Source organism: Mytilus edulis, chromosome 3 (genome assembly GCF_963676685.1).
Source record: "Mytilus edulis chromosome 3, xbMytEdul2.2, whole genome shotgun sequence".
Classification (NCBI taxonomy): Eukaryota; Metazoa; Mollusca; class Bivalvia; order Mytilida; family Mytilidae; genus Mytilus; species Mytilus edulis.
The window spans coordinates 71393205-71462944 of record NC_092346.1 but is presented as its reverse complement, the minus strand read 5'-3'; the positions used below and the strand labels follow the sequence as shown (position 1 = coordinate 71462944).

The following is a 69740-nucleotide window of genomic DNA, read 5'->3' as shown; positions in this document are numbered from 1 at the left end:
CGAAACCGGCTTTGAGGTCACATGTGAGTGAACTAAAAGTCATGAATTTATAAAGATATGCAAATGATTTGACGACCTATTAATAAGCCAATCAAAAAAGTTTATGAATTATTTTGACTGACGCTTTCGTCGTAAATAAAATGAGTTACATCCCTTTGCCTTACGTTAAACTTCCAAGATCGTGGAAGACTCAATTTCATTGGTCGAAAAAGACACACCTACGAGGTCAATCACATGTGACCTCAAAGCGGGTTTCGTTAGATCTCCCACGCGACATATCAGAAACAGGAGCGATGAGAGATCGGTTTTCAATTAGATTGATACGAAAGACAACGGAAAGAAAAATAAAACATTTTTGTATCTTCGCTATTTATTATATTTATCTATTGCATAGTCAACATCATATTGTTCTATTCTAATTTTTTTTATGTCCCTTATAGTCATATAGCTCCTAACCTTTCTACGTATTTATACATTCCAGGATTTCAACCTTTCGGAATTTTGGGTTTCTTAATGTTTTCAACGTCGTGCTTTATTTTGATTTGAAAGTCAATGGTGAGTCAATGGTTAGTCTTTCAAAGACGAAATGCGCATCTGGCGTACAATATCATTAATAATCCTTTCCTTGTACGTTTGTTTATATTTTCTATCGAATCATCGTGGTACTAAAAGGAAAATTTATTTTGAATTAGTTCTATAAGAGATAATACTAATGCATATAATTGTCATTCAGATATTTAACTCAGAATTTAAGCACCTCTCAGGGAGGTGTATGTAATAGTTATCCCACGAGGGCGCGGTTTGTCAGTGTCAGATCACCCCGATGGCCGGAGGCCAGAGGGTGATATGTCACTGACACACCAGGTCCGATTGGGATAACTATTTTACATCCCAGCTGTTTCAAATTAGACAAAAAACATTTACAAATTATAAAATATAGTTTAGAACGCCACACAACCATTATAATATACTTTATATATAACTATATAATGTATACCCTTTATGACCCCCGAACACGGTGATTAGATTATATGAAACCATGTCAACTCGCCCCACTGGCCAATCAGCCCACACTAGATCGCCACTTTATACAAAAATCGCCCGACTCTTGTTTACCGACTCGCCCCGCTTTTGAAAAAGTGTTAAATCAAATTGACCAATCAGTCTGACAACTCACTTATTGACGAAAAGGGTTTAAACCCTCGGAATAAAGGTCTGCCAACTCGCCCCACTCAAACAAAATCTTGCTTAAATTACTGATAGTTGGTATCCAGTCGTCCTGGTGTAGTGGTATGTGTCGTGGGTTGGTATGCCTAAGGTCTTGAGTTCGAATCCCAGCATAGACACTGGATTTTTCTATGTAAATTTTGATAGTCTTTTCCGTATAATAAATTATAAGATTAATAGTGGATTTGACATTCCCGCCAAATTGTCACAGAACAAGGGAAAGCGTGCAAAACAAAGAAACTCAAGCTGGGGTGATCTGGTTGAACAAAGGAGCTCGGATGTAAACATGGAACCCTGTTGTCCTCTTCCTAGCGGTCGCGGTTGCGTATTTATACATCCATTATAGACAAATAACTACTCTCGTTGATATGGATACTCCTGTAGGATTGAATAGATCCATGCAACTATACCTTTACATGTCAGACGACCCTGTATCAGTTCGTCATCTTAGTAATGTTGTTTTTTGTGTTTTTTGTTTTTATTCATTGAAGTTAAACTTTACGGTAAGTTGAATTCAATGATGAATTTATAACTGCATGCTATTTCCATAGTGTTTCTATAATTTGAAACAAGCAGGAACTTAACATAACATTGATTGATTAATGTTGACTCGGTATTTTGATTTCATGGACAATTATTTTTAAAATCAATTGCAATTCGTTATCACTTCTTACAAATATGATCAAAGGAACTGAAATGCCTTATCAAGGCATAATATTCCAAATGGAGCTTGATTGACTAGCATGATACTAGCATGTAAGAAATGGTAGCATTAAACTTTTCCTTAATCATAAAGATTTGTCCTGACTACTTTCGGGAAATATTTTTTTTGTGAGATACCGATTGGAAATCAATGTGCCTAATATAAACAGAATAATTCTGCAAAGTCGATAGAACCCTGGGACTAACGGCGAGAATGTCGACTGCCGCTTTAAACAAAAAGGTGCGTATAATAAAATTCAACATACTAACTACAAACCTGCTCTCTACACAAGGTGTCCGGTTTTACATCTCAATCAAAACTGATGTCCGGGTAGACATACTCTGACAAACACTAACAAAATTGAGACTGCATAAATCACTTTTTCAAAGTTACCAACTTATAAAACTCGTATCATTTTTAACGCTTTTCAATGTCTAGGGTAATGTTGTAAAGACTTTCAAATGAATTAAATGCTGAAGTAAGCGATGTTTACAAACTCAATCTTAGTTCTATACTCTTGTACGTGTCGACAATTGAACAAATTTATTGCAGTTATTAAAATATGATAACATAAACGTAAAATAGTCCGTTTCTGTGTTTGTTGGCGTTAGATTGTGTTGCATTTCAGTGTTTCTGTTGTTTCGTTGTGTTCCCCTTATAGTTGACGTAATTCCCTCGGTTTATATTTGTAACCCAAATTTGATTTCGCTCAATTATGCCTATTGAATAGCGGTATACTACTGTTGCCTTTATTTACGATGACCGAATCAGTAAGGGAAATCAAGAATAAAGTATCATGAGGGCTGCAATAAAATGCACGCGAACGGTGCAAGCAAAATGGTACAAATTACCCTTCGTAAGCCGAGTTATTCAGTTTTGCTACATGATTCAAGGTGGAAACGATGCTAGACAAAAGACAACCTTTAATGGAAAAGAAAAGTTTCGCTTTAAAGATTAATTCTGAAAAAAAGATTATAAATACAGATCTAAAATGAATCTTGTTAACTATGTACAAAACCAAAATAAAAAAAAATGTGTGATGATACGAAATGTAACTATTTATTCCATGAAATAGAACTTGTGAATGTAAAGAATTCTTTATTAGGAAGATGTGATATGATTTACAATGAGACGATGGGACGTATGTATGTTAGCAACTAACGGTCACCGTATGGCTATTTTCAAAACGTTTCATCTTCCTGGGCTGTGTCAATGTCTGTCTCTGACCGAGATCATGTTACCCTGTTTTGGGTTTTGCTGATCTAGAGTTGTATCATTGATTTGTGTATGATAGTAAGGTGTGACTGTCACAGATTTTGTTTCAAATCCGACATTACACTTTTGGCTATAGGTCCCTTTGTAAATTGCAATATTATCAATAACAACTCTTATTTGTTCTACAACAATATTTTTGTTTTGGTTTCTCAAGATGATAGCTTCCTTTGATCAGTAGTTTTGATACGGTTTCGTTAACATATATATTTCAGTATGATAAACATCCAGTCCATAATAAAACATATTGGAATATAAAATAGCTATAATTACACACATAATAAAATATCATAGTGAAGCCAGAACGAGTTCATATTCAAAATAACACCAATAAATCTTGGAACAGAATGTTTATATAATAATTATTAGATTGACAGCGCTGATTGGTGGTGTTATTTATTGAGAGACTGTAGGGTTCAAGACATTCAATATTTCATTGCTTTTACCAATAGGGAATCCAATTAATTAATTAAAGTGTAATACAAATAGGTTTGTTTTCACATAGAAAAAAAAATATATTTAATTACTACCCGATGGTAATGCGCATTACAAATATAGAAAAAAAAATGAACTTTTCAAGAGGGGGTTTTCACTCGATTTAAACGCTGATTCAATCCAATAATTTTATTGTATAGTCCTTGTATAATTATAAGGAATATGAAAATCAACCTACACCAAAAGAGATGTCATGGACTATTAATCAATGAGACGATGATCCTACGACACAAAGATCCAAAAGACATTAGGGGTCAGCATAATGTTTGCATTTAATAAATACCGGCAATCAAAACAGAATTACTGCATAATTAGTGTAAAATTATGTTTCGTGTATTTTATTTGCGCTGCTATCAACATTCAATTAAGCAACATTTTGTATATTGAAGACATAATATTCAAAGAATAACATTTTCATAACCTTTCTTTTCCTATTATATCATGAAACTACATTAAAACTGTATCACACAAAGCTCAACAAAATATCGTTTAAAATGCAGATAAATATATCGGGCTTTTCATTTGTTTTATACTAATATATTCTATATTTTCCTACAATGTACGAGTATTGTCTTTATTCTTAAAATAAAAAATTAAGGTTCATTAACGCATGCCTTATTTTTACCTTTCAACTGTAACAGCCCGTAACAGAGTAGTGATCGAATTCGCGTTTCTTTACCGACAGAATAAGTTACATCGACAAACTTATTTCAGATATGACATAATTTAATTTTCTTCATCGACAAAATATTTCATGTCCAACGTGTAAGTTTTCATTGTTTTTTAAGTCAAATTTTTTTAACACAGTAAAACATTTTTTATAATCAACCTCTGGCATTGGCATTTTCATTTTAACGGTAAAGGATCAAATACGGGATCTCCGAAATTTCTATCATTTGTTACGAGGAAATCATTATTAAATCGAACATATGTCTTTGTTCATGACAGATATTATGAAATACAAAGGAGTTGAAATGATCAAATACTTTCGAACTGACGGGAAAAAAACTACATAATCTAGAATGTGTGTTCTGTCATAAACAATGGCTTCGTCGTGCGAATCGACGAGATCATGTTACATGTAACTGAATTTAGCTGTAGAAACAGTTGGTGCGACCTCGATAAAATCTTTATCAATTTAATATAAGCGATAGATATTCATGACTACAATGATAATGAATTTATTGGAGTCACATCCACTGTTTCTACTGTAAACATGAACTCGTCGGTTAGTGCAATGAAGACACTTTTAAAGATTAAGATTGTTGGTTTATTCCTCTACACCTTTGAGGTATCAAAATTATTTCAGTGTTTATTTAAAGTTAAATTTATTTTCAAATCTCTTCTGTTTAAAATTGTCGAAACTTCCGTTTAAGATTTCTGTGGTAAACTATCTATTCTATAGTTAGGACCATTTTATAATAAATACCCTTTTGTACAAGAATACTTTCTTTATAGAAGTATAGATCTGCTGGTTATAGTCTTTTTTTATAACTTTCATTATTGTGACGACGCGCTATGAAATTCAGATTAATTTATAAATGAAGTTGTATATAAATTTTTGGTCATAAACACAAATCTTTTAAACAGTTCGACGAGTGCGTCAATGTTACAGTAGTCTGTTTACTGTAAGTTACTAAGCTTGGCCCGGTTCATCTGTCATTTACGGAAACTAATTCACCACTTTCTGAGACATTCATTTTTATTTCACCATCAGACATGGAGCTACATTTGTAACTAAAGAAAAACTCTCAAATTAAATAATTTGACATGATATACTGAAACTTTCTTATAATCAATTAAACGACTGCTTTTCTTAGATATGTGATTTTTCATGGTCCAACTTTTTTCAGTGTTAACGGACATTTTGAGATTTTTTATTGTAAAAGAATGTTTTTTTTGTAAAGAAATCAACATTCAAAATTTAGAACTTCATGAACATGTACAGAAAGCTGAATTATTGCACATCTATGTACTACTTAAAATTGTACTTCGATCTGTTGCGTCCTTAAAATGTTCTGACCGTCCTCAGATTTAATGTACGGAAATGTTTCGGTAAATTAAATTCAAATCCGAATTGAATGTTTATGACACACAAAAAGAGAAACCAGAATCTCTTGATGAACAAACGTATATACACGTTGGGGCAATTTAGAGCTTTTCAGAAGGAGTGAGATTCCATCCTTGTTGAAAGCCTTGTGGAGACCTCTAGATTTTTAAATTCCCTCCGTTTTTCTCAATGATGGAGTGTGGTCTATCTGTAAATTACCCCATATCTTTTCATTTTTCTATTGACTGAAGGTTCCATGTGAAAATTTTCATTGGATCATATCTGTTAAACTAAATGTACAAAACAGTCTCAAGAAATTTAAAGGCGAAATTTCTTTTTCAAACCCGAACTAGAAATCCATTTTTTTTCTAATAGAGCACCTTACATTATCGTCAATGAGTTCAGGCATGTGAAAAATTACATAATCATACACAAGAAAGAAACCCTGAACAGGCTTTCAGCAATAATTTTTACCTATTTAATATTAAGTAAATATTAACATGTACATGTATTTGATAAAGTACAGATAAAACAAAGAAACTGCCCGGTATCCGACGTAAGAGTACACTTTTTACAGCACGCGTAGTCGGGTGCGTTCACTACGAGGACACTTGTACCCAACTACGCGTATTAAAAAAAATTCTCAACAAAGTTTTCCCGTTTAAACTGTACTAAAGTTTGGCATGTAAAACAGAAGTAGAAATACCAGTCCTCCGTTTTGTGTATACATATGAGAAAACATTTCAAAGTTATTGATTAAATTCAAATCCATCACACATACGGTACACATTGTAGTCCGAAAAAATAAAGGACTTCATTCCTATCAAACACCTTTTTAATTGTTTACCAGTATATTTCTTTTAATTTTGGGTAAAATTGTAAAGGAAATAATACTATCAAGACGTCCTTCCATAAATCTTTTTTTCTGTTCTGACTTTGAAGAAATGACTACTTTTTGCCCAATCGAAATGGTGCACTGACATATTTTGTTTCATATTATTAGAATTATTTTCAATATTATCGGTATTAAACTTGATTATCGATACATGAAAGTTTGTCAGCATTTTCAATCTTTTTAACGTTTAAGTACTAATAGTTCGGTCACTACTCAATTAAGTTTGTCGATAACGTAGCTAATTTTGACGGTAAAGAAACATCAATTCGATCACTTCTCTGTTACGGGCTGTATTTGTATTTTCCGAAAGACAGTAAATGTGCCAGGACTTGTCTAGTTAAATAGCCTAGTTCATTCCGATCACCTGTGAATACAATGGTATACAGAAAATAATAGAAACAAAGTTACCCTCTGTCACAACAATGGTGAAACATGAGATTTACTTCGAAATATTAAAATATGTACCTGATTGTCTTTAAATTAAAAAGTTTGATAGCAAAGTAATATTTTGACAAAATAATGTTCCCTTCTCACATTTGAATAGAACAACTTGCTTTCATGTACAACACGTGTTAGTTTAGTGGTGTGAAAATCCAGATTCATGACTTGGTGTTGATTGTTTATTATAGTATCGTTGTGGTATATTTTGCCGATGTATGTTACTATCGGCACATGCGTATGGTAGTGTGTCGATTCCAGATATTTCAGTATTCGGCTTCAACAGATTACCATCGATATACAGCTTGTCTCTAACCAACAGTACTTTCCTTTTTTCCCTTCTTGCCTGTTTTGCCATCGGGTATAATATTTTCGTTTTTCTTCTAGTTCTTTTGGAAATTGTTCTTGTACTCCGAAATGTGTCCCCTTTAATTTGAATCCATTTTTCAATACAATTTCTTTGTCCTTTATTGAAATAAATTTTGCCAAAATCGGACGATTACCTCTGTGACCTCTTTTCCCGAATCTGTGAACTGTATAACGAAGTTGATTTTTTGTCAATGTCTAACTTTTGTTTGATAAACGAATTGAGTGTCTCTTCTGTCTTTTCCTCCGAGTGAAATTGAATTCCAGAAAATATTAGGTTGGTTTTCATAGAGCACCACTTTAGCTCGATCACATCATCTTTATGTTGCAATTCTGCAGTTTTTAAACTTGTAATGTCTGAAATGTTTTCTTTGCACCTATCTACCACTTTGTGCATTTCAGTATTCGGCTTCAACAGATTACCATCGATATACAGCTTGTCTCTAACCAACAGTACTTTCCTTTTTCCCTTCTTGCCTGTTTTGCCATCGGGTATAATATTTTTCGTTTTTCTTCTAGTTCTTTTGGAAATTGTTCTTGTACTCCGAAATGTGTCCCCTTTAATTTGAATCAATTTTTCAATACAATTTCTTTGTCCTTTATTGAAATAAATTGTGCCAAAATCGGACGATTGACCACTAACCTAACCCATGTTGGTAACGCTCCCTTCCATTTCAGTGCTCCTATTCATCACATACTCTAAATTCTTTTCTATATCATCAACTATATGAGCAAGTGTGTTAACCGTGCATTGGATAACAGCTATCTTCTCAATTTGCTTTCCAAACTTTTCGAATCGATGCTGAAGATCGCGAACAACTTCTAACAAACTGTTCAGAACCGTAGCAGTTTTGGTGTCAAAACTATATTCAGACATTATTATTTCGCAAAAAGTCTTTCAAGTACAGTTTATCAATAAATATATTGGTATCAAGGTATGACGGTGTTGTTTCTATGGCGCCATTTTTAAAACCTCGATTGCAGGATGAAGATAAAATATTGTCCAAAATACCACATAAACAACGACATTAACCGATGTTTCAGTTACTTTTTCATGAATGTTATCAGTAATCAATTGCAGAGAAGTCCGACAAAAAAACATTGCGAAAAAGGTTATTGAACTAGTGACATGAACCAGATGTGGATTCTTAAAACAGTTTTCTAAAGAACATAGAAAATAGATCATGTTCACAAAGAACATCATCAAAAACTGTTGCCCTGTATATGCCTTTTGATAATATTACATGAAAAATTGAAAACCAGTTTAAAGAAGATATTATGTAATGTCCTCTATTACAAAAAGGCAATCAGATAAACAAATATAACCCATAATAGTGCATGGATACAAATGATCTTAGTTTGTAATGAAAAATCTCATGCCAATCATACTACACCGAACAGTATGTTTGTGTTGCTAATTATTAAGACTATTGTTGGTTTCGGTGATCGAATTGTCAATAATAAATTGGCATTCCTATGGGACTTACTTTATAATTTAATATGTACTTATTGCAATAGTTAAGCATTGGCATTGGACCTACGTTATTATGTTCAGTCAAACCCTAACATATACAATTCACACATAATTATGATGACAGAAAACATATCAATAATGAAACATTAATATTATGAAGCAAATAAAGAAGTCGCTTACTTGTACAAATAGAAAAAAACGTTGCAATATCAACGAGTAAGATCATTGACCAGAGATATTGTTTTGTTTTGATACAATCGGCATACTATGAGGTAACGAATTGCATCTTTAACAGGAGAACCGCCGAGTATTACTGATTGTGTTCTACATGTATTTTATACAGGTAAGCATTTAAGAACTGGCTTAGGGCCTGAACCAGGTATGAATACATTGTATATGTACATTATCTAGGCCCTTCGTTATAATGTTCGTATGTCTTGATGGTTCGTTAATGTTTTTCGTTGAATTACATAATCGTTTTTATGCATTTGATCGAAAATATTATTTTCCGTGGTGTCCGCCTTTGTACAACAATTTCTAAGACATTTTCGATACATAGGGCTTCTAAACTAATACATTAATAACTGTGCACCACTTATTGCGGACCTGTTTTTGTATTGTAATGAGTTACAATTTATGACTAAAATTAGCAAAGACCCATCCACACAACATTTGATACAAAAATTTAAGAATTGAATTTTAATGTGCGTATTGTTATGCGTTTACTTTTCTACATTGGTTAGAGGTATAGGGGGAGGGTTGAGATCTCACAAACATGTTTAACCCCGCCGCATTTTTGCGCCTGTCCCAAGTCAGGAGCCTCTGACCTTTGTTTGTCTTGTATTATTTTAATTTTAGTTTCTTGTGTACAATTTGGAAATTAGTATGGCGTTCATTATCACTGAACTAGTAAATATTTGTTTAGGGGCCAGCTGAAGGACGCCTCCGGGTGCGGGAATTTCTCGCTACATTGAAGACCTGTTGGTGACCTTCTGCTGTTGTTTTTTATTTGGTCGGGTTGTTGTCTCTTTGACACATTCCCCATTTCCATTCTCAATTTTATTTAAGATATTTGGATAATATATTGGCTTTCAATAAAGACGACTTCAGTATGTATACTAAGGAAATTTATCCTGTTGAAATTACTTTAAATAAAGCTAATGCTAATAATGACCACTGCCCTTTCCTCCATCTTGCTATCTATATCATTAGTGGGAAGCTTAATACAACAATTTATGATAAAAGAGATGATTTTTCATTTCCTATCGTTAATTATCCATTTTTAAATGGTGACGTTCATTTGTCACCATCTTATGGTGTTTATATATCTCAACTTGTACGCTTCGCTCGTGTATGTAACAACGTATTAGATTTTAACGAGAGAAATTTATGTATTACTGAAAAATTATTACACCAGGGTTTTCGATATCACAAACTAGTCAAAACATTTACTAAATTTTATCATCGGTATATGGAAATAATTCGTAAATGTAACTCAACATGCAGACATCTGATACGTTCAGGTATTTTACATCCAATCTTTTATGGTCATATTCTTTACAAAGCACAAAAATGTCAGCTTTCAAAACCTTTAAACAGACTTATTAAGAAGGGATATAGTTACGATACTGTTGTCAGGTCATTAAAGATTGCATATTTTGGCTTTTAATATTGATTCACTTATAGGGTCTTTGCATCGGAACTAAACAAATTTATTTAAAAAAACAGTTGTTGTCATGACACGGGTTATGTTCTTCTCATATAATTTATGATAGTATAATATTAAACCCCTAACGGGAGGGATTGTGCCTGATATTCATATGATGAAGACATAATCTTAATGTCGGTTAACTGCTAGTAGTCTGTTGTTATTTATGTATTATTGTCATTTTGTTTATTTTCTTTTGTTACATCTTCCGACATCGGACTCGGACTTCTCTTGAACTGAATTTTAATGTGCGTATTGTTATGCGTTTACTTTTCTACATTGGCTAGAGGTATAGGGGGAGGGTTGAGATCTCAAAAACATGTTTAACTCCGCCGCAATTTTGCGCCTGTCCCAAGTCAGGAGCCTCTGGCCTTTGTTAGTCTTGTATGATTATTAATTTTAGTTTCTTGTGTATAATTCGGAGTTTAGTATGACGTCCATTATCACTGAACTAGTATACATATTATAGGGGGCCAGCTGAAGGACGCCTCCGGGTGCGGGAGTTTCTCGCTACATTATAGACCCATTGGTGGCCTTCGGCTGTTGACTGCTCTATGGTCGGGTTGTTGTCGTTTTGACACATTCCCCATTTCCTTTCTCAATTTTATTATAGCCCTGTTTCTTTTCTTGAAGCTCCGAGTTGTATTTTCCCCCTTATATTCCAAATTCACATTTATTTAAACAGCAGTTATATTCTTTGCATCCTCATTTCAAACGCGGTCTTTTAAAAGTGATACAAAATATTCTTAAGCTTTTGTGTAAGTTTTAGTTTTATCTTTTTGTAATATTATCTATATGGCTAGTCAAATTTCCATCTGATCAGGGAGCGACATCTAAATGCTAATGATAATCAACAATTTCAACATTTTTACTATTGAATATTTACAATTTACATTGCATGCATATATGTTTTGTAATAATCTAAAATTTTGATTGGCAGAGAACAATCGCGATGCTTTTCAACATTATATTTTATTTCCCAATCAAATGCAACATTCATGCAGGCATTTGCTTTCCATGACAACGACACAACAATGCATTTGAAATCAAACGAAAAGCTTGATATGACTCGTAATTTAATAGTTGTGGCACAAAAGTGTAATTATAAGAATTGAATGTTTCTTTTTCAAATTGATATAAGCAATGATCTTTTTAATTGAAATGCATGTTCCAAAAAGTGACTTGTTGGTTTTTAACCAATGAATATCAATTATTTGAACACGAAAACTGAATACTGTATTGAGAATTGAATTCTTCTTTTGTAATTTTTTAATGTGTAAATAAATTAAATGAAGCATATTTTGAATGAAGTTTGGAAGCGCTTCTTACTAAAATGTGCATGATCAACCCTTTGACACACTTATATAATTACTAAAATAAGCATTAAATTCTGAAATAAAACTTCATTGTTCGTATTCCATCAATTGGTTTTCTTTGGGTAAACAATAACCAGCCACTAGTTGGACTATACATTCAAACTGATAATATCGTTGCTTATATTAATTTTTAAGTTTTTACCAAATATTACAAATGTTATCATCTTCAAATAATCGAGCTAGGATATGAATATTATCAGTTATAACTTCATTGAGCATGGACCACCGCGCCAGCATTCGTATTTATAAACGGAAGTGAAAACTTCATAATAGCTAGTCTCATCCTTTAAATTGGAGGAATATTCTCTACTAGAAAATAAACTACGTCTTTTTTCATTGTTACTCTTATATAATTCACTTCTCATTGAAAACGGAATGATAGAGTCCAAACAAACAAGCACACGTTCATCTCTTTGATATCAAGTCGTTCGATCTGGATGATTTTATTGGTTTTGTCATACTTAATATGGACCTAGCGATTTTTTTAACGACTCTAGATATACGACATGTTTGAATGCCACCAAATGTTTAGTTCGTATATTTTTGAGAGGTCATTCTAGAAAAATATCCTTGCTAAAATAGTTGCAGAGAAAATCTCAATAGTTGGATGACAAATGAAAAGTTACGGCTTATCTAACAGTGACCACCCTAAGTAAGCGTAACTTAAAGAATGTTAATACATTGCTGCAATAGAATCTGAAAGAAATAGTGATTCACCTAATATTTTTTTATTAGAAGTTATCATCTTCTAACATTAGACATCATTTGTTTGCCATTAAGACTCTCATCATCATCTTTTGTTGTTTACCAGTGATTCCTTTACAATCAAATCTTTCTGGTTAGTTAGCTATTTCAGATTTTTCTTGAATTTCGTCCTCAAAATACTGCATAAATATTAGATTTGTCACTTGGGAAACCAACAGTGAAATTCACGTCATTGCGTGTCGAGTTTAACATAATATCCACTTAAGATTCCAACTTTTTGGAAATGTGATATTAGATTTTAAAGTTACTAATTGAACAGATCAATGATAAAAATCGTAAATTCAAGCTAAGTGCACTGTCAGATCAAGTTAAATTTGCAATTTTTTTCATCTTTCCGGTTCAACATTATTGATCAACATTATAAAAGCTAATACTTTCATTGTTCGATTTCTAACAGGGTGTCAGGAAGATGCCATTTTATATCCAAAGCAAGTGTGCAAAGGAGTAGGTCCGGTAAGGACCGATTTTGGCCTCAAATTTCAGGTTCATCTGACGAAAGATTTTGACCACTTTTTAAACACTTAAGTGTCTATTTTATTTGAATTAATTAGTTTATGTGAAAGATTTTAAAAGATTTAGTCATTAAAAACGATCCGATTCAAGCTCAAATATGAAAAATCTACCAAATATGCCGAAAAATGTCACTTTTCAGATGGTTTTTGGTAAAAATGAAAGTGGCCGCATCCGTGTTCATCCTCAACCTTTATATATGTTATGTATTATCATAAAATACAACTTACATTTCAATATTAAGGATGAACACGAATGCGGCCACTTTCGTTTTACACGAAAACCGTCTAAAATTTAACTAAAATGCTAGAATTATGAGGATTTCAGTAATTTAGCATGACTTAATGGTGCTAGTACCGGATATATGTGCATTGTATTGTCAATATCAGCCCATATTTATGTAGCAGAAGCATTCTACTGTCCAATAAATAACTAAAGGTTTACATTTTAACAATTTTGTAAAACTGCTATATTTTGGGGCCAAAAAAGGGGTCTTACTGAACCTACTACTTTGTTTTCTAGGTCTCTGCATCATGCTGAATGGTGGCGCAGGTTATAAGCAAGTATGCCAGCAAATAAACAAAGAATGTATTGAACAGAGCACATTGCATCGGATTCTAGTTTCCACAGAAATCATAATACTTATAACCATTTGCATTCCTATCTTATTGAGTATCCATTTGATTGGAAACTATTGCTATGAAAAACTGTTAGAAAACTAAACCGTTTTTGATAGATATTTGTAACTTTTGACAGCATTATATTTGTTATAAAGATACCGCCAATTCAAAACTTTCTAGTTCAACCCACCATCTTTGTCTTAAAATGTCCTGTACCAAGTTAGGAATGTAACAGTTGTTATCAAATATTTAGTTTCTATATCATGAATTTTAAACATTATTCCTGCAATACAATGAAAAATGCTAACATGATGGGTTTTTTAAATGAAGTTCTAAGAATAAACGTTTTGAAGTACTTGCTTTATATACAGCGCTTAATATGTTCATTTACAATTTATTTTCAAGTAAGCACTAATATGATAGATATAGGAAGATGTGGTATGAGTGCCAATGAGACTACTCTCCATCCAAGTAACAATTTATAAAAATAAACCATTCAAACGGTCTAATCTATATAGAGACGAGAAACGAGAAACACGTATGAACTACATAAACAGACGACAACCACTGTTCATCAGATTCCTGACTTAGTATAGGTGTAAACATTTGCAGCGGTATTAAACGTTTTAAAATGCTTGCTCCTGGCTACTTAAATATCTCATGTGTCCCACTTGTCGTAGAAACAGTCCCGTCCTCTTTTCTTCGATTGGGAAATCACCTAATGCAAAATGTCACTTATCATTACTAAGATCTCTGTGAGCAACACAATGGGTGTTTTTAGTGTAACTGAATCCAATTACCCTTCCAACTTTCACCAACTTTTTTGAATAGTGTGTGTTCCTTAATCTTTTGTTTTCTATGTAGTATTAATTTGTTGATTGTTTTGGGGTGTTTTTCGTTGACATTGAGTTGTCTTCTTTTTTAGTAATCTGTAGTATTTTATTGCGTCTTGGTATATTATCTCCCTTTATTTTGTTCTTATTGTGCATAATTACGACTTTTTCTCACACCATTTTAAAAAAGATTTTCTTTTAAATCGCGCTGTTATTTTTACATTATGTTGCTGTTGTGTATTGAATTGCCAAGATTAAGTTAAATGATTCTTGGTTTAGCCCATGTTCGTGATTTTTCAGTATTGTGATTTTTGAATGAAAAAATGAAAAGTAGTGATGAAAATGAGAAAACGACATTCAACTTTTCAATGGCGGTTTCATGTTAGAAGATAGAAATAAGAAGATGTGGTGTGTGTGCCAATGAGACAACTCTCCATCACAGTCATAATTTATAAAAGTAAACAATTAAAGGTCAAAGAACGGTCTTCAACACGGAGCCTTGACTCACACCGAACAGCAAGCCATTCAAATGAGAAAACCAACGGTCTAATCTATATACAAATCGAGGAACACTTTAATATGAATCATATCAACAAACGACATCTACTGAACATTCGATTTCTGACTTAGGACAGGTGCAAACAATTGCAGCTGGTTTAAACATTTTAATATCGCAATTAAATCCTCATGTCATCTTTTCTTCTCAATAGCTTACCATTTGAGTTTTATTTTCACATTTACAATATTTATAGGCATCTGTTTGGTTTCACAGATAGTTTTCAGCTTATTTGGTTAGAATTATAATTTATTTATTTATGTATATATCTTCTTATATCTGTATAATATATTAATGTAATTCCTAAAGCATAGGTTGTCGTTTTATAATAAAACTCGCTTAATTGGATCCTAAATTAAGAAGTTCAAGAAAGTCAGAATAAAGACGTAGTAAACCCATATATAACCTTCAGAGTCAGGATGATTGCTCCTGCAACATAAATTGTGAGTTTACGATATTTCTGAAATGAAAAAAAAAGGAGTAATGGATTTTAAGATGCTAAGCATCAAGTATAGACAAGTATGTTTTAACTTTACATTGTTTAGTGTACTTAAGGAGTTTTTCTGAATAAAACTTGCGTGTTGCACTGAATAATCTTATATATAAATTACTATTAACGGGTTGTAATGTTTGTATAGAAAATCTTCTTAATGAGAATGAATGCTTACATTTCCACCTATAGGGCTACATAAAAAAAGGATATTATCGACCGCCACTTCGTTAGGTCTGTTGCAGCGATGATTGACATAATTTACAATTCCTAGTTAATAAATATCTTTACTTGATCTTTGGGAATTGCATATACAAATACAGAAACTAGTTAACTATCCGGAGACTTCTAAATATTGACTTTAGATATGTTATTGCAAATGAAAAACCTGGAATAAGTAGACAACTTTCATAGTTTTGGTAAGTTCAATAATCGATTTGATTAATTATTACAAATAAGATTTATTTAAAAGTACTTCAATTTTAAATTACAACTCTCATTATTACAAACTTTGTTTTTAACGGCAAACTTAAAACCTCTCTTTTTAGTTCGCACACTACAATATATAGGCGGGACAAGTCTGTTTATAGCTATTTGTAGTATTTCCAATTAAATACTTTTCTTCATATAAACATAATACTATGCACTAAAATTATTTTGAACGTACAATTCTTTACTTAACTTTCATTATTTCACTGGTTATTTGTATTGTTGTGGGGATACATTCAATATAAAATCAAACTTTAGTCATCTAGCTCCAACTGATATGTTATTTCAATTATATATAAATATATGCCATTTTGAATTTTTCTTGGAGCTCGATATGTTTGTTATTTGACATTTTTCGAAGAACCAAGATACCATCAAGGATTTTTTTCAATTTAATATTTTTTCGTTGTTTATAAAATAACCATTGCAATGCGTGTTTTAAAATAGTTACATAGCAAATTACAAAAAAAAATAAAATAATTAATGTGTTGCATTCGAAGATTCCTCATGCCCAAAATATTGAAAGTCAATGGTAGAGAACTGGATATGAATACAACAACCGGATATATAATTTATATACTGCTCACACGGAATTAATAGTCAAGTGTTATTCTGCTAAGGTTTTGGCGACAATTTAACGGTTAAAACGTAAAAGTAAAATGAAATCACAAATAATAAAGGCTGAAAGACAGAACATGAGTGCCAATATTTCGACATAATAAATCTTTTCTAAGGTTGTTGAAGCCAGTAATAAAAATGTTCAGCTAAGGACTACTAGCTTAGATTATTTCATTAAATTCAAGTTTAAGAAATAAATACTCTGACGTAAAATCCCAGTTACAATATTGATGAGCATACGACGTCAACAATGAAATGACCAAATAAAAGGTATACCGTAATGTGTTTTTATACTGACAGATTTTTAATGAGATGTCAGCATAAACATGAACAAATAATATCTAAGGTGATGATATATGTATTTGTCCAAACATAGGTAATGAATTTATTAATCAACCATTTACATTACAATTCTTACATGAACGGTCATACCGCGAAGACACATAACACTAAATACCGAAATGGAAATAAAAATTCTTTTCAAAACGAGTTATTATTCACACCCCGTCTGTCTGGTAGGAATGGTCACCTGCATGTCTTCATACCTTAAAGAAGTTTACATCAGTAAATAAAGGCAAAAGTAGTATACCGCTGTTCAAAAGTAATAAATTCATTGATAGCAAATCCAGGTTTAAAAGTTAAACCGATTAAAACACATAAACTACAAGAGGAAATGAACAGAATAATAAAAACATTGCGGTGCAGCAAAACAAACACCACCAGACATAGGAACGGACTATTTGATAACATCTGTACTATTCTTAACTTCACAACAGCACGGCACATCAATTTATTTATTTTATTTGATTTACAATTATTTTCACAATTCTAGTCCAAATAACTATCCTGATTAAACCGGTCTTGAGAGACTCTTTTAAATTGATGCTGGTCGTCATACTTAGTTTGGATTACATAATACTTTATCCACGCAAAGTCGAAATTAACTTGCCTATATTGACAAATAAGACATGGGAAATGTACCGAAAATACAAAATTGAAACCACAAACGATACGACAAAACAGAATTTCTAACAGAACCAACTAAAGAAACATATGTTAACTAAATACATGAATGTTTAATAAATCAGATATTTAATAATGCGAATACTCTTTTAGACCAGCATGATTACTGTTTTATATCTTATGTTAACCAAAGTTGAAAGATGAAGAAAAAAAACTTCTATTGTTATTGCTTTACATGCAATGTCACGTTGAAAACAATAGTATACAATATTGACTTTTGATGAGATTGATACAATGATTTATCAACCCCAGAGATATGATATTTACGTAGGCCAACAAAAGTGATTATATGAATGTTGATATATCAAAAAGAAAGAACGAAGCAATAATGCATAACTAAAACGAATTGGATAGATGATAAGGTTTTCGTACTTTGTTGAATGCACGAATTTAAATGCAAATAATAGAATGATAAAATAACATTTTTGCATATTCATTACATAAAGTTGTACTTTGATGTACTTACGTGCGTAAAGATGGTTTTCTTTGATGCATATTGATTGAACGTACATGCGAATTTTATATATGGTTGATGTTGCAACAGCTCGAGTTGGAATTCCAAATGTAAAATGATCTTACATTTAAAGGGATAATCCAAGACAAAAAACCTGTTAACATACCAGCAACGTTTACTAATTGGCATCGAACGCGTTAACATAAATTATGTAAAAGAAGACCCAACTGTGACAAAAAGAAAGTACTTTTTAAGTTGTTGTTTCCAAAAAATTTCAAATTAATGTGTATAAATAAAAGTATTTTGAATGAAAAATAAATTGTGACCATTTTGAGCCCAGATTAACTTGTCCGTATAACATTTTAGAAGAGATGTGCTACATGATATATTAGTTAAATGTTTATAAAAAACGTCAAATTGTTATTACTGACGTAAAATCACAAAAATACTGAACTCCGAGGAAAATTCAAAGCGGAAGGTTCTCAATCAAATATAAAAATCGAGATAAGACACTTCAAACGAACAACTGTTATATTCCCTACTTGGTACGGGCCTTTTCTTATGTAGAAAATGATGGATTGAATCTGGTTTTATAGCTAGCTAAACCTCTCACTTGTATGACTGTCACAAATTCCATTATATTTACAACGATGCATGAACAAGACAAACAGACATATTAGGTAAAAATGTAAAATTAGGGGTATAGCAGTCCTCACTGTGTTATAATCTTTATGACTGAAAAAACAAAAAAGTATGTAACAAAGAAGCACAAAATGGCATAAAGACCACGCATATTAGCAAAAATCAAACAATACACAAATGAACTCTAGAATGTCGCTTGGCAATTAAAGACGTTTAACCATTGCTTTGAAAATCGGCACATTAAAAAAGTGATTCATGTACCATTCAGAAAATGTGTTGGTTCGGTAAAGTTAAACTTGAGGTAATATATTTGAAGAGCTTTGAAAACCCACTAGTTGAATATTTATGGATTAACAACTGTTTGCTATATTAGCTTACAATTAAACGTACTAAGAGCATCAGTCTTATTGTCCATCTATTTCAAGTTTCATATCATTACTAATCAAACTAATTTAAAATATGTAAATAAAGTCATATGGTTTCAATTAATTTGGATTAACAATACAAAATTTTATGACTCCACTATTGAAGCGTTAAGAGAAAGGTAGTAAAACGCTCTGAACATGCATACGACAGTGCATATTATGAATAATTAATATTCCAAATACATGTTACATTTATTATTCAATATTGCTTTAAAATATGTTTAATTGAAAAGCACTGATTTAACCAACATTGATAATAGAAATCATGTGAGATGAAAATAACTTCATCGGGAAAAGAGAGAGAAAAATCGTAACAAACTGCACAATATTGATAAAAGGTATCATAGGACCCAATTGACATCTCATAACTTTATATATGTTAGTATGATTTGAATATGCAGTCTTTCGTTTCATTTGCCAGTTTAAAAGTGGTTTATTTAAGAAAATAATCAGATATGTTTTGAATGCTACCCTACATGTTTCTTGTTCGTCATACACAAAATTCTGATGCATTTTATTTTCAACGTTTTTATTCCTACATATTAATTATGCTAACTTTCCATTTATTTTTTCTGTTTGTAAATTAATTTACCGCATTGTTTCAAAAATATAATATGCTTTTATATTCACATGTTGTGACTCCGTGTGAGACGAATCTTATTATGTATATCAATCATTTTGGTCCTGACTAGCAAACATCATCCATAGTTGTTTCTTTTTTTTTTCAATCTGCGCTGGGTGATAAATCATGTACCATAACGATAATGTTCAATATTTGACAAATTGCTGGTTTTACAGCGTGTATATTTGTGTTCTTAAATTATCTTTCTTTCTTATAACTAAAGGAAATATGCGGTCTAATATTTCAAGAGACACAAAGCCGACGACACAAATCCTCGGTATTTCTTCGTTTGTTAGTTTCGAGTTTGTCAAAGTCATCAAAGGGAAAACAGTTCATTAACCAGGCGAGAAATATTAATTTATTATAGATACTAGTATAAAAAAAGACGGACGAAAGATACCAGGGGGACAGTCAAACGCATAGACGATGTGCTTTGAGTGCCAATCAGACAACTCTCATCCCCAAGTCACAATTCGTAAAAGTAAACCATTATATATCAAAATACGGTCTACAAGACGGAGCCTTGGCTCACACCGAACAGCAAGCTATAAAGGACCCCGAAAAGGACATGTGTAAAACCATTCAAACGGGAAAACCAACGGTATAATATATTTAAAAAAATAACGTGACGAGAAACACTTATGAACCCAATCAACAAACGGCAACTACTGAAAACAATTGCAGCCTTTACATAAAAGTCTTATATAATATTTACGCATGAAACATGTAAAGCCCTTTTTTTTGACAATATATCGTGGGGCAGTGATAAATGCCAAATTTTGTCATCCATACTATACACGAATATACGTTTTTTGTATCATTATACCTATTTAGAAAATTACAGTTAAAGTATTTTTTAACTTCTATATCATTTGTTCTCCTTTGAAGAGTTGACTCATTAGCAATCTTATTTTTATAGCATGATCAAAACGGCTGTCACGTAAACCTGCATATATTGTACGTAGAATAATACATGTTGATGTCATGTATCAGTGATTTATATGCTTGAATTAATTGAGAGACAGGTAAATTTCTACCTCGCTAGAATTGTTTCAAAATTAAACTTATTGATTTTCATAATAAAGACAAATTGTGTCCTTTGTAAAAATGACGTTCTGTCAAGATAGTTCCTGGAAATAATTATTTGTATTAACCTGCGTCATTACGATCTCTAATTGAAAGCTATATTTTGAAAGACAAATGCTTCTTTCTGCTCTATAATTTGCTTTCATTAAAACTACTTAGAATCATTGTATAAAAGGTCGTCGAGGGGAGTTTTGAAAGTTAAAAATATTAAACAAATCCTGTAAGACATATTTAGTCTGACTAAAGAGCAGACTAGAAATTTGTAACAATTGAGGATAATAACATCAACTTACGTATTAAAATCATTTATCAGGTATCTAACTGGGTGTCGTCAAAATTACAGATTTAGGTTTTTCAGACTGCCATGAAAAATAAAACATGTCGTACTTTTTACTTTGACAATGCATCAATAAGGGAAAATACGATTTAAAAGTGTTCATGGTAACATTGTATTCTTCAGACAAACACACCATATCTATATCAATGACTATTCACTGCGGTAAATCTGCATGTTTTACCTCGTATTTGATTCTCTCAGTACAATTGTATGCGAAATTTGGAAGCACATCAAAAAGCATTTTGCTTGAAAATAAATAAATAATGGATTCTGAATATAGATAGATATTCCAGTCCTTCAACCTCAATGAATAAGTTGCAACTGCAAGCATCTTCAGATGCTTTCTTGGTTGCATTGATTTCATTGTAATTCGTATTCCAGTAAAACAAACAAGGAATTCATTTTAATATAATCATAGTTACTCTAGGGGTGAACAATATTATTTCAACAACAGGTTCAAGAAGGATAAGCAGCCTAGCTACATGTATTTTCTGGCGTAAAACATGGCCTCAAGATGTGTCTGCAGTTTTAAACGTTTCACTCTTAACATCATATGTATGACAGTGGGCGAATATATATTATCGTGTTTAAAAAAAAATTAAAAAAAAACATCCTTGTATCGGTATTTTGATTTAACATGTAAATATTCAATTGCATCGAACTAGACAATGTTTTCCATTCTAATTTAGATCATAGTATGTATTGCACTTTTATCAAAATCTGTATGTGTTGTGTCAGTAATTTTGTCTCTAAAATCATGAATATCATTTGCATTAAGGATTATTTTGTCTATAAATCGGCTTCATCGTAAGTTTAAGGAGTACTTTATTGATATCTCAGCGGATAACACAATATTTCTGTTATTTCTTCCATCATTTTATCAGAATGTCATGTTTACTCTGTGTGCCTCTTTGTCAAAAGTATATGCAATAATGTTCTTCTGTTTACTCAGGGGTAAAATTAACTTGTAATATTATTCATCAGAGACTAAGCAAATACAACAGATAATGTGTGTTCAAACTCTTTTCCACGTCTCAATTAAGTACGATATTGAGCGGAGAAGTCACCGAAAATAATTTTCCGATCGGTTGAATAAAGATTATTTTAATTGCTTAAAATCGCTTTTTTCTTTCGCCTCTCTTTCAGCTTGAACAAAGACTAAATACTTCAGTTATTTGTTAGACAAGTAATTTCCGCAAGGTATAGCAATCGAGAAATATCGACAGTGTCTAAGTTAACGAACTATGTTCAAGATCATTTTCTAATAGGGATTGTTTGCAAAAATTGTGAGTAGCGTGACATCAGCCATATGATTTATTCTTTTACTGTTCGTACCTAACACGTGGCTATGACATATACCCAAGAACAGCATATAATTTTACTGTTCGTTCCTAAAACTTGGCTATGTCATATACAATAGAGCAGCATATAAGTGTACTGTTCTTTCCTACAATGTGGCTATGTCATATACCATGTAGCAGCATCTAATTTTAGTTGTCCTTCCCCAAAAACGTGGCTATGTCATATACCATTGGACGGCATATTAATTTACTGTTTGTAGGACATCATGTTATGTAAGACTCATCAGTGATCTGAGCGTCACTGATGAGTCTTATGGAGACGAAACGCACTTTTTGCGTATTATATTATAAGTACCTAACAACTATTTACTGTCTGTGCCTTAAACGTGGCTATATCATATACCATTGGACAACATATTATGTTCTGTGTGTACCTAAAACATGGCTATGTCATATACCAGTACCATAGGACAGCATATAATTTTTTCTGTTCGTACCTCAAACGTAGTTTTGTACGATAAAATAGGACAGTATATCATTTTACTGGCTCGTACCTAAGACGTGGCTAGCCTATGTCATATTATCGCTATTTTACGAAACTTTCCTTTGATCTAGCTGACTGACAATTTCCTTTCTATGCGGAGTCGAGTGATATGAAAGTTATCCCTAGAAACTAAGGGGGCACGTGGCGTTGCTAATGTAACTGACATGAAATAGACAACGTCGTCATAGGTAAAATAGCGATAAACATATTGTCATTGGTTATCTCTACTCGATTGCTTTTCTCACTTTCGTCGTACCGGCTCAAGCAAGAAAATCAGTAATAATAATAATAATAATAATAAATTCTTTATTTAAAGAGGGTAACTCAATTAGAAATAGTCTAATTTTCATTGAGGCCCTCAAACAAAATACATGCATACAGTTATCATTCATACATTCATACATTAAATTACAATATATATTACTAGTATATACACAATTCAATCATTGAAATATACAAAGGGTAATAAATGACAATATTTTATATAGTTTTGTTAGAGGAAAACAAATTATTTGACTTGCATATAATTTTCAAGAAAATGATTATAACTATGTTTCTTGAATAATTCCACATTAGGACATTTTTTTATTTCGAGTGGTAAATTATTCCATACTTTGGTTGCAGAATAATGAAAAGATTTTTTATAAAAATTTGTATTTGGTCTTGGAACAAAAAGATCATTATTAGAGACAGATCGTAAGTTGTGGCGTTGCACATCATCAATATTTAGTATTGCTAAGTAATCAGGTGTTAGCCCATTTACAATTTTATACATTAGAATTGATTGTTGGTATTTTATTCTTTTGGTAAAAGATAGCCATTTTAAAGAAGAAAACATGAAATTAGATGGAATAGAAATATCGCATTCCAGTATAATTCTTGCTACTCTTTTTTGAAGTTTTATGATTCTATCTGAATCTTTTTGTAATAAATTTCCCCAAACTGAACTACAATAGTCTATATATGGTAGAATATATGCATTATAAAATAGTTGCCTTGTGTGTATTGGCATATTTACTAAGTATTTAAAGTATTTAATATGTTGTGTGTCAACGATAACCTTTTAATTCCATAGGACAGTTAGTCATATATTTTTTTATATATCTAGCCCGTTCGTCAAATATTTGAATGGCAACGATTTAACTCGAGATAAAAACAATTGTACGAAAATATGCAAAATTATTAAAACTATATATAGAAAGAAGTCTAATGCTGATTAACTAGAAGGGAAAATCTGTTCTTTTAAGAACTTATGCCTGTCATGAGCATGTCATTCAGTTTTCATCGTTGTTTATATATATTTGTTTTTAGTTTATTTTTATTTTTTTTCATAAACAAAAAAGTTGTTGTTTGATTGGTTTCACATTGTGTCATGTCAGTGTCTTATGAAAATTACTAGGTGATACGGGGTTACCCATAATTGCTTAATTTAGACTTCGGAAAGTTGTCTCATTGTCAATCAAATGCCACATTTCCTCATTTTTTTAAGGATTCTAAACTATTACAAATTCCGTAGATCAGGACCCATTGATTATTGATTCGCACAGCTGTGGGTTTTTTTTTTAAACTCTGAATAAATTGAGTTTTTACAGTGTTTTACTCTGCTTCCCTTTTAGTTTTCCTTTGTCAAAACTCAATTAATTTACAACCGTAAGACACTGTACGTCCTGTAAAAAAATTACCACCAATTAGCTATAGAAGGTCCAGGCATTTTAGGAGAAAATCAACAGACTGATTTATATTATATTTATGATGTTAAGTATTCAGTATGAAGTTACCAATTTGTAGGAAAATCATATAATTATTTAGAATTAGTTTTTCTTTTTCTAAAGAGATTTTCGTGCATTCAAATTACAACAATCATTAGCTCTGACTTTAAGCAGTAAACATGGAAGATATCATAGTTACTCGAACACATTAAACAATCAAATGCTATTTTATACATAAAACTGTAACATAAACGTTTTTCTTGTGCTCTTAATTTTCAGACAAATAACCAATTTGCAATTAGATTACATATAGGGTCTGCAGGAAAAGCAATATTGGAGTTGTTACCTGCCATTAAATTACAATCTATTAAGTCAATATACATGGCTCTGAAGGTTATTTAGGTGATTATTTTACGTTGGAAATGAAGATAATTGAGTAAAATTGAGTAAAATGTCATGCTTTAGAATTCACTTAGAGAGAATTACCGGTTTACATCAGTTGTAAAAGAAAATATATGTTAAAAAACCTATTTACGACGTATACAATTTTAATGACATGATCTGCCTCAATAAATTTACAAATTCAGTTACGTTAACAAGCATCTCAATTAGTATCAGTCTACGGTTTTGAATACGTAAGAAAAGTTTTGAACACTTTAACGACCATGCTCGAATCTTCTTCAATTTCAACTAGTCGCATTTAAAAGAATCCGGTTTAAATAAGGCTTTTCCTTTTTGCTAAAAGTACACAATATATGTGTTCAAATATGTCTTGCAAACTAACTTTTCGTTTGTGAGTGTAAATAACCATTAAAAAATTATATGTTGACAATTCACTTTGTAACCAAACACCACTTACTACGATGTAGATATGACATCCTGGACAATAATGCGTTTTATTCCTTTTTAAAATTTCAACAAGAGATTTAAAACAAAGTTGGCCTTCTATCTATCGAATAGCGTCTATTCTATCAGTCAAAACAATTGGCTTTCGGTAATTCAATTAAACTGCCTACTTTAGGGGCGGAGCGAAACAAATATGGACACAAAAATGTCCTAGATAAATAAATCTATGTTTCATTAAAAAAATGTCGAACTAAGCTCTGATTTGATTGATTTATGAATCGTTTTTCCCTCGGAAAATATTCCACGCTTGGTCACGGAAAACAAATTTACAATTAATACAGGGATAGAGGGCAGGTTTTTTTAAAATTGTTTTGGTAATATATGAGTTCTGTATGAAAGAGGAAGAAATGTTTCCCTGAACTACGTCATCCCTTGACCTTCTAAAGTTGTTGCAAAGGTTCTTCTTTGTTTACAGATCAAAGCACACTCCATACATTTTGGTTTTAACGTTCATATTCTGCCAAAACGTGTCAAATGGAAATCCCCTTTAGACATAGATAATACTGTCAGATGGGGAAGTCCACAGTTGATAACCATATCTCTTTACCAATTTCAATCCTCTGGGTATTTTTGAAAAGGAACATTTTTTAGGTGCATTCTGAAAAGATGACTAAGTTTTCCTAAGGGTACAGGATTTTCTCTCTGTGTCGAAAACCCATTAGTGATCATAAGTGACTCTGGACTGTTTTCTGCTCTTTGGTCGGGCTGTTGTCTCTTTGGCACATTCCCAATTTCCATTCACACACAATTCTAACAAAATTTTCAATGAATCATACATCATCTAGATGCTTTATTCTTTATTGGTAATACTGTTATTTTGATCAGTGAACATATTTTTAGATAGACAAATAAGCTACTACTATTATCAACGAATTCCTCCTTTTGACGAGACAGACCTTATACCGGTGTTTTTTTAAGAAGACTAAAAAGAATCTATCTATTAATTGAAAACAACGTTCAAACCTATGATTGCGTTGGTTAAAAACCACAATATCTTTACGTGTGCATGTAAAACAAATTTCGTTGTAGAGGAGTCTGAATACAGCACAAACAACATTTACCCAAAAGACCAAAAAAGTTAAATCGAATATATAAATAAATAGATAAAAAGGATATCGTATATATATTTAAGCCTCGTTTATATTTTGACTTGCATCTAAAAGTTGATAGTGTGAATCGGTTGAGAAGTAACCTTTACTACTGAAAAGATGACTAAGTTTTCAAATGTTAAATTTATGTAGCAACGATCAAGCAGTAATTGCACGTGTAGTTTATTGTGCACCTCTACTGGTCGATTTATTTTATGATTGTCTGATCTTATAATTTTGATTGAATGATGGTTTAGATGGAGTTGCGTAGTATGGTGAGCTTACCCTGACGACGCAGCCGGTCTGGCTCCTTGTAAAGTTCATATAATTCCTTCAGTTTTTGTTTGGTACCTTTGATTTGTCTCTTCTTACTTAGTCGATTTATGTGATTTGAAATCTGTAAACAACTGTCGCCTTAAGGATTCATTGCATCGAATCAATATGAAGAAGGTGAGAGGTAGGTTTAATGTTCCCTAAAATATGCAACAAAGATATATAGACTTCATATACATTGGCCTTATAGCAAACAGTTCATTAAAAAAAAGTATTTGACAAAGACAAAATGGTTAATTGATAGTTTGACAGAAATTCTATAGAACATTCTGATATACAAATTTTCTATTTTTATTATAAAATTTTAATTCTTGATTAAGTTAATGCTGTGTCTTACGTCCGGATTGACGTTATGTGTTCTTGATGACATTTCTTAAATCAATGTTTTACTTTAATGAAAAATGACATCTGAAGAGAAATACTGACTGAAACAATGTTTTTCAAATTGTCCCAATCAGAACTAGTAAGCCATGATGAATGGTTATTTTATGACAGTTAGAATTTAAAAAAAAACAATACTTCATTTTACAAGTCAGTGTACGACATGTGGTTTGTTGCTGTGGTGCGTGGTTCCTTTGCATGCTGTCACACTATGACTGATAATAGACACGAATTCAATTAGAAGGACAATTATTAAATCAATAGAGTGATTTATAGCTTAGTTTTATAACAGTATCATTGCAGAATGATATCGTTGATATATTGAAAAAATATCCGATTTTATCATAAAAGTTACATAAACAACTAATATTCAGTCGGTAAGGAATATACACATTAACTTTAATGGTAAGTTTTTCTACATTCACTTTGTGTAAATTGTACAATTTGTTTGCCTCTTTTGTTTGCAGGAAATATTTATTTTTGTTTTTCTTGTAGCTAAACATTTACACGATGGAAACTTTTGATAACCTCATGTAATTCTTTCATATATTTGGTTTGCACTTTGTTGCATGTACTAAATGATAAATTGGGTAGATTTGTTAAAACAAAAACAAAAAGAAATAAGCAAATTATCTATTTAAAAATAAGTATCAGTGAAGAATTGACAAAATAAAATAGAAAGAATCTGAAAAAATGCCAGAGTTCTACACATAATATTATTAATAATAATCAAATACAAGTTAACACAGTTTTATATTGTATTTAAGTTGAATCAATCATAGTTTATGTAGTCAAAAAAATATGAAAAGAACTCTTTATAAATTTTATGTGTCAGAAATTGTTCTTGGTTTATCTTTAGCAGGTATTCTAACAGCCGAATATTTAAAAGCTAAGTGTGTATTAGAACCTAAACAGTTAAAGATCTGAACGTCACTGGTGAGGTTTATGAAGACGAAATGCGCGTCTGGCGTATTAAATCATAATCCTGGTACCTTTGATAACTATTGAAGATCTTTATGAACAAAAATGACAAAAACATAATAGACAAATATATATCTATTTATTTCTTGATAACGAAAAAGTTGAATAACAAAAAATACCGAACTCCAAGGAAAATTTGAATGGTAAAGTCCCTTATCAAATGGCAATATAGTATATATTTAATACCATCATACGCAAAAGCTATAGGCATATACAGTATATTTCTGGTATTAATTCACTACACTAAATTAAGATAGACCTTTTTCGACATGACAGGTGGCTATTAGTATTACGATTTTAAAGTAGAATATAGAGTTGAAACGCTCGACCTGAACAAAAGGTTAAACAACTGTAATTCCCATATATAGACATAAGAATAATGATGGTCTTTACCGATTCTAGATATACGTATGCATTCGTTATTTCAAGTAAAACCAATATTTAATCAATTTAAGTAAATAAAAAAATGGAACATATCGGTTTAATTGTTATGTACTTTTATAATATACAATCTCCTGATGAACAAAAAGCACTCAAGTGATTCTTCAAGTTTAATTTTTATGTGGGTCTTTTTCATAACACGGTGTTGTTTTTGTTAATTGAGTCAGAAAGAATTCAGCTGTTTAAATTTACATTTTCATTATGCCAAATATCTTATATTCTTAGAAAAGTATTAATGTTATTATTGATAGATCGCATCACGACGATAGTTTCATACAATTTGTTTATCCCCGAATGACACAAATCATCATCAGACTAGAACGGAATTGTTTCTAGATTATATAGAAACGATAACCAATCTACAAGATTCCCTTCGGGATATATTAATTTTACTTGATGTCTATTTCTCAATGCAAAACCATAACATGTATTGTTTATTGATACATGAATAGTCCATCTATCATAGAAGTCAGACTGGTTGATGTAAACATATATATTGATTGAAAGGTACAAATAATCAATTATTAAAATTTAATAGAATTAAGCCAAACTTACACGTATGTTAAATTGCGTTGTCGTCACCAATAATGGTACTTTAAAAGTAAGTGTTGCTTTTTTTTCTGTTCAGACCTTAATGGTATATTTTTAGGAATTCCTTCAGTTAATCTACTGATGAAAAGAGGACAAATCCTATTTAATCAATTATTCATAAGCAATGCATGTATAAAGTAAAATCACAAAAAAAATACTGAACTTAGAGGAAAATCTAATCCGAAAGTTAATAATAATGTAATTTGCTTTTCCAACTTTTAAAATTTTCTCCGAATGATGACCTCCGATTTTATTGTAAAATTGGAAATGGAAATGGGAAATGTGTCAAAGAGACAACAACCCGACCATAGAAAAAACAACAGCAGAAGGTCACCAACAGGTCTTCAATGTAGCGAGAAATTCCCGCACACGGAGGTATCCTTCAGCTGGCCCCTAAACAAATATATACTAGTTCAGTGATAATGAACGCCATACTAATTTCCAAATTGTGCAGGATTGATGTGAGTTTTTTATTTGTATATCAATAGGATAAATACTTTAAGCTTGTTTCTGGTTAATTGCAATGATTCTATCATGATATATTTTTGTGTTATTATTGTTGCGCGTATATATTTGATTTTTGGATGTACCTTACCGGTGTAAAGGTTGAGTTCTAATGTGTAGTGTGAGATTTATTATGTACATTTAATTATGCAAGTCAGGATCCGGTCAATGATTCCTTAAACTGATATTTTCCTGTTGTGTTTTTTTTTTCACTTTTCTTTACTTAGACAATTTTAATATTTCATAGTTTTTTTTTATTGTTTATGAACTTGCTTACCTTTGTTATTGTGTCGTTTTGTCGTTGTCTCATTATATGCCACCCTTATCTCTTGATAATCAAAATAGACATGAACATGCTTGATAATAATGTTTCTAAGTTTGTAAAAAGTGAGTGTTTAAATTACATTATTACTCCGTATTATGCCAATCTCTTTTCTATATATACATAGTGAAGAGAGGAAATCGTAATAGCATTCATAGTCTTAAAGAGGTTTTTTTTGTACATGATGGGATGCTGTGTCTTTGTGTCCTTTTGGAAGATATGGTAATAAACTTTTACTTCGTCCGTTCGTAGTGAGTTTTGTATGTAATAATGTCCTTCCATTTGTTTTCTGTAATGTTTTTAAAATTTTGTCAGTCTATGGTGTGGTCATTTTTATAAATTTCCTGTTTACAAAACTTTGAATTTTTGGAAAAACTAAGGATTTTCTTATCCCAGGCATAGATTACCTTAGCATTATTTGGCACAACTTTTTTGAATTTTGGATCCTAATGCTCTTCAACTTTGTACTTGTTTGGCTTTATCAATATTTTGATATGAGCGTCGCTGATGAGTCTTATGTAGACGAAACGCGCGTCTGGCGTACTAAATTATAATCCTGGTACCTTTGATAACTATTTGTTCAATTTCTTTAAATATCATCTTTATTTGAGCTGATTAAGTGATTGGTATAACGTGTATAATCTTGTCTTTTTTGTTCCTGACCTTATGTTAACCTCTAGATACCTTTCAGATTTGTGTGTGTGTGTCCTATGGTTGTTTATAATTCCCATGTTTTGTTTTATTCATATTTTAACACGGAGCTTACCCTTAAAACTATTATAAAGAATATCATAAGAATATGGGGTTATTTTGCATATCACTTGTCTTCCTTTTGTCATGGTGTCGTCTGCTTTGCAAATCTGTACTAACATGCTTGGACTTAATACTATCATTCTGCGCTGTTATCAAACAATGTTTTCATTCGTAATGGCGTCATGCCTTATAACGCAAACCTTTGATCACAATTGTTCTGATCAATCTATTCTAATATAGAGTCTTAATGATCGAGTAGAATATAAATGCTTCGTAATCAAAGGAACTGAGGTGATCTATACATGGAACAGTAGATAGGTACCACAGAAGCTTTTTTAGAGTGAATTCAAGCATTTAAAATAGCAGACATGACAAAATTTCTCAGCAACAGATATATCACACGGTTTTAAGTGGGATTTTTTTCCCGAAGCCTTACTGTTCAATATATGTTTTATTACATGAAAGGAGTCTATGGCATCCACTATTTTGTATTCATTGGTTGTTTTCACTAAACATTTGCAAATCAAAATAACAAATCATTTCGGTTAACCTGCTTTTTATCGAACCTCTAGTTTTAGTGATAAACTAGACTGCATTTTAATATCGTGTTTATATTAGCTGACATTTATCGAAAATTAATTTTTTGATAGCAATTGTTTATGTTATTTATGTTTTCTCATCGATATATCTTTTCCTGTATTTCAGTAGCAAATAAGTGTATGGTAATATGGTATAAAGAAACTGTCTAGAATTAGGCTTTATTGAATGTATTTTCTGCATGAATAGTCTGGTCAATGTACCTATTTAGAATTTCAGAAAATGCATACTGAATTGTACAAAAAAACAAGTCATGTGATTTTTACATTGACCTGAGATTGGGTTACACGGCGGTATAGAAGAAAGTCTATTAACAAAGCTATGATGTTAAAAAAAACGAAATAACAAAAATACCGAACTCCAAGGATAATTCAAATAGGAAAGTCCTTTCTCAAATGTCAAAATCACAAGCTGAAACACATCAAACGAATGGATAACAACAGTCATATCCCTGTCTTGCTACCTGCATTTTCTTATGAAGTAAATGGTGGATTATTCCTGGTTTTATAGCTGGCTTAACCTCTTACTTGTATGACAGTCACACAATTTCGTTATATTGACAAATTTACATTAAAGGTTAAAACGTCAAAAATAAGGGTATAGCCTTAATTCAATGCAATTCAATATTTATTGGAAACAGAGGCCTGATACAAATACAGACAATAAAATTATTAAAACAACATATAATTTCATAAATGAAATAAAGATGCATGTAACAACAAGTCATAAGTAAATTATATGGATACCATAACATTCTAAGTATATTCTATGAATACCATTACATTCTTAATCATATTGATATCATACACATATACAGCACGATTATTCTAAATTTTCATAATTTTACTTAAAACACACAATCACCTATATAAGATATATATGTACATGCAAAAACTACTTTAAAGGATAATTATCTGATGAAACAGTATGGTGGTCTCTCAAATCCAGAGCTTCCTCAATATAAATACAAATATATTTTAGTTTAGCCTTAATAGAATTCAGAACCTTCATTATGAGATTTACAAATCTGCACGAAATCCAATTACCAAAGAGGAGTAACACAACAGGTGTTTCCAACGCAACAAGAACTGTCGATGCTGATGAAGCTCATGAGTTTATTTCATGTTTTGTTTAGTCTTTGGATTGGATTTCCATGGAAATAGAAACCAATGACGGGGTTTCTTATGTACGCTCCAAACTTGTATGATGATTGCATGTGTGTAGTTGTTCTCCAGTCTACGTTAGATTAGATGAAATAAAATCAGCGGCAGGAGTTATTTTTCTGCGACATATCAATGTTATTCGTTAGTGTCGTCTGCCTTTATCAAGATTTGTCTTTTAAATTCGTCTGTTTTGGCTTAATGGACTATTTGATGAAATTTCTAGTTATACAGGTGCATTTTTGAAATTGTCTTGTATTTCAGGGATTTTTTTTTAACATATATTCGTTTATTCATAGTTTAACGGGGCTCGGGACTATTCGACTGCACATAATTTCACGCATGCGCACGAAAAATTTGTGTTGTGAATTCACTTTTATTTATTTTTTATTTTTTATTGATTAAAATGGTTAAATTATAGTACTTTTGTCACTAACAAATTATTATCGTTATTATGTGTATCTGTGAAAGACTCAAAATGACATTTTACCAGATTTCACCATTTTCCCGCCAAACTTTTGGGTTTAAGGCCAAATATTTTTTTTTCCTTATCAGTGACCTATGCTTTTTATTTCCTCATTCTGTAAAGCAATATTTCAGCTTTTTATATTACAGTTTTGGACCAAGTGTTATAGAACGGGTTTTTGATATTTCGATAAAAATACGTCAACACCTCTATTTTCCCTATCATTTCATTGAAAAAAGGTCCCTTTTACATACCTCTTTAAAAGTAATATATTGAGCTCAAATGGTCCGGGACCCCCTATTTTTTTTCGACCAATTTGATTCACTCTCTTTTAAGATTAAAATGACAAAAAATACGGCACTTCTGATAGTAACTTCGAAAAGGCCCGAGCCACCTTAAACAGGATTCAAATGCTTCACTTTTGTCTATTTGTTTGGCACAGAAAAATTGCACAAGATAGGCAAAAGAATATTCAAACTACATAGGTCGAAAACAAACTCACAATGCATTGGCAAAATATAAGTGCAAAAAAAAAAGGCGAAAAGACAAACAACTCTTCACAAACTACAAGAAACACCATCAAACCCTGATGTCGATATCAGGTGCTCCAGAAGGGTCAGCAGATATTACTTCAAGTGTGGCATTCGTCGTGTTGCTCATATAAGTACAAACCGAAGATTTAGTCTAATTCAATAGGTCACTTTCAATGTTAAACATACAAACCCTTCGATATTGAGATTTTTTTTTAGAAAGTTTGATAGCGAGAACTTAAGTTTAAAGGTCTACCAATACATTATCGGCTGTAAATAAAAAGTCATATGTAATTAAGCTTTTATGGGAGATTTAGGTTTAACTGCATTAGATATTGACATTATTTGTTATTTCTTAATTTTTTGAAAAGAATGAATGGTTTAGAAAATTATCATTTGTTAAAACAAGCTCTAGTGCAATTAATTGACACACACAAATGTAATAAGATCTTGGTATTCTAATAATATTAAAATGTACTGATATTGATATAGTAAATTTCGACGTTGAAAAGGTTAAGAATATTTTGATATGGATTTGCTGGAAAAAGCTATAGACGATAATGTAAATATTAAAAAATTGCGTTCTGATTTTAATTTTAAAACATCTTCAAAAGGGAAGCATATTTATGTCAAGTTAACAAATTTCAGTATCGAAAAAGCTTAACTCAATTTAGAATCTGCGCTCATCAGTTAGAAAAGCGCTTCGGACGCAAAAAATTATTAAATGTGTTACATGTATTTTCCTTTTTTTACATCACTGGGTCGATACCTCTGCTGGTGGTACTTCTGTACTGACATGATTCAACTAACTTTACTAAAATTGTCCGTTTATAAATTTTTAAGAAACTAAGGTTTTAACTCCCTCAGGCTAAGTTGGCTTTAGATTGATTGATTGATTGTTGGTTGCTTAACGTCCAGTGGCAAATATTTCATGCATATTCAGGACGAGAACAAGTTCATTAAAAATACAATAGGTAGGTCTTCTCACAATAGAGGCCATTTGGGATGATGGTCGGGGAAATTTAGACTACCACTTGAATATGAGAGTATATTGGATAGGGACAGAAATTTTGCCTGGCTATTTATTTTAGGTATTTTTTACATATAGCTCTTTATCGGTTTCGGTACTTATACATCTTCGGATTTCAAATGTTTGGCTTTGAGCGTTCCTAATGAAGGTAAATCCAGAAAAAGCGCTTCGAACGCAAGAAATTATTTAACGTGTTACTTTAATTTTTTTAGATATTGAGAAAGATAGGTATAAAAAGATCGATAAAGATAAAGATTTTGTGGTCAGTGTAAAAAAATGCAGGTTGAAGACGAGTTTCATTTTTTAATAGAGTACACTGCATATGAAAAAGAACGGGATTTTATTCTTTAAGAAGCACGCATTCAATGTAAAAAGTATGAAAAATGTATTTGGTTAATGTCATGTGAGTCTGAAAATGATAATATGTCAGTGTCAAGATTTATAAGTACTTGTTTTGAAATAAGAGAAAATAAGCATTCCAAAAACTAAATAAACATGTAGTAGTGATGCAGTTTATTTTTAATTTTGATATATATGTATTAGAGAGACACAATATTCTATTGTATTTATTTTATAAACACCATCTGGTATGGAGTATAAGTATTAATCATTTATATTTAATGTAATATATCTTTAAAATTGCTGTATAATTACTGTATAATTAATAATAATATATATAGCATGGGTTCTAATCCCGGCGAGGGAAAAACCAAATCTACAGATCTAACATTGTTGGGTTGATGTTTAGACGAGTTGTATATATATATCAGGTCATTAAAGATTGCATATTTTGGCTTTAATATTGATTCAAATATAGGGTCTTTGCATCGGAACTAAACACTTTTATTAAAAAACCAGTTGTTGGCATGACACGGGTTATGTTCATCTCATATATGTTATGATGGTATGATACTAAACCCCTTAACGGGAAGGATTGTGCCTGATGTTCATAGGATTAAATCATAATCTTTCAGTCAATTTAATTGAAGTCTGGAGCTGGCATGTCAGTTAACTGCTAGTAGTCTGTTGTTATTTATGTATTATTGTCATTTTGTTTATTTTCTTTGGTTACATCTTCTGACATCAGAATCGGACTTCTCTTGAACTGAATTTTAATGTGCGTATTGTTATGCGTTTACTTTTCTACATTGGCTAGAGGTATAGGGGGAGGGTTGAGATCTCACAAACATGTTTAACCCCGCCGCATTTTTGCGCCTGTCCCAAGTCAGGAGCCTCTGGCCTTTGTTAGTCTTGTATTATTTTAATTTTAGTTTCTTGTGTACAATTTGGAAATTAGTTTGGCGTTCATTATCACTAAACTAGTATATATTTGTTTAGGGGCCAGCTGAAGGACGCCTCCGGGTGCGGGAATTTCTCGCTACATTGAAGACCTGTTGGTGACCTTCTGCTGTTGTTTTTATCTATGGTCGGGTTGTTGTCTCTTTGGCACATTCCCCATTTCCATTCTCAATTTTATATACATATATATAAACGCCTAAAAAGTGTGCACAACAACACCAATAACAAAAAAAAAGGAAACTATAAATGTAATTATTTATAAATATTTCGGATAACAGATATCCTTCATCGGTATGATTGTGATGTTAAATGAATTATATATCAGTCTACTTAGATTAAACTATAACAATCTTGAAATTTATATAATAAAAAAGTCAAACCGAAAATCAGTTGAGACGACATGCATATGCTTCTTATTCTTATTCATTCGAGGAAAAGAGGATGGGATTGAAGTTACAACAATTGGAACATATCTATCGTCATTTGTGAAACCGATTTTTCACAACGGTCAATAAACTCGTGATGGAGTCTACAATTTTTGGAATTTTTTCAATTTAACCACTTTGAACATTTGGTTCAGAAGCTTATTAATAAGCAGCAACCATCTATCAAGGAAATCATTAAAAGGAATAAGTTCTGAATCATCGTTTCATCTGAAATATATATTTTCCATTAACAGGAGCCTCTGAATTTTTGCTAAATAAGTAATCGACGTATGTTTCTTTGCTGTTTATGTAGGACTGCCGAATTTGATAATTTTGATTGTACATTTCTATGTGTGTCTTATAATACCACCGTTTAAGATTGTCACATATATTCCATATCGGTCACAACCAAATTATGGAAACACTTACTGTCTTTCTTTACGTTTGGTTTTTTGTTGTATTCATTTTATTCATCTCTATACGAACAAGTATTAAAAAAAATGAAATTAAAAAATAAATAGAAGCATTATTGGAGAATTCAATTTGAAAAATGATTCGACCTCATATCTAATTTGTCACTTTGTATTCTATTTTATATTTTCAGGAGTCTAAATAAAGGAAATCTGTATTAAGATGTCATCCGATACCATTCTTCACGGACCTAATTATTTGTTTGTTTGTTTCCTTTTATTGGATTGTGCATTTCCTGTCACGAGTAACAGAACAAATAACTCAACACTTTATTTGAATGAACACCATTTAAATTCAATCTCAGAAAAGAAGCAAAGCGGAAATGAAACAGAGAATTTGGAATTAAGTTTCGTGTCCCAAGACAATTCCACAGTTTATCATATACATAAACAAGATAAAAGCAAATACAAAATTAGCAGCGGGGACGACAAAGGAACGCAAGGTTCTTTTCAGAATTCTGTGAATAATTCTATCACGTTTATAAAAGACGACGAGGAAAAAAAATCAAATTCACGAGACAATTTGAGCGATGAGACAACAAATAGAATGTACATGATTGAATTAACCAGTGTTGATGACAGAAAATTGCAATCAAATCAAATCACAAAGAAACCAGCTCTTAAAGATTCAGTCAATACTAACGAGGTCAACATTACAGAGAACTTTCAGTTAAACATCTCAGACAGTCACTCAAAACATAAGCATACGACGATTTCGGAGTCTAAACACAAAGACACGCAACAGATAACTACTATGATTCCCAGACATAAGATTTTAAAGCACTTGAGTTTAGGTAGGTCATCTACTGTAGTTGAGATATGAAGAACCCAAATCAAGAGAACACATGCATTTGGTGTTTGACATATTTTCATTTAGATGTTCCTTCTTTTTTTACTGATAAATGCAATTAATTATTACAAATCAATTCTTTAATATCACTCTACATATTTCGTCTTTTTTTATATGGCGGAATATCTTTTTTTATCATTTTTCTTATGTTTTTCTCCTTATGCTTAAAAGTTACTAAAGCTATCACAATGAATTACAAAGCTGAAGAATTGAACTTCAGACCAATATATGCAAGATTATTCTTAATGGTATCATCTTTTGGACAACTTCAAATTTACGTAAAATCAAATTTTTGTCCTATGAATGATTTTGTAATCGTCAAAATGCAAGATGTGTCTCAAAGGACGAAGGTAGTCCTGCACACAAATTAACGGGGATCAGAACTGCTCTACTGGAACCAGATCCATTCTGAACTTAACATTGATCTCTTATAATTAGCTCAATGCTCAGTTAACAACTTGTTTCTACAATTAACTTCCAATCAAGCAAGTATATTATTGAAAAATATCACCAATCAAATATCGAAGTTGATGCAAGGAAATGGTGGGTGGGATTCGCGAGGAATAGAAAACGCGAAGAATGATATCCAGACAAAAGGGAAACAATTGTGTTTTCTCTTAAGAGAAGAATGACGACGAGGTTTCAGGGAACACAATATAATTTCAATAGAATATGTATGTAAACAACCCTATAATATGTTTATCGTTCTATTACTAATACGTTTCCGCTCCCTTTGAAATTTTTACGCTTGACAACAGCAAGCTTGATAAAGTCTCCTCGCACATTGTGACGTTGCTGTTGAAGAGCTGGTGCTGCTTCTCAGACTTTGTAAGATATCACTTCTTTCAGGACATAAAATCAATGAACTAGGGTATTGTCAAATATTTTTTTTATTTAAAAGTCCAACGAAAGGTGCAAAGGCCTGATAAATGTAGATGAATTTTCAATTTCAACTTCACAATTAAAACAGTATAGTATTGTGTTTTCGATTCGAGGTTGTGTAAAACTGTATTTACTATTCATTTTATCCATTTTTTTCTTTCTTTGTAGTATTATGTTTCTTTAGGTCGTATGATTCTTGGTGTTGCTCGATATTTTTGCATCCAGCTATTGTCTTTTTAACTTTTTGCGTTTCTAATGCGGGTGGGTACAAAGGTGCGATATGAATTGGATGTTTTTGTTTTAGTCTCATTTTTATTTTATTTTGGTGTTGTTTTTGTTTGATTTAATTGTATGTTTGTTTTTTATATCATAAGTCAGTTGTATTGTATATTTATGATATATGTTTACACAATTTTCATGTTGGATACCAATAAGTGTCACGTTAGCCAATTATGCCTTTTGAGGTTTCCCAGACAATTTCGTCAATATAACGGAACTATAAACAACTGCCATACAAGTGGAAGATTTAGAAAGCTATCAAACCAGCTTTAACCAACTATTTACTGCGGGAAATATCTGTACCAAGTACCAAATATAACAGCTGTTTCCCATGCAATCCGTTGGTTGACAAAGTCAAGCGTTTGGTTATGTAAGGTTTTGGACACTTCCCCATAATTGATTTAACCTTGTAGCTCGGTATTATTGTTAAAAGTTTTTTGGAAAACAATAGTTAATACTTTTTTGGTTTGCCACAAAAGAGTTATAAAAACATTATTGATTAATTATTGTAAATTCAGAAATTAATATGTCCGTTTAGTATTGCAATTTTTAAATAATGAAGAAGAAAAAATTTGTTACTACGATTTCAGGAAAATCTGTTAAAGATATCAACATGCGAAAATCTTATGATTGCGATACTCACTCAGTCGCAATATTTACATTCATGGAAATAAAAATGCTATAATGTACAGTATTTCTACTCAAAATTAAAAAAAAACGAGTAGAAGGAATCGTCAGGCGACCAGTTTCCCTTCTGTATTTTGTTATGGATGGTTTCGTTACAGTTTGACAAACATGGCGCCATTTGTAAATACATTTCTTTTAAGTGGTATTTGAATTAACTCGCATGACTGTCACTGAGTATATATGTGTATACCGTTTTACAAATCCAGTCAAATGGAGACCTGTCACATGGCTAGTTAAGAAGATATAACCTGTCCACCAGACCGTTCAAGAAGCTGACTGGTTACTATTTTTATCTGATTAATCAGATCAGTTCCTGGACAGGTCTGCTTCATACCTCCATTCGGTGATATCAACATTAAAATGTCACTAAGTCACGAAGAAGAATTCAGAATCTGACATCTTCAAACAAATCTTTATTTGTTAATTCAATAATATTCTTTTTCTTGATATTACACATAAGAGTTTGAATAGCTGTTATTCTATTTTGTATAATACCAGAAGTTATGTATAATGAATAGGAAGAAAAATTGATGGCATTTAAAGCTGTAGGCAGTATTTGTATACTGAAATATCAATTACATTTTTACTGCTCTTCATTCCTACTGTAGAACGGCTTAATTAACAGACGTCTATAAAACTCCTTACAACATGACATTATAATCCATTTCTTATGTGTGGTATAGTAAATATAATGATAAGTCAGTAATTGTTTTCATGTTGCGATGAAATATATTTACAATGCTGTTGAATCTGTCTATAGCCAGATATTTTATAGGTGGCCTATAGATACTCTATACACAAAGTACATAAGCAAAAATGAAAGACAAAAATACAAAAAAAAAATCATAGCACAATAACCACAATGGTAGGATGTATAAATAACGAGATACTCTAAACGTATATAACCGAGAGAATGGACTGAACAGTTCAGATTAAAAACATATAATGACTTAATATATAAAAAGGACATAAAAACACGTAATTAAGATGATTAATACTTATAATCTATACTTCAAGAACATCATGTATTATTTGTAAAGTTGATACGGAATATTGATGTTAGTACTAGCGATAGAAAGCTTGTAAAAACATTGGATTCTTTTTGAAAAGAATTTTTGAATCTACTTGAGATTCTAGTTGATGATCATATCAAAAGTACATTTAAAAGAAACATCTACTAAAACGGTTGAATTTTATTTCATTCAAACAAAAATCGCAATATTTAAACTCGAATTTTGTTTCATTAAACAAAAATCTTAATTATAAATACGCGTTATACTTTTATAATATGCATTATATCTCGTTTGTTATTTCTCTAATCGATGTTTGAGGGGGAAGTGATGAGTATTCTTAAAGCTAGTTTAATAATGGTCATGTGCATGTCAATGTTCAAAAGCCTTGTCAGTACTTGTTTTTAGCTATAGTTTGTTTATTTTGAAAACTTAGCATTGGTATCAGGTCATTGATGTTCTTTGTTTTGTATAGTAGCATTTACTACGTTTTTTAGACTATTTGAGGTATAAAATTTGAAATATTGAATATACATATGTATGTTATCCTTTTAATATCTTAGATTGTGTGTATGTGTAACATGGAGATATATCTAAAATCTTCACGTCAAAACAAGTTGAACACTTTGATAAAGATTTTTTTTATCTGTTCTTGTTTAGAAACATTGCGATATCTCACATTTCATTACCGTTATTCTTACCACGTTCCAATGGAAAAATAGATTGTAGTTATAAACATTGTAACACACTTTGACTTAAATCTGACAATTATCATGATACATTGGCTTCATTACTTAATACAAAATCTGTATCTTTATTAGGTAAATATTATATAATGACTAATAAGCTAGTTACGGAATAAAAATTCTTGACAAAGCTTATATAATACTAATACTAACTACGTGTGGGGTGTTTTCAAATCCCTTGTTCAAGTCTTAAATAATTAGCTGAATTTCTGTGAGGATCAATATATAAATAAAGACCTAAGATGAAATATGACTTACTTTTAAGCAACTTATCACGCGAGCCCATTTGGCGTGAATGAAAGCAACTATAGGTCACATGTTTTAACACCCACCTCCCTCCCCGGGCCACATCTTGTATGTCTCTGTTACAAGGCAAGTGCGCCTAGTTTAGTTGTTGTGGTTTGTTGATGTTTGTTATATCTGCTTTTCGTTTATTGAGGGGTGTAAAGGCGGTGGTATCTGCACGGAGGAACGCAAAATAAAATCGCCATTTCACGATGAAAATTAAAAATTTCTTGCACGTTGACCTTTTAACCGATTTCACGAAAAACGGTGAATAACGGACCTTTTTGCACGGCTGCACGTGAAATAAAAAAAAACACTATGCACGAAAATAACCCTTTACCACTCTCTTTATTGATTGGGGTTTCTCGTTAGAATTGTTTCACATTTTGTCATGTCGTGACATTTTATAGATAACTATACAGTTTGGTTTTGCTCATTGTTGAAGTTCATGTGGTGATTTATAGTTATATACATCTAACTTTAACTGGTGATCAGATGTCTTTTTGGAAGTCCTACAACATCTGTTTATTTGTATTTAATTTAATTCTTGTGAACTTCGTCAACTTTATAAAACCTTTTGAATAGTAGGAGTGTGTATTTGTCTTTTCCAATGATGCACAATTGCACAAACCAGTCGAATACTTAAGAAGCTCTGAACTATATGTGCATTTTAAAAGACAATAGCATCTTTTGGGGCCACTTTCCATGACAACTTCGCTTTCATCCCTAATACATTAGCGTACTGCTTTTTTCTTAACGTAGTCTATAAAACGTTTTTTTGTTTTTAAAATGAAAAATTTTAAAGTTATGATGATGTTACAAATCATGGTTTAAAATCAGGGTAATATTTGTTGAACAAACAAAAGTCCAATGTAAAATATATTAATGCACTTGGGATTTCTTGTAACCTTTATCTGATTAGTTTTCGATAGTCCCATACTAATTTACATGTTTACAGAGTCGGGATGGCGTAGAACTCATGAGAGGCTTAGCCTATCGTCGTCCGTTTGTAGCTTATGTCACTTCCTTATGGTATTTTCTCTTTGTTATTTTGTAAAAAATTATTTTTTAAAGTTAATTAAGAAGGTCATTCAATTTATTTTATGTTGGTTGGTTCTCGGGTTTTGAACAAATACACAATATATTTTCTAGTTTAGAATTCCCTCGTGTTGGTTTCCTTTCATTATATATTTCAATTCGTTAAGTTTAGAAAATCGGTAAACTGCTGTCGCCTTTCATTAAAGTGTTTAAGTAAAACTATATTATTTGACAGTTTAAATTTTTATTTTTTGTCGGAAATTGAATTATCTATATGAAACATCGAGATTATGTGACTTATTGCCAAAGCTGGTAAAGAAGTCAAATTCACTAATTTTCAGCACTATTTATAGTCATTAAATAAATGATAATGAACCAACATGACTCCTCTTATCGTTTTCCGATCAAAAGTAAGCAAATCAAATTTATATGAAGAAGTCGTTGTTTTCAAAGTATTAGCTGTTTTTGCTGTCATGTTGTCTAATACCAAATTGGATTGATGCCATAGAATGCCAGTATATCTTACTATCACTTTATTAATAGGCTTAAGGTTAGAAAGATTTTGATTTATTACGTTTCATAGGATTTCATTAGATAACACATCCTTAAATCAGAATGTAAGAAAAGGTTTTTTCTATATTTTTATATAACCCCATTAAAAGATTTGTTTTGAGAGAAAATTACGTAATCATCATATTTGTCTCTCTTGTCTATGTAGAACTAACTCATTATAAATCCCAAACTTTAAATTTTGTACGCCAGAAGCGTGTTTTGTCTACAAAAAACTCATCAGTGACTCTCGAATAAAAAAAGTTTTCAAAGCCAAATTGAAAACGAAATTAAAGGATTGAAGACCCAGAATTCAGAAAGAAGATGATATAAGTTATTTTGGTGTAATCAAGGGTGTACAGAATTTTACACCGGTGTTGAAAATTTATAAAACCTGAGCGCGAATGATATATGCTTTTTCAACACCCCAGATTTTACCAAAATAACGAATGAATTTCTTATGAACCGTTCTTTTACTCATTGTTATGCCACGATATAAAATTGAAAATTGTTACGGGGAAATCCCACTTCACATTTTTTAATATCGATGTTGGTGCACAATATTGGCAAATATTACGGTATTTTTTAATTTATATTTTTATTTGGTGAGTTTTGGAATAACGTTAATTTGTGGAGAATTTTGCCGAGAAAAGATTTGCTTTGTAAATCAGGCAAACAAAAAATTCTTTCTCATATACATTTTTCCAAAATTCCATATTGTTTTTGAAATTGTTGCAATATTTGATTTTGATTTTTTATTTTTGATCTTATTTTTTTCTGGGGGAGAGGGGGCAGGGGGGACTTTGTGTATCCCCTGTTGAAATTGGATGGGTGTTATTTATTTATAACAGTATTTATCCATTTGTTTGATGTGTTTGAGCATTTGAGATTGCTATTTGCTTATGGAAAGAAAAAGTTAAATCACAAAATACTGAACTCCGAGTTAAATTCAAATGAACTTTCCGTTCAGAATTTTCTTCGCAGTTCGGTATTTGTTGTTTTATTTTATTTTTTTCAAAATAAGACAACACGTCTAATTATGAACCAAAGACCAAACAACAACAATGTGAGCAACAACAGGCTATATTATGGTGTTTTTTGTTGGGGTAATTTTGTTTACTTTTTGTGATTCCTCTGTCTGTTAAATAATATGTTGCGTTTGTCTTGTGATTTCTACTTAATTTTGTCTAGTGCTCTTTGTCTTTTTAATGCCCTTTTTCAAATATGTTGTAAAGATGTGTTTACGATTTTTCTTCATTCTGTATGAACATTCCGAGTCATTAACGTTTGTTTATCTAAAACATTCAGTCATGTCAAGTTTAGAATCTAAATTTTAGAAAAGAAAATTAAACATAGATCGGCAATTTGCCGGCATATTCAATTCAAAATAGATGTTTATAGATTTAGATATAAATACTTTAATCATTTGTATCAGACATATTTGACTCTCTTGCTTTGTGTTGGACTCGCAGAATGTATGGATTGCAAGTGTATACCAAATGATTGGAAGACCCCCTAGTATCGATATGGTAACACGGATAACGGTATTGGTGGAAGCTTTAAAACCCTCTGAAAAAATTACATTTTTTTTCTGAAACTACTTGGCAGATTTTAATTTGGAAGGCTTACTTTTTCAGAAGTTGTCTTCGGTTGAGGACTAAAACTAAATTATTTCAAAAGATGAGCAGTTCAGTCTCCCTGTTTTGGGGTGCGATGTAAGGTTGGTTTTATTTTTTTGAATATTTGATACTTTCAATTATTTAATTTTTAGTTTCGAGTACAGTTGACTAGAAATTAGTTGTCAAAAGTAAATAAATTTGAATTTGGTAACTGTTGAATTTTGTCATAACGTGTAATTAACACGTTTGTATTTGTTTCTTTTATCTAGACACAAAATTTATTCGTTGGAAGATTGAGAATAATCTTTTGAATCCTTTTAATAAAGCCAAAATCAGAAAAAATAAAACACGACAAAAATGTGAGGTTTGTACCTTAAGACTCCTGTTTGAATCACCTGAAATATTTCAGAGATTTTGGATGTCTGTGCACATGAATCGCTTAATACATCAAGATCTATTGTTATATTATTCTAAATAACAGATGGTATGTCGGGTGATTATTGTTGTTTAAGAAATCAGAAAGAGACAACAGTAGTTTACCGATGTTCATTTCTAGAAAATAAACGGAAAAAACAATTCATTGCAATAGAAGGTACATCAGTAGATTGTGTCATGTGTTGTGTAATTAAATTGATTGCTAGGTTAATGGTATTGGATGAGTAATGTAAAAACCTAAGTTTAATTAATACCAAAGAAATGATTACTTTAATTAAATTTATATTTCTTTAAATAATTGTCAAATCGTGTAAAGATGCCCTGCTCACCCCCTTTTCAGTTTGTTTTCTAGCAATCAATTTGCTTGCCTTGAAATGTCTTATTCCAGAGTCGTTTTTTCTTTGAAATATGGTATGAAGACGTTTCTTGCCAATTAGAAATGATTTATTACTAGAGTGTTTGTAGTTAAAATTACATTTTCACCGAATAAGATATTGGAAAATACTTATTTCATCGTAATCTAACCATAAAAGGGATATATGAGCATACGTCAACAAGATAAAATTTCAAAAAAAAAGTAATCTAAAGGTATTCAAACTGTTAATCTTACCCAAGGAAAAACTCCCTATTTCAGTGAATTCAACACTAAAAAAAACTCCAAAACCGGAAAAGTTAGATAATAAAGGATACCTAATGTCATGCGGATTCTTTTCAATTGAGAGGCACTAACACAGGTAGTTGCGGGTTTTAAATCACTTGGGAAAGGAACAGCAACGTGTAGTGGCCTGTTGAAATCACTTGAGAGGTATTGTAATTTTGTTGAATCTCGCAATCTTTTTATTTGAACGTCCGAGATGATGTATAATTGGCCATTCCATTTTGTAAAGTATATAACAACAGAAGTTATAAAGTTCAAAGTGCAGTATCGGCGTGTATCCCATAACTTCCGAGTTGTCCCATATGAAATACTTAATCTAATAGTGTGCAACAACTCCAAAGTACAAAATCTCGTAATGATATTTAGGAATATAGCAATAAACTAATAAGATTCCCAAACTTTACAGAAAAAATTACTTTAATTGAATTTCGTGCCCGTCTGATCTATCAAATTTGTTTTAATTTGATTGAAGTAAAATAAAGATAACCAGAAACAAAAGATAACAATATACATATCCGATAATCTCATTGAGTAATGGTTATGTGGGCATAACGGACAAATAATCTAATTATAGTCTTACTTCACACAACATGTGACATAGTATTTGCTGTAAAAGGAAATGAGATAATACATCAACTTTTCAAATAACTATTTTGTTTTAAACGGGTTAATTCGTGCAGACGTTAAACACAAAATAAAATATGCTTATGTCTGTTCAAATCCGAACCCTCGTCAGAGATTTCTTGTGTCGTATCTTAATGATTGGAAATGTAGGTTATTTTGAAGACATTGTTTTCAAAAGCAGTTGCAACTAATTCTATAAAACAGCTATTTAAACAAGATTTTGGTGTTTTATACATCATTGGAAAACAAATATTTACTGGAGAAGTCCTTTTACTTTGCAGCATACGGTTTCATAAATAGATCTATTCAATTTATGAAGTTCTAAATCTTTATTTTAAGAAGTAAGGCATTTTTAGTTATCTTAAGCTTTATAAATGAAAGAAGATGTGAGATATATTTGCTGACTGACAACACCAAATTCTTTAAAAATAACAACGTCATGTGATATATGATGGTCTTAAGGATGTTTGCTCCTCTACTTTTTGAATTTTTGCCAGATTTTCGGAATCCTCTGGTTTTATCCATGTTATAACATTAAAAAAAATTGCCCACTATTAAAAAAAAAATTGCCCACTATTAAAAAAAAAATTGCCCACTAACCCCTACTTTTCTTTTCATATTTTTATTACAGTTTATTTAAAAAGCCATATTTCAAAATCTTATGAAATCCTTGTTATTTTTTCATAGTTTTTTAAACAAAAAAGGTGCCAATGTTAAGTGAAAGAAAAACCTAGAGAGAATTAATTCCCGCCAAATTTTCAACGGCTTATATCTCGAAAACAAGCACACGGACCCTCCATTTTTTCTGCTTTTTTAGTTTCTTTATTTATATACTTTCAATTTATAACATTCTTTTAAAAAGCTTGTTATTTTTAAACAGAGTAGCGAACATCCTTAAATGATATGGAAACAATTGTTTGTTGAAAATTGTTTATTCAAGTTCGTACATATGAGTTTGTTTTACTCAATATGTACTGTTCTATGTACTGTTTTCTGGACTATTGTCCGCCTTTCTTTTACATGGTTTTTTTTGTCCCGTTGGTACATTTTGTTTTTGTAATACATCAATACTTATATAAAGTTTAGACATTTGCATAATTATAGGGCATGTTATGAATTTTAAAATTTTAAAGTTTTGCTTAAAATGTACAAATATGTCCAGAAAGGTATAAAGACATTGCAATTGAAAACAAACTAGGCCTGTAGGTGTATCAATTGGTAGTCCTTTTGAATGTATCACTCCGCTCAGCTCTTAACATTGTATACTACGACTTTAAGATGTCAAATACGTTGATCCGGCCTTAATCATTTGACCCGGACCTATCATAGACGTTATACTGAATAAACCTATGTTGATAGTTTAACCCGGTTTTGCTCGTGAAACAACGACAGAACACGTGTATATCATGCAAAAAACGCAAAAATACTAGTAACTCGATAACTTAATTATATGGTCTTGATATTTATGATTTTAAATATCAGCTATTCGATACAATAGGCAACTTCTTTGTACTAATTTGATGCGCCCTCTCAGTGGCTCAATCGACAAAAAGCTTAATACTGTGACTTGCAGCTGCTATCTTACGATATCAATATGCTCATGCAAACATCCTGATATTCGGTACTTATTCAGCTGAATGCTCTTGCATTATGGTGGATACCATATTGTTTCATTTTTAAATACTTATCAATAATACTATTCTATTAGATTGAATCGATAGAACTGTTTCCTTTTCGTGCAATTTATATGTTGGTGCGGTCTTCCCCAAGGCATACTTATGAAACTCAAGATTGAGTCATCTTATAATAATAATGTGAAACTTGATTTTAGACTTGAATATCAAATATACACGAAGTATATGTCAAAATCCAAGTCTTTTATGATATGCTTTTTTTAAAGCACAAACAATCGGACAAACATTTTCTTTGAGTCATCATTATTTTCAACAAGCTAGCTATTGAATATTCGGGAAATCCCTGTACCAAGCCAGGAGTATGACAATTGTTTTCTATTAGTTCCGTTAGTTGATGAAGTCGAGCGCCTGATTTCGTCAGGTTTTATGTACTTCCCATTTCTTGAATATACCTTTGAGTTAGGTAGTTATGTAAATACTTTTTTCTCAAAAACTTGATGTAGCTGTCTCTTCTCGACATGTATATACTTACTGAACTGGGGAAGTATTAAAAAAGTTATGTTAACAAAATCCATTTCCATTTTGAGGAAGGCAGTTTATTTGATAAAATGATGATTGTTCTGTTTATATTCCAGTTTAATTGTCACCAATTATAGAAAACTATCTCATTTTTTCTTCATTGAAGATTTCATTTACTTGCACAACTATATTAAAAAAAGAAATGAGAATGTTACATGCTATTGCATCATTTATCCTGGTTCAATTTTCACAAGTATATAAAAGCAAACATTTAATACAAATAGAATGTCAGAATTGTATTTATCATTTGAGACAGGGAAGATATGTACACAGGATAATTGCATTTGGTTTAAACTGGTGAAGACATAATTAGATATGTTTACCCTGTTCTACAATTTGGAAATAATTTGATATTTTACTTATTTCTGATTAAACGAATTGATGACTGGAAGTAATATTATCACGACGATTGAAAGAGAACTGGTGTATTTGTCAACCTTGATCACGATACTTCTAGTAATGTATATTATAGCGAAATAGATCTGACAAGTGTGAAAACGTAGTCTTTGTCATGACAGAGAAGAAATATTTCTATTTGGTTTTGATCATGCAATGATTTATACATTTCATTTTATGTTTTTTACTTAACTCATTTCATCTCTTTTCTAATTTTTATTCTCTCACAAATTTAATCAAGTATACTGGTTATTATTTTGGTATTATTTCTTAAAATCTCAGAGCATGGGAAAATTGGAATTAAATGGATACCTTTACAGCTATCTGCGTATAGTCAAATAGTCCAATTGTGTACCGTTTTTAAGCATTGGCACACTCTTTGAATTTGGTGCTCTTTTTTATACCATAATTCTAAGCTTAAATATTGTATAAGTTTTAATCATTTACGGGTCTGTATTTTAGTTGAAAAGGCTTCAAAATTTTCCAATATGCAAATGAGCCGGAGCGAAGGACTTTAACAGTACCTTAATTTCGGATAAAACTGGGGAGGGGGGGGGGGGGAGTTTACTTCATTGACTTCTGCAATACTAATACTATATATTTAATATAACACGAGGGAAATTCAGCTCAAACCGATCCTTGGTGCTGTTTTGCAATTGTGTGAGAATTTTTACTCGACGTTGAAAGTTTCCCTTCCAGAGAACACCTGAGATAACCCCAAGTTTTTGGTGTACTATTATTTGTCTGTTTGTCTTTGGTTTTTTTTAGGAATGGCATTGTAAGTTTATTTTCGATCTCAATTTGAATGTCTTTCGAGTATCTTTCGCACCTCTTTTTCACATAGAGATGGTGAACAGCAGTAAATGTGTAAATACTGATATCTGTAGTATCTAAATATATTTACCTTTACACTATTCTGCCTAAAAATAAATTACTGAACCAGGAATAGTATGTTTAAGCGATGGCAGGGCTAATGTATTTGGAAACGGAAAAAAAACACCAAAAATAACTACAATGAACATCCATGAATATAATCAGATGTGGCAGTTTACTTATATGCTGCTTCTAAATTGAAAGGGTCAGGAAAAATTCTGCACACAATTAACACTTACGGACAACTAAACATCAGTCCCACTCAGAATGCTAATTGATTCTGTGATATTTGCTCTACAGTAGTTCAGCACTTTGTTGACTGTATTCAAACAACTCTAAGAACGTTCATTAGTTATTGATTTGAATGTCCTAACTTGACTCATTAGCCGAGCATGCTTTATAAGAATGATCCCAATCAATCATAAGAGATGAGATGAAATCAAGAGGACAATAAGCCAGGATGAACTCAGGTAATATGGGAAGATAAACAGGTCCTTCTCCACTAGTAATATTCGTCTTGTTGCTGATGCAAGTAAACAACCGATACAAAATCACTTTTGATAATGCAACAATAAAAAGGAAAAGGACGGGATTGTTGTTACGAGTGTATCATATTAGTGATCATGTATGATAAAAATATTCTAGAATGGTCAGCTAATTCATGATGGCGTCCTTAAAACTTTAACTATGCCATTTAGAACCTTAAATGCAAACGGTTGCTGGTAAGCACCAATCTTTTATCAAGGTAATCACGAGAGGAAACCCTTAGAAATATCGCAAACCTTGGGAAATATTTATACTCCATACGTAGGCGGTCAATCAATGGTTGTATACTCGGAAATGAAAAGTTCACAAGTGGAAAATTGAAATCATCTCTTTTCTGGTATATGAGATCCTCATTGTTAATTTATAGATGTAAGTCAAGATAAGAGACAGGCTTAATTACATATGTGGTTTTTTATATCAAGTTCGATGGAATAGATGCTGGCAACATAGTCCCCAAACTTACTATTTATCGAAAGGACGTCTATATACAGAAAAAATAAGCTAGAGGATAATGTCAGCGTCTTTTTATATATCTTGGGAAGTTCCTGTATAAAGACTGTACCATAACAATAAATGAACAAGTATGTAAGCAGAGGGCACAGCTGATAGCCAAACTGGTTGGAGAGTAATTACGCAGGAAATCAATGTTCGCCATTGTATTTTTTCAAGAAATATGTGCTTTATTTCAAAAGTCAAAGAAAGAATTCGATAGGCGAATCTCCAATCATAAATTCTGAATAACAAAAAATCTTTTCCATCCAATTTTTAAACGAGTAAAGTGCAAACGCAATAATTGGTACACGATAAGAACTACACCTCTCTACAAAGTATAATGTATTACAAGCGTTCAGTATATTTGTATTTATTTAGGCAAACAGTTACTTCATCCGACCTATTATGATATTGTGCATATGCTTCTGGTAGATTGGATGTGTTGGTGTTTTTATCTAGTCTGAATATTGTTACTGGTATTTCTTGTGAACTTCAAATATCTTCGTGTAGTAAAGAGATATGCAATTTTGTTTGCGAGTGGTGTGTCATTATTGATCTTTGCTGTTATCCTTTTTTGAAATGGTGTTAACTTTTACAGAAAAGTAAACCTTGAATGGAGTGGTTGTATTTACTCTGCCTTGTAACTAATGATTAATCATCCCATTTCACAGTGTTAATGTTCTTCTTTCATTCTTTTGCGGGATGATATAATGAATAATTACAAAGATAATACGAACATAAATCAAACATGAGTAAAATGAAAGAAAAACACTGTCAATAGGAATTATACATGTTCAACCAAAATAGAATTCTCCGAACACCGAATTCTCACAACATTTTGTTTGGAGAAATGAACAGTCATTTTCTTTCAGTACAGTAGAAAGTATTAAAACAACAAAATCGACCCCTTTATATGTAAGTCAACAACAAAAGTCGTCATCAAAAGGATGAAAATGGGACAATATTTAAAATTACTAGAAACAATTTTTTGTTACACTTCCATGTACTTCGCCAGAATACATAAATTATCATCAATCTATCTCGTAAACTTTGTTTATTTTCCTATAGAACTACAACTTCCCATTAAAACAGAAAAAGGAGTCGCTTTAAATGGAATCTGTTCATGTTTTAATTACTCTTGTAAGTATCTGTCAAAGCAAATATTGAATACAAGTTTATATGTTTTGGTTAAATCATGGATAATTGCATGAAATTCAATTTCAAAAGCATTAAATTAATTAGTTTAATTCAAATGTTTGAAGTCGAATGAACTTTTCGCACATTGTTTGCAAGAGGTCAAAAATCGGGAAATCAATGCAAGATTTAGAAAAAAGTAGAAATTCAAGAATTACAAAATAACAAAACATGTTACATAATACCGTTTTCCTTCAAGTTCTAACTGTCATCAATCTAGATGGAATATTCTAAAATATGTTGTTGATAGCTGATCTCCAAAGATCCTTGTTAAGTCAACATCAGTTTAGAGTTAGGACATTTTACATCATGGCATATAGTTAAGATATTACTTCATTGTTGAAGATGGTATATTGTCCTATTGATGTATTCTTTTTTTTTTAGTGGAAATTCTGATGGCCGTTTATGTAGCGCGCAATTTTTTTATATCATGACAATCTTAAGTTGCAAGTCAATATTCAATGCATTGCTGTTAAAACCATCTTTAAATCATTGATATACGGCTAGTTTCTTTAAGAAATGGATATTTTCTTTCTATTTTTGCACTCTTGCAAACAAAAACATATGATACAAAAGTTCTGGAGTGTTTTTCACGTATACATTTTGTTACATCGACAACTATCGCTATCTCGACGTCCGCTTTTCTGTTGCACTTGTATATGGAGAATGTAAGATGTATTCTACACAAATGTTCATGTTATAGGATGAATCAGGTATATACGATTAAAAAGAGGGACAGTCAATAAAAATCTACATACAGATTTCAAGCAAATTGCCTTAGTAGCAATAGTATACATTATTTAATTGTATGGTCTAACATTAAAGACTTTTCAATTTAACGGCGATACCAAGGATTTGTATAGTTAACAAATCCTTGGCGATACTGAAGATCTGAATTGTGATTTTCTATTTCTTAATGAGTTTCGGTTCGTATTGACATCAACGTTGTACATTATGCAGGATAGAATTTCATTGACTCTAGCTTATTGTTTATTTATTTCCTTATGTTGCATGTGATATTTTTAGTTGTATGTAAATTTTCGAACATTATAAAATCCTCTGTTTGTTTATATCTAAAACTATTATAAGATGTTATAATATAAATCTATAATATAGATGATATATGACGTCAAGAAAGTTGATCACAAACCAAAAATAAAGTCGGAAACTAATAAAAGATCAGAATAGAGAAAATGTGATTATAAAATATGTTCCCATTAATTAGTTAGTTAATTAAAATGTTTTCCTTTGAAGATGTTCAAAATGTTATTCAAAGGTCGGGTTAAGAATTTTATAATCGTATTTTCTGAAGATTAAAGGTTGTAAACAGATATTCTACTTTGTCACGATCTAATATTGGTTGAACAATTATTTCTGTAAGGTTTGAATCTTAATTACCTTATTCAATTCCAGTGAACAATTTCCTTGTTCATAGACATATTCAATTATTATTTTGTTTTAGAAAGTATTCTGCAATAGTAAAATGAAATTAATGGGCAAACGGTAGTGTGTCAGAGGCCAGTAATAAAAACTTATTGTATTTAAGAAACCCTAAACGGATTGAGCAATACAAAAATAGGCAACAGTAGTATACACTGGTGTTCAAATGACTCAATTTTTGAAAAATGACATCTGTAACAAACATTACCTTTTAGCTACCTCTTTACAAACAAAACCAAATACAATGAAAGTTCCAACTATGTACTGGCTTCCAAAGCTGAACAAAACACCGTACAAATATAGATGTACTCTATCTTCAAGTCATTGTTCCACTATTTAACTGTCTATTCTACTCATTAATATACTTGGTACAATTAAAACCCTGATTACAAATTGTTCAAATAAGGCCTTTGAAAATTAGTGGAATTAATTATTTTTGAAGTGTGAAAAATTAGTTGGAAATACTTGATTTACTGCATGCTTATGTTGTTGATTTGGAATCTGTTCAAAATTTGATTTTTTTCTAGCTGTATACCACTTTGACTCATTATCCCATTAATACCATTAATCATTAAACAATCTTATGATGTTTATATATCTCAACTTGTTCGATTCGCTCATATATATAACAACGTATTTGATTTTAACGAAAGAAATCTCTGTATTATTTTATCATCGGTACAAGGACGTCATTTGTGAATAAAATTCAAACATGAATACATCGTATATGTTCAGGTATTTCACATCCATTCTTTTCTGGTAATATTTTTTACAAAGCACAAAAATGTCGGCATTCACCTCAAAACTTACCAAACCGTTAAACAAACTTACTCAAAAAAGGATATAGTTACGATTCTGTTTTCAGGTCATTACGCATAGCATATGTTGTTATTAATATTGATTCACTCATGGCGTCTCTGCATCGGAAATAAACACATTTATTCTGAAACCAGTTGTCGGCATTATACGGGTTATGTTCTTCACATATAGTTTATAAGTACGTGTCACGGTACTTGTCTATCCCAAATTCATGTATTTGGTTTTGATGTTATATTTGTTTTTCTCGTGGGATTTTGTCTGATGCTTGGTCCGTTTTTGTGTGTGTTACATTGTAGTGTTGTGTCGTTGTTCTCCTCTTATATTGAATGCGTTTCCCTCAGTTTTAGTTTGTTACCCCGATTTTGCTTTTTGTCCATGGATTTTTGAGTTTGAACAGCGGTATACTACTGTTGCCTTTATTTATGATTGTATGAAACTAAACCCTTAACGGGAGGGATTAATTGTGCTTGATTTGCATATGATAAAGACATAATCATTCAGTCAGATTAACTGAGGTCTGAAGTTTACATTTCAGTAACTGTTAGTAGTCATTTGTTAATTTATGTATCATTGTCATTTTACTTAGTTTCTTTGGTTACGAATTATTACATCGGACTCGGACGTTTTTTTTTTTTTAACTTTTTACTGTGTGTATTGCTGTGTGATTACTTATTTTACATTAGCTATAGGTATAGGGGAGGGTTGAGATTTCACAAAACATATTTAACTCCGCCGCATATTTTGCGCCTGTTCATAGTCAGGAGCCTCTGGCCTTTGTTAGTCTTGTATGTTGTTGTTTTGTAAGTTTATTAGATTCACTTTATTTATGTGTTTTGTAGTTAGAATAACGTCAGTTTTCACTAAAATGGTTCACATTTATTTAGGGGTCAACTGAATCCCGCCTCCGGGTGCTGGATTTTCTCGCGCTGTTTTGAAGACCCGTTAGTAGGCTTCGTCTGTTTTCGGCTCTTTGGTCGGGTTTTTGCATCTTTGACACATTCCCCTTTTCCGCTTTCAATTTTATGTTATTGCATGTTTCATGTGAAAAAGCATCTTAAAAAAACGAGATACGCTAACTCATAATATTCCATTTGTTTTCATTGTAGTGCCAATAGAAGATGAACCATTTGGTGGAGTGTTATGGAAGGTAAATGTTTGCTTTAAATCGAAATTGGTTAATTTAACTCCTCAAATTGTAACATGGTAAAAACAAAAGCGAAAAAGAAAAAAAGAAAAAGACATTTTGCATTAACCATTTGATTTACCAAACGACATACGATATTTCTGTACAAAAGATGCGATTTTTTTGTAAATAAAACACCTCAGGTTAAACTTCGCATGAAAATATTACCATATAAACGCCGTATTAAACTACCACATCACTTACACAAAATTAAAATAGGTTTATTTGGATTGAACTATTATATAATCACATGCCTTTCATTTCATAATACATATGTACACAATTCAGTTTAACTCTGACATTTTGTATTTGTCCTTCAGAATAACAGTAAATATCTGATGAGTGTTTGTGTACCTATTGGCGTTGGTATTGCTGGAGCAGCATGTATTATTGGAATGGCATATGCTGCAAGACGTTGTTACAAAAACGAGAGAAAAATACAGGAAATTAGAGCTGCTCTTCAACAACAGGCATGTATATTACAAGCTGTTTATTACTTCGTTAAATACTACATTACAACAATCAAATTTCTTCAAGGCATGTGATGAGGAATTTTCTCGCTTTGTTGAAACCCAATTGGTGGCCTTCTGTTGTTTTGCTTTTTTTTTTGGCTCTTAGACGCATTCACCATTTCCATTATCAATTTTATTGTTATACTAACATTATATGCGTCACCAACAATGGGTCGCTGGGATGTACATATTGCTACCGTTCAACAATGTTACCCTAAGAGATAGTCTTTTGACTATATACACAGATTTGTAAAAAGAAGAACATCAGATTTGGACTACAAATTTAGACATTTAAAAAAACTATTAATTTGTAAACATGTTATATTTATCTAATATTAATGCGCAAAAAATAAAGTTCCATGCCATACTATTTAAGACAATCTGAGTACATTTGATAGCATAACATTTTATTTATCCTTTTTGGTAATGGTAATACTTTATTGACTTAATAATATGTTAAGAGATAATCTGTTTATTTGCTGAGAAATAAATGCCCATCAAAGTGACAGTTGTGATTGACATTAACAAGCTAAAGTAATCTGCTGGACAATCTAATAGCTAAATACCAAGTTAATGATTTTAGGTTTTGAAGAAACAAAAGAAACATATCCTAAATCAATACTTTTGTCAAAATATAGTTTGTATATGAGTTAATACCGTGATATATATATGTATTTATTGAAAATGAGAAATATAAGGATTAAAGACATTTTATGTAAACGCTAAGTTCTGTTATTAAGGAAAATTATTTAGATAAAGACGGCTTCTTTGTTATATTTGGTTTTTATTTAGTGTTTTGCTAGATTTTTCTCCAATGTTTAAACTCTAACAATAATGAAATGTCCTCCTGCAGTCAAATATCAATTAATCAAGTTATTGTACAAAGCAAGCAGTGTTCATATTTATTACACATTAGTAGTATTTTTTTGTATTAAATAAAGGCAACAGAAGTATACTGCTGTTCAACCTCATAAATCCATGGACAAAAAAACAAAATCGGGGTAACAAACTAAAACTGAGGGAAACGCATTAAATGTAAGAGAACAACGACACAACACTACAATGTAACACACACAGAAACGGACCAAGCATCAGACAAAATCTCACGAGAAAAACAAATATAACATCAAAACCAAATACATGAATTTGGGATAGACAAGTACCGTGACACGTCTTATCGCAATGTGAATTTACACTCAAAATTAAGAGAAAATAAACGACGCAACGTTAAAATGTAACACATACAGAAACGAACTATAATTTATAACAATGGCCATATTCCTGACTTGGTACAGGACATTTTTAAAGAACAAAATGGCGGGTTGAACCTGGTTTTGTGGCAAATTAACCACTGGATGCAACTATCGATCCTTCTTTTCTTTTTCAATTGTTGTTACTTTTGGCCAACTGCTTCTGACAAAGAACGAGTTATTTTTCTCATTTTCTGACTTGTTAAGGTTTTCCAAATCATATGCACTCGCTCAGATCTTTGGTATTTGTTAACGCAGTGATTTCAAATCGTTTGCCTTAACTATATCCTTGAATAGAACGTTTGGTAGTTTTTAAGCTTTTGGAAGAAAATTGTGTTCGCAGAATTTAAAGCCTAATGAGAAGAGTTTCGATTTTAAAATAGCTTTGATACCAACAAATATTTTAGGAAATGTAGTAAGATATGGCATGAGTGCCATCGAGACAACTCTCCATTCAAGTCACAGTTTGTAAAATAAACTCATCATAGATACCAGAATTAAAAGTTAACCATTATAGGTCGAGTCCGGGGCCTTGGCCCAGACCGATCAGCATGCTATAAAGGGCCCTAAAATTAACTAGAGTAAAACCATTTAAACAGAAAAACTAACGGTCTAATCTATAAGAATAAACTCATCATAGACTAAATTTTGTATATACGCCAGACACGCGTTTCGTCTGCAAAAGACTCATCAGTGACGCTCGAATCCAAAAAAGTTAAAAAGGCCAATTAAAGTACGAAAAGTTTTACCAAATCCAGCTAAGGTAATCTATGCCTGAGGTAGAAAAGCCTTAGTATTTCAAAAATTCTATACTTTTGTAAACAGTTAATTTATAAATATAACCATATCAATGATAATTCATGTCAGCACAAACGTGCTAACTACTGGGCTGGTGATACCCTGGAGGAAATAAATCTCCACCAGCAGTGGCATCGACCCAGAAACGAGAAACACTTATGAACCACATCAACAAACCACAACCACTCAACCACAAGTTCCGGACACGAGCAAACACATGCAGAGTATTTAAACGTTTTAACAGGCGCCAACCTCCACCATAACCTGAAATAATAGTGTAACATCACAACAATGAAAGACACACTAAAATATCTGTTCATTGACAGACAGTGAAACTTCGTGAACGATTATTATAAGTGTATCGATATAGATGTAGACGTTATACGTAGCAAAAATAATGCATTTGGGAAAATATGTGACAGAAAAGGAAAAACATATTGTGAAAATTCGTGAACTTTGGATTAAACACTCAAAAGGTACACACAAACCAGTTACGAAAATAATTATTGTGCTACAAGAGGATATCGTGCCGAAAATTTCTTCAAAATGTGAAAACAAAACCATATATTGAAATAAATTAACTTTTGTATTGGTATGCTAGTGACAAAAATAGTAACATTATTACAGTTACTAATTTTTTTCTATTTCTGAATAGAATGAAATAGTTAGATCTTTGAACGGAATACTGTGAAAATAGTTGCAGCAATTAAACTGAGCAAATAGTACTTGATTTCTTGATGTTTACTCGGCCCTTCATGGCTAAATTTCTTGGTCAAGCATTTGACTTTATCAAACAAAAATATTCTTGTAAACTCATAAATCAAAATCAATCTGTGAAAACTTTAAGTGCATCATTAATCCTTTACCTATGTTTTAAATATTCAGTGCTTACAATTTTTTCCCACGTAAAAGGGATATACTCGCCAACTTCCAACTGAAAACAACCGAAAGAAAATGAACGACGAAATGTCAGACATACCCGATAAAGGAATTAAAATATATACCGTGTCCGGTATTTCCTAAAGCCTAAAGTTGTTTTAAGTTTAAACAATGTTGTTAAATGTTTGATTCGTGTAAACGTATCGACCTGCTTGCACTTGAAAGTAAAATATAAGAGAGATGTCTTTGTAGTAAGGCAATCAATATCCTTTCTCAAAAGCTAATGAGCATAGACAATTAAGATATGGACTATTTAGATTAAGATATATTCTGTATCTAGGAAAATAATTGCTGATAGACACCATTTAATGTACTAACTGCAATTGAATTGTCATTTGAATATTGAACACGAGTTTATTAGACAATTTGAAATTAAAGTTTGAGTATATTTGACCAAATGAACACTGTTTGTGTCATATAACCCAACGGAAACAAATCTCTACCAATAAAAAAATTACTAAATGTCGTCTTCACTTATTTTTAGTTGAGAGTTTGTACTCGGAGCTGAGGGTCACATTATGATTTAGAGATTAAAAATAGAAGTAAAAGCGCGGACCCTTTTCGTTTTTGTGTGTGCATTAAGTGTGTTTATTGTGTGAGCATGCCCTTAAATTACATTCTAACAACTTCGCTTTGAATCGAAAAAATGTACCCATAAAATGGAGAAGGGTATCATTCAGAGTTGTAGGAATATATCAGACTAGCTATATATATGAAATAAATGTATAAGAGCACAACCATTAAGTATGTATTTAAACGGAACAGACTGACAAAAAACGCAGAGACGGATTTAGGGGGGCAAGAATGCCCCTTTTACGGGAAAAAATTGGTTGGTTATTTTAGGAATTGCTGAAGTATGACTTGAGCGGGCTCTTTCTTGTGCAGTTAGTGAGCTTCCACTCATGAGAGTTTCTAAATTAATGCTAAATCTGTTTTTACCATTCCAGATATCTGCGAACAGAAGTGATGAGACAGTATTGCTAGATTCATCGGACGATGAAACCTGAACAATGTACAGCACCTTACCCTTGGAATTCATTTTGTTTTAATGATTGGCGGAGATTATGTACAGTCATTGTTACAGAAATGTGTACAGTTAAATCAAATGCAAACACTTTGTGTGCTTTGTAAATCGTGTACATTCAAAAGTTTTGTCAATTAAGAATTAGAATTATATAGTTTTATACTATAAAATATTTCATAAAAAATATTCCCAGTACAAAGTTATTGGAATGATAGAACTATTGCTTACTGTGTTTAATACACAAATAGAATAAGATATATAATTTAAAAAGCGTAGATCTCCCTCCAATTAATACACACGCTTTTTACATGGTCTTCGGCATTTCAGACAAAGCGTTGTGCGTGATTTAGTCGTTGGATATTTTTTTTAATTTGGTTGGGAGTAAGATTGTTATACTTGCTAACTACTTTACACTACTAGAAGTTGAACAACAAGTATTCATACCATTGAACAATGAAACCAAACAAAATCTTACTTGTTTCTAGATTTGCAAGGATTAGTAAAGTTTAAATTGAAGTCTGAAAGTACAAAGACCAATTTATTTATTTTTTGCATTCTTTTAAATAGATTGAGTAGGGGATGATTTCTGCAGGCGATCTTATTACAATTAGAACACTCGGTTATGCTGGTTGACCTTTTTAAGCCTGTTGATTTTGAAAATGATGCATATTTGTTATGAGTGAAATTATGTTTTAACTGAAAATCATGTTTTGTACATAAACACGTATTTATTGTTGGTTTCTTTTTTATATGTAAATACCACTGACATTTCCGTTGGTACTTATATAAAATTTCACATACTAGGTAATAACTTCTTCCTTTGATATAATGGTTACATTGTGAAAAAAGTGAGCATGTCGATCATAAACTGCATTTGTATATTGTTCACTAGGTGTTCAAGGAATGTCAATTTAAGCATAAAACTGTTAACTTTTTCAATATATTTCTACTTGCGGTGAAATTCATGACATCGGTATTGACTATCCTCGTCAACTTGGGAAATATAAAAGTTAAATGAATGTTTATAACGAAATTGAACATGGAATAGTTAAAAGCAAAATTTCACGAAAATCCGAGACATCGCCCTCTTGTGGTATTTTAACTGAAGTAAATTAATGTTGAAACATCGTGTTTTCAATTTTGATTTATTTTTATATTTGTCAAAATTGTGTGTGTGTCCGAAATCTTTGCAGTCAAACTTTTTATTATTTTAAACAGTTTCGTGAGTTTTAAGCTTTGGTGTTCATCCTCTAAATTCTTAACTTACATGTATCAGATTGATTAGTGGGTGTTTAAGCCAATATGGTCTACTGTGCACAAATTCTTTGCAACATTCTTCATGATAATTTTTTTTTGTGTGGGATTGAAAGCCATTTGATGATGATGAAACTACAATGTAAGTGTTGAAGTTTGTCAAATGAACTACAAATACATTATTGAATTAAGTCACCATTAATTTTCATTATAACACAATACATTTTTCAACTTATATCTAAAGAAGATAATATTTATAAAAACAAATTGAGATGTGGTATCCATATATTAGTAGTTAGCTATAAAATCCCCCACATGATAAAATGTGAAACAATTCAGACATGAGCAATGGCGCAAAAACAGCAAACGAACCCAAAATATACATGTAATATACAATTACAAAAAAAACGACAACCAATGAATTACAACCTTAAAACTTAGGACAGGCACATGCATATATAATGTAGCTGGGTTAAATGGAGTGAAATGTGGGTGTGGACTACAACAATTAGTTGAAAAATGCTTGATTCGTCAGATCGATACAAATTAATATAAACAACTTACAAAAACACTGAAGACATGAAGTACCGACATGAGAGTTCTCGCAGTTACCAGGTGATTTGATTTATTTCAACACAAAAGAAGAAACTGGCATCTACGTTAAATATCGCTAAATAGAAGTGTTAAGACAGCACTGCTAGATTCGTCGGACGATGACACCTGAAGGGAAAACGGTACTATTTATTCTGCCATAGGCGACAATGTTAACATTTTCTAAATTTACCACTTTTTAAGACAAAAACCTGGATAAAACAGTTATATGTTGTGTTAGTACTTTATTACTCTGTTTTAAAAATTAAAGCCAAATAGTATCATGACCAACTTCCAACGGAGCTTGTTTCTTTTCGAATAATTCTCTAGTAAATATTTTATTAGGTTTTAAAATTTATATTGCAAATATACACACTGTAGTTATTCATAGATAAATAAAAAATATATTGTACCCTTACATCCAATCACAGCGCTCCTAATTTGACTTCCTTCACCTGCCTTGGGTACACAAAAGGCCAACCTAATGCTGGGAAAATTAAATACTACCGTTTTCCCTGAACAATGTAGAGTCTCTTACCCTAGGAATTCATTTTGTTTTAATGATTGGCGGAGATTATGTACAGTCATTGTTACAGAAATGTGTACAGTTAAATCAATTGCAAACACTTTGTGTGCTTTGTAAATCGTGTACATTCAAAAGTTCTGTCAATAAAGAATAAGAATTATATAATTTATTACCATAAAACGTCTCATAATAACAACCAGTAAAAAATTATTGGAATGATAGAACTATTGCTTACTTTGTTGTATACACGAAAAAGATATATAATTCAAATAGCATAGATCTACCTCCCAATTAATACACTTGCTATTAACATGGTCGTTAGTATTTCAGACAAGGTGGTGTGCGTGGTTTAGTCATAGACGTTGAATGTTTTAGCTCGAGTAAGATCGATATACTACCTTACTACTATACACTATGAAAATTTGAAAAAACAAACCTGAGATAAATGCATGCTACCACAAAAATTCTTCCTTATTTCCAGATAGTGCAAAGGTTAACTATTGTTTTAGTTAATGGTTGAATTACAGTCTGAACACACGTAGAACAATTTTATTTTCTCGTATTCTTTTAAATAGTTGGAGTAGTGGTTGGGTACTGTAGGCGATCTTAGTACAACTAAAACTCTCTGTTGTGCTGTTTGGCTTTTTAATCCTGTTGATTTTAAATATGATGCATATTTGTTATGAGTGAAATTATGTTTTAAAATCTACTTTGTACATAAAAACGTATTTATTGTTGGTTTCTTTTTTTTTTTTTATGTAAATGCCGATGCAAATTTTCTTTTTATTTATATAAAATTTCACATTGGTAATAACATCTTCCTTTAACATATTGTTCACATTGCGAAAACTGTTAGAAAAGTGAGCATGATATTCCTAAACTTCATTTGTATATTGTTCACTAGGTGTTCAAGGAATCTCAATTTCAGCATAAAATTGTTAACTTTTTCAAAATATTTCTACTTGTGGTGAAATTCATGACATCGGTATTGACTATCCCAAATAACTCGTCCACTTGGGAAATATAAAAGTTTAATGAATATTTATGATAAAATTGATCATGCTATAGTTGCAAGCAAAATTCCACGAAAATCCGAGAAATCGCCCACTTGTGGTCTTTTAACTGAAGAAAATTAATATTGAAACATTTTGGTTTATTTTTATATTTGTCAAATTTGTGTGTGTGTCCGAAATCTTTATAGTGAATTTTTTTTTTATTTTGAACAGTTTCATGTATTCTAAACTTTTGGTATTTCATCCACTAAATTCTTCATATACATGAGGACAGATTGCACATGATTAGTGGGTGATTAAGCCAAACTGTTCTATTGTGCACAAAATTTGTAACATTCTTATCAATAAAAAAAATGATGTGGGATTGAAAGCCTTTTGATGATCTTGAAACTAAGCTTTCAGTGTGTCAAATGAACCGCATAATTAATATTTGTCCATATAGGGGATTATGTTTATAAAAAGCATATATATATACATACTTCAACAATTTTGTATGCATTTTTTATTCATAGAAATTAACAAATACATCATTGAATGAAGACATCATTAATTTTTGTTATAATATAATACGTTTTTCTCCCTAATATCTAGACAAGATAATATTTATAAAAATTTGGAGCTGTTATATCCATATACTAGTACTAGTAGTTAGCTATAAAATGCCTCATATGAAAAATTGTGAAACAATTTAGACTTTAGCAATGGCATAAAAACAACAAACGAGAATCAAATATAATATACCAGTATCAAACGGCATACAATGAAGTACAGGCTCCTAATTTGGGACATGCACATACATAATGTAGCTGGGTTAAATTGAGTAACATGTGTGTGTGGACTACAAAAATTAGTTGAAAAGATGCTTCATTCGTCAGATCGATACAAATCAATATAAACAACTAACATAAACACTAAAGACCTGAAGTACCGACATGAGAGTTTTTGAAGTTACTAAAAGCTAATTCCAAGCCAATAACAACTTTAAAAAAAAATGTATTCTATACAAAATACTAATTAGTACACATCGAATTGGTGTAGTGTAATTTTCTTGGGAAAGCATGACTATGTGCAATGTAAAAAAAATACAAGTATCGACAGGATGAATAACTATATTAAGCGATGATAACTGCACATCCATACACATTTAGCTATGTATTATATATATATTGAATGTTAGTACCGATAAAAACAATATTCAAAGATCTAATTCCAATATTAAAAAAACAGATTACCTTTAAAAATAAGTGTACTTTAAAATTACTGAGCTAACACAGATCTTATCTAAATTTATGAATCTTAATGCAACATCACCGTAAAAAAATGAAGGAAAAAAAATGTTATAAATTCAATGTGTCCGAAGCGCTTTTCGGAATTTACCTTCATCCGGAACGCTCAAAGCCAAATATTTGAAAGTCAAGGATGTAAAAACCCGAAACAGTTTCAGAACGATATAATCAAAAATGAGCTAAAATTGCCCAAGGGAGTTGAAACCGTAGTTTCTTAGATGTTTTAAAATTTTTAAACTGGCCATTTGAAAACGTATAATGATTAAACATGTCAATACCGAAGTACTGACTCCTGAGCTAAATTTAGTCACGAGGACTGGTAGTCCACCAGCTGAGGTAATGACCTAGTGCTGTAAAATGTGAAAACAACACGCTATAATGCGTCCGAACCGTACGGTGATCTATATCTGTTAATTTCTGTGTCATTATTGGTCTATTGTGGAGCGTTGTATCATTGGCAATCATACCACATCTTCTTATTTATATACAACACAATCGACTTAGAAAATAAAACAATGAAATTGAGAATGGAAATGAGTAATGTGTCGAAAGCAAAGAGCAGAAACAGCCCAAGGCCACCAATGGGTCTTCATCACAGCGAGAAAATTCCGCACCCAGAGGTGATGTCTGCTGGCACTTAAACAAAATGTGTACTAGTTCAATGAAATGGACGTCACACCAAACTCCAAACACATAAATGAACAAAACACACACACACACACACACACAAGACTCACAAGGACAGATGCTTCCGACCTGGGACAGGCTCAAAAATGGAGCGGGGTCAAACATGTGCCGTGAGATTTCAACATTCCCCCTATACTTATATATAAGTAGTTGTAGAACAAACAAACACACAGCAACACTAACAGCAAAACTCAGCCCCAAGAAGCCTGAATCTAATTTCAGAATAGGTAACAAAACAAACTAAGTAAAACTACCAAATGACAATGATACATAAATCAACAAGGAATTAATAGCAGTAACTGACATGCCAGCTCCAGACCTAAATTAAACAGATTGAAAGGTTATGTCTACATCATATGAAAATCAAGCACAATACCTTCCGTTGGGAGGGGGTAGTATCATACCATGATTACCATCATAGAATTAATCAGAATAACAGATCATCTCAACAGCTGATTTTCGAATAAAAGTGTTTATAATTTCGATGCAAAGACACTCCGAGCGACTCAATATTAATACCAAAATGTGCCATCTTTACATGTAATAATTTAACAACAGTATCATAAATATCCATTCTGAATAAGTCTGTTAAAAGTTTTTGTAAGCTTTTGAGATGATTGTCCACATATTTTGTGCTTGTATAGAATATTACCATAAAAGATTGGACGTGTACTACCTAATCGTATGAGATGTGTGCATGTTGGTTCATATTTACGAATGATGTCCTTGTACCGATGATAAAAGTAAGTAAATGTTTTGAATAGTTCGTGATATCGAAAACAGTGGTGTAATAATTTTTCAGTAATACAGAGAGATTTTTTCATTAAAATCAAATACGTTGTTACATACACTTGTAGTGAATCGAACAAGTTGAGATATACAAACACCAATAGATGATGACAAGGGAACGTCACCATCTAAAAATGAATAAATAATAATAGGAAATGAAAAATCACCTCTTTTGTCATACAGTTTGATATTTAGCTTCCTGTGAAATATATATAGATGTCAAGATCCAGGAAAGGGTAGTGTTCGTATTTAGTATTAGCTTTATTTAAAGTAAGTTCAACAGGATAAATCCCTTTAGAGTACATACTGAGGTCGTCATTATTGAGAGCTAATATGTCATCCAAATATCAAAAAAAAATTATCAGATGTTGTCGCGATTGGTTTTTGCTGATTTTAGTCATAAATTGTAAAACACATAAACAAGTCTGCAATAAGTGGTGCATAATTAGTTCCCATTGGAATTCAGATAACTTGACGATATACAGAATCTCCAAAATGAACAAAAATGCTATCTAGTAATAATTCACATGCAAACAAACAAATCTGACAAAGACGCCATCATTTTTTTTTTGTATTTGGTAGTACATACAGTATAGTAAAACATGATAACATATACAGAGTCCCGATAAGTACGTATTATTTCAAATATAAATGCAAGTTTTCGATATCACAAACTAGTAAAAACATTTACTGAATTTAATTATCTGTACAAGGACAGTTCAGGTATTTCACATCCAATCTTTTATGGTCATATTTCAAGCACAAAAATGTGGGAATTCACCTCAAAAGCTAACAAAACCTTCAAACAGACTTATCAGGAAGGGTTATAGCTACGATACTGGTGTCAGGTCATTAAAGGTGGCATATTTTGGCTTTAATATTGATTCCTTTATAGGGTCTTTACATCGGAAATAAAACACATGTATTCTAAAAACAATTGTTGGAATGATATAGGAAATATTCTTCTCATATATTTCATGATGTAATGATACTAAAATCCCTAACGGGAGGGATTGTGCTTAATATTCATATGATGGAGACGTAATAACATTAACGGTACCAATTTTCTTGCACCAGATGCGCATTTCGACAAATAATGTCTCTTCAGTGATGCTCGTGTCCAAAATATGTAAAATCCAAAGCTTATATAAAAGATGTAGAGCTATAATCCAAAAGTTCCAAAAAAGTAAAGCCAAATCTTTCAATCAGTCTAATTGATTTCAGGAGCTGGCATGTGAGTTACTGCTAGTAGTCCTTTGATATCTTATGTATTATTGTCCTTTTGCTTAGTTTCTTTTGTTCCCTTTACTCAGATCGGACTCGGACTACCTTTGAACTGAGGTTTACTGTGCGTATGAATGTGTGTTTGTTGTTTTCTACATTGACTAGAGGTATAGCGGGGGGGGGGGGGGGTTGAGATCTCACAAAACATGTTTAACCCCGCCGCATTTTTGCCCTGTCCCAAGTCAGGAGCCTTTGGTCTTTGTTAGTCTTGTATGATTTATTTTTTATTTTAGTTCATTTATATAATTTGGAGTGTAGTATGACGTCCATTATTACTGAACTAATACACATGTTTAAGGGGCCAGTTGAAGCACGCCGCTGGGTGCGGGATTTTCTCACTGTGTTGAAGATGACATTTAATTTTTTGTATTTTTAAGTCCGAGTAGCAGCTGTTCGGGTTGATAAATGTTTGCTCTATATGTAGATGCGGGTGAAGTTGGAATGTTGCTACTAAGCTGACGGGACCATAATAATAATTTTTAAATTGAAATCGTCTTTTTTCATTGATTCTGGTACGATGGTGACCACTGTAGTCAATTTTTGTAGTAAATGTCTTAAATATGAGACTGGTAAGCTGTGTCGGTGGTTTCTTTAATTTCTAGTTTAAAAGGATATTATATTTTTCTACCCTGTATACCACATTGCCTCACATTCTCATTAAGAAAAAATTCACACACCTAATTAAATGGGCATTCAAAAAATCAGAATGTGAATATATATGTTCAAACTCTTTTAGGTCATTTTTTAGTAGCAATAAACAAAAAAACTATGTTAATTGGACATGCTTTGATACTATATATGCCCTTGAATTTTTACTAGATAACATTTTTGTTCGCTTTGGGAATTCCGTATATCGTCAGATTATCGGAATTCCAATGGGGACTAACTGTGCACCACTTATTGCGGACCTGTTTTTGTATTGTTATGAGTTACAATTTATGACAAAAATAAGCAAAGACCCATCGAAACAACATCTGATAAACAAATTTAATAATACTTTTAGATATTTGGATGATATTTTGGCTCTCAATAATGACGACTTCAGTATGTATATTAATGATATTTATCCTGTTGAACTTACTTTAAATAAAGCTAATACTAACAATGACCACTGCCCTTTTCTCGATCTTGATATCTATATCACTAATGGAAAGCTGAATACTAAAATTTATGATAAAAGGGATGATTTTTCATTTCCTATCGTTAATTATCCGTTTTTAGATGGTGACGTTCCCTTGTCACCATCTTACGATGTTTATATATCTCAACTTGTACGATTCGCTCGTGTATGTAACAATGTTTTAGATTTTAACGAGAGAAATTTATGTATTACTGAAAAATTATTACACCAGGGTTTTCGATATCACAAACTAGTCAAAACATTTACTAAATTTTATCATTGGTATAAAGACATCATTCGTAAATATAGCTCAACATGCAGACTTCTAATACGTTCAGGTATTTCACATCCAATTTGTTATGGTAATATTCTTTATAAAGCACAAAGGTGTCAGTATTCACCTCAGAAACTTACAAAACCTTTGAATAGACTTATTAAGAAGGGATATAATTACGATACTGTTGTCAAGTCATTAAAGATTGCATATTTTGGCGTTAATATTGAGTCACTGATAAGGTCTTTGCATCGGAACTAAACACATTTA

The 69740-nt window shown here is 31.5% G+C and overlaps 1 protein-coding gene across 2 annotated transcripts; it reads left to right on the top strand.

Moving 5' to 3' along the window:
- Positions 1–16075: 16075 nt before the first annotated feature.
- On the top strand, positions 16076–61382 carry LOC139517325 (uncharacterized). Of its 2 annotated transcripts, none has more exons than XM_071308257.1 (5): positions 16076–16197; positions 37440–38099; positions 56047–56087; positions 56444–56593; positions 60570–61382. In XM_071308257.1, exons 2-5 carry the CDS (start codon positions 37469–37471, stop codon positions 60627–60629), a joined length of 882 nt encoding a protein of 293 aa, XP_071164358.1. In that variant the 5' UTR covers positions 16076–16197; positions 37440–37468; the 3' UTR covers positions 60630–61382. The 2 variants fall into 2 exon arrangements, with proteins under 2 accessions (XP_071164358.1, XP_071164357.1); XM_071308256.1 differs by lacking the exon at positions 16076–16197 and adding an exon at positions 28004–28141.
- The last annotated feature ends 8358 nt before the right edge of the window (positions 61383–69740 follow it).

What these genes read in the sequence shown, in the direction of transcription:
- LOC139517325 (XM_071308257.1), top strand. Translation starts at nt 37,469, where the DNA reads ATGTCATCCGATACCATTCTTCACGGACCTAATTATTTGTTTGTTTGT. An exon ending in TTTAAAGCACTTGAGTTTAG is followed by an intron (nt 38,100 to 56,046) that starts GTAGGTCATCTA and finishes TTTTCATTGTAG; the next exon opens with TGCCAATAGAAGATGAACCA. An exon ending in TTGGTGGAGTGTTATGGAAG is followed by an intron (nt 56,088 to 56,443) that starts GTAAATGTTTGC and finishes TTTGTCCTTCAG; the next exon opens with AATAACAGTAAATATCTGAT.